Source organism: Centroberyx affinis, unplaced genomic scaffold, assembly GCF_046629955.1.
Source record: "Centroberyx affinis isolate AG114_WGS23_722 - 3 ecotype Tasmania unplaced genomic scaffold, CSIRO-AGI_Caff_v1 ptg003179l_1, whole genome shotgun sequence".
Lineage (NCBI taxonomy): Eukaryota > Metazoa > Chordata > Actinopteri > Beryciformes > Berycidae > Centroberyx > Centroberyx affinis.
Window position 1 is genome coordinate 138533 of NW_027281226.1, and position 72089 is coordinate 210621.

At 40.7% G+C, this 72089-nt stretch overlaps 3 protein-coding genes across 4 annotated transcripts; 1 reads left to right on the forward strand and 2 right to left on the reverse strand.

Annotated features, from left to right (window-relative positions):
* Positions 1 to 10058: 10058 nt before the first annotated feature.
* On the forward strand, positions 10059 to 28445 carry ptk2bb (protein tyrosine kinase 2 beta, b). Its single transcript, XM_071537979.1, has 30 exons — positions 10059 to 10188; positions 14705 to 14937; positions 15405 to 15583; positions 15730 to 15817; positions 16131 to 16210; positions 16615 to 16677; positions 16934 to 16988; positions 17210 to 17350; positions 17534 to 17608; positions 17966 to 18067; positions 18199 to 18316; positions 18594 to 18633; positions 18881 to 18912; positions 19101 to 19145; positions 19261 to 19358; positions 19488 to 19569; positions 19755 to 19855; positions 20209 to 20324; positions 22764 to 22864; positions 23020 to 23109; positions 23948 to 24152; positions 24569 to 24677; positions 24794 to 24856; positions 24991 to 25113; positions 25293 to 25721; positions 26035 to 26059; positions 26186 to 26220; positions 26466 to 26600; positions 26801 to 26881; positions 27338 to 28445. The coding sequence occupies exons 2-30, from the start codon at positions 14743 to 14745 to the stop codon at positions 27557 to 27559; spliced, it is 3228 nt and encodes a 1075-aa protein (XP_071394080.1). The 5' UTR covers positions 10059 to 10188; positions 14705 to 14742; the 3' UTR covers positions 27560 to 28445.
* An 828-nt stretch (positions 28446 to 29273) lies between these two features.
* Positions 29274 to 39870, reverse strand: chrna2b (cholinergic receptor, nicotinic, alpha 2b (neuronal)). The gene is made up of 6 exons (XM_071537980.1): positions 39156 to 39870; positions 34466 to 34617; positions 33467 to 33511; positions 32977 to 33086; positions 30646 to 31813; positions 29274 to 29850 (listed from the first exon to the last, which is right to left on the reverse strand). The coding sequence occupies exons 1-6, from the start codon at positions 39274 to 39276 to the stop codon at positions 29725 to 29727; spliced, it is 1722 nt and encodes a 573-aa protein (XP_071394081.1). The 5' UTR covers positions 39277 to 39870; the 3' UTR covers positions 29274 to 29724.
* Positions 39871 to 40423: 553 nt separating this feature from the next.
* LOC139659968 (uncharacterized) lies at positions 40424 to 48513 on the reverse strand. Of its 2 annotated transcripts, none has more exons than XM_071537998.1 (3): positions 48320 to 48513; positions 42578 to 43131; positions 40424 to 41785 (listed from the first exon to the last, which is right to left on the reverse strand). In XM_071537998.1, exons 2-3 carry the CDS (start codon positions 43123 to 43125, stop codon positions 41647 to 41649), a joined length of 687 nt encoding a protein of 228 aa, XP_071394099.1. In that variant the 5' UTR covers positions 43126 to 43131; positions 48320 to 48513; the 3' UTR covers positions 40424 to 41646. The 2 variants fall into 2 exon arrangements, with proteins under 2 accessions (XP_071394099.1, XP_071394101.1); XM_071538000.1 differs by lacking the exon at positions 48320 to 48513 and adding an exon at positions 48226 to 48280.
* Between the last annotated feature and the right edge of the window lie 23576 nt (positions 48514 to 72089).

The following is a 72089-nucleotide window of genomic DNA, read 5'->3' on the forward strand; positions in this document are numbered from 1 at the left end:
AGGAGGATTGAGAGGTCTGAGGTCACATGCATTAGATGCCCTTTGACCTTGTTTGTGTGGCCATCCCTCACGGCATGGGATGAGATCAGAAACGTTGGGCCACATCTAGCATCGTGTCACAGATCTGCACAAACAACAGGCACATTAAACAATGTAATGCTTTCCTATGGGCTGTTGACATTTGAGAAGTGGGTGTCATTTCTTGTTTGTTCATAATGGAACGCAAAAGGTTACACAGCCCTTTTTTTTCTAACTATTTATTTCTATTATCTCACATACTGAAAATAACAAGCTAGTGTCTTTCCATTACTAATGCATTCGCATCACACATGCCCTAACCTTTTGTGTAAAGCCACATTGATACACAGATACACAGAGAGGAAAATGTGCACCTACTCTTACACTTGTAGAGGTTTAGGTTAATCACATAGCTGCTGTAAACAGCACATTAACAACTGCTGGTTGAGGGTTGTTACATTTGCATCTGTCACTTGGTTGATTAGCCCTTTAGCCCTACTATCACCTGAGTAACACTGCATTGAAGGGTACAGTCAGTGTAGCAAAGCCTGTTTTAGCTTTAACATCCAAGTGAGCTTTTCTCCTTGTGCTGTTGCAGTAGTGAACCCTCAAACATTCCCCATAACTGTATAAAATCAGCCTGTGTCAGCATACTTGGTCTTCCATTCACTATGAATTCTTTTGAATATCATTTTAAAGGGTCCTTGTCTTATTTTCAGCTTTGGGATAGACTTTGGGTTTATCTTTCCTATAACTCTTATGGGGCGGCTTCAGTCATTCCTAGGTGAGTGGGTGAACCTCATCTGTCCAGACTAGACTTAAACCTCTGATGTCTGTCCATAAACCAGACATTTTTTCCTGAAAAGCCCGGCAGGTTGTCAGACCAGCAATTTTTAGACCAATGTTTTTGAACTCCTGGCCCTGAATTAGAAAAGGAAGTTGATGTTTGTTCAGTACAAAGTCAAGGGAGAGGCATGTGGCTGGACAGAAATAGCTGCAAAAACGTTCGCCTCTCTTGTAGGTGGGCGGACAGGACTTTGAGGCAGCTAAGGCAAACAATGACATCAGGATCGCCTCCCACACTCGGACACACGCATATATTATCAGATACCCCCCTTCCCCCCACACATACGCGCACACACACACACATACACACACACACATTTCAGCACACGGCCTCTGTTCCTGTGGTGAGCGAGGCGTTGACACATCAGGATTAAGTGATGTCATCCCCTGAGCAGCTCTTCTGTGCTTTCCCTTCGGGACTCCTCTGACCCCTCAGGAGCCACCTGCAGTTCATAAACATCACCCCTGTGTATGGGTCTGGGGGTTTCACAGGAAAGGCCACAGCCCAGATGGCCAACAATGAGTGTGAGAGATACAAAGGGCCGAAACCAGTGCATCACAGCATTCCTGTTGCATGTTGTCAACCTGGCCAAGAGAAGCCTGTCCCAGGAATGTCATGGTTGAAGCCAGTGGGGTCACTGAGCATGTGGCCTCTGAAAACAATTACAGCCTGATGATAAAATGGCTGTGCAACCTCACTTAGTTTTACAACTTATTTTGTTTAATCTGATATAATTCACCAAAAAATACTAAGCCCAGAATATATATTTTGTGAATTCCTTACCAATTTGAAAATGTTTAACCAATATTAAAATTCTTTTTCACTTCATTGGCTCAACTTGATTCCCTAGAAAGTTTTTCACTACAACCTTATAACTGAGCGACAACACATCACCATGGGACCAGGTCCAGGAATCATGAGAGCATTTAAGGCACCTCTGTCACACCTCAGGTGCCGGAGAAACATCTCTACATCTTAATTAGTGTATTTCCCACCCAGCCAACATGGGGAGGCTGTGTAAAAACAGCCGAGGGCTGATAGAAACAGGCCCGTTCCTATACAGACCTTGATGCGTGTCTAATGAGTCCATCAGCCTGACAGCAGAGCGTCCTGGGGGATCCTCCGTACATGATTACCAGAGTATCACAGATGAATGCTTCTGGATTGAGAATGCCATCTGCCATTACATCTGAGTGTATGTTTACCGAACAGGAATACAAGGTATAATACATGTGCAAGCGCACCTGTTTGTTGTTCTGGCAAATTGAAAACAACCTCCCATCACATGCCAAATCTGCCCCATTTTCTCCATATTCTCTACTACTTAGACATGTGCGTATTGTAAACAAGGTGCAAGGCCCATAAGATCTGGGCCTATATGTGTCACAAGCCACCAAGTTATGAATGATTTACCATCCATACCTCAAAAGCACATATATTACGGGTTTCAATAATTGATGCTATAACCTGGTAGCCACCGTCAGAATTTCCTCACATGTCAAGTTAGGCAATCAAACTGAAAATGATGTATATCAACCTCACTTTGCATTTCAGGGGTGAAATAAGGTCCTTGGGGTGAGACACTGTAAGGTGGAATGGAATGTTTTCACTGGAGTACTCACTTGGTTTCTGGAATACTTACGCATAAAAGGTATCTGTGGCATGCTACACACTGGCAACCTCATAGTATTACATGTTAATGGTTTAACAACACAGATTCTGTCAACATTTGGATTCGGCCATTTCCTTTCACTCTCAGAGTATAGCAAACATTTTCACTACTAGGTCCTCTCTGCTATGAATCATCAACCTAATTCAAATAGAAAGAGGGAAAGCTTTTCATCGGTCAACATGACTCCTAGCATATAAACATCGCATTACATCTCATTATGGTGGTTTACTTTTATCCCACACTACATCTTATAGTTGCAACACACTCTATGCCTACTCTATGTGCAAAAGTGCAAACATTTCGAACCAGGTCAAATGAAGTGTAAAAGGGCATATTTGAGTAAGAATGGTTCAGTTTGATTTCCCAACTTCTTCGAACATGATTTAAACAAGCACACTTTAGCTCCTTGACACTTCCCATAACCTCTAATTCTCACACATGTATCCAGCAAAAGCTCTTTGCAAAGAACACTTTGTTCTAATGGCAGAGGCACTGCAAATCTAATCCTGCAGCCTTGTTATTTAACATATTGGCTAACACCATTTATCACCATCTCAGTGTTGTGCATCATATATTTTACAGCTGCTTTTACCTCATGCATTTTTAAAGCATAATGTACATGCTAATGTTCCCACAGATGTTCAAGCTAAAGGTCACATGTTTACTCTAATTTCAATAACAAAAATGGTTGCTATGGAATTTATTCAGTGTCTTGGTCAGATATCCTAACCAACAAAATCAAGTCATGAGAATTCTGAAAATAAATTTGTACACCTCAAAGGAACAAATACAGGAATAATAAATACATATTTTGCACTTGCAGCTACAGTTTGTGTATGATAAATTGTGGTATATTGTGGTATGTGTTACAGTTTGACATTGTGTGGCTGCTAGGATCTTCTTACTGCTCATGTTTGTATTTCTACACACGTTTGTGGGCACAGTTGTTCTTTCTGAAATTGTAACATGTGTTCTGGTTTCTGGCTGACTTCCTCTAGGTGTGAAGGGAAGCGTTCTGTGCCCCGTGATTCAAGTGTGTGACATACAGAATGCAATCATATGATAAGACAGATGCTTATGGTTTCAGAAAGCTCTTTTTGCCCAGATACAGCCTGAGTGTACGTGTGTGTGTGCATGTGTGTGTGTGTGTGTGTGTGTGTGTGTGGTGTGGGTGGGGGGTGGGAACTTGTTTACAGCTCACACACGCTGCTTTGAGTCCTCTCAACAGGGGAAGAAAGACAGAATACCAGAGCTTGGCAGAGTGAAAGTGCAGCGCTCTAGCGGTGAGTTTTCAGGGATAAAAATACTGCCGGTGAGAAGCCTCAAGCTCAGCAGTGAGACTAGAGGCACAACAACCTTTGGGCTTTGAAGCATCCGTATCTGTGGCAATCAGCCCAGCCTGTTGAAGTAGGTTAAACTAAATCTCCATAATATGCAAATGCTTGCTAAGTCTGTGGATTAAACTTTGTGGAAAGTGAAGGTTGGTTTTTTTTATATATCACTGAACATGATAATCACGTGTCACTGTTGATGGCATGTACACTATTTTCTCTGCACACGTGTCTCGTTTCCTAATAGTCATGCTCTCTGGAACTGAATAAAATTGTTCCACAGCCTTCACAGTTTTTTTGCTGGTGTGATAAAAGTACAATGACGAGCGGGGAGAAGCACTTTAGCCTGAAACACTGAGTCTAATGTATAATATAATAAATGTTTTGAGAGGAGCACTGGATGGGGGTTGTGTGAAGTCAGGGAAACCTTAAATGAGCAGATCCTGAGGGCGAGGAGCGCAGCGAGGGACTCGGTGCCAACCAGCCCCGCAGCCTGGCAGCTCTCTGCTTGATTGGTCTCAGTGGGCAACTGGCATGGTGGGCAGAAATCCCATCTACATACACATGCATGCGCACAGGCCGTGCATACACATACACACACACACGCAGGCACACATATTGGCATGTGCCGCACGTATATTCACACACTGTGACCCGCATACATGCGCGGAAAAGTGGGGGCATTAACAAAATAAAACTGGACCCATGCACACACGGTCATGTACAAGCTGACGCCTTAAAACACTGGTCAAACAACAACAACAAAAGAAAGTGCAACCGTATCCAAACACACACACACACACACGCACACACATATCACACCCACATTCAAACACATCACACCCACATCACACCCACACACATTAAGAGTCTCCCACACCACAGCTACAAGCACAGCCTGGGGGGGGGGGGGGGGTTCACATTGCCTGCATGCGCTCTGCCTATTCAAAAGCTAATTCTCCTGTGCTGAGATTCAAAGAGAACTGGCCAGCCACCTGCACCGAGGATGAGGAGGGGAGGGAGGGAGAGGAGAGGATAGAAAAGGAGGAGGAGGAGGGGAGGTAGCGGTGGAAGAATGACATCACCTTCCCTGAAATGTCACCATTATCTCAAGCCTCGGCTTAGCTGTCTGGGTCTAACAGAGGTGACATCATCCTCTCTTCGCCCCTCCCCTTTCTGTTCTCCTCGAGATTTTATGTGGTGTGGGAGTGTGTTTGTTTGTGCGTATGTGCATGCAGGCGTGTGTGTGTATATGTGTGTGTGTGTGTGTGTGTGTGTATGTGTGAGCATTCTCCAGAGAGAAACAAGCATGGGTGAGTGTTTGTCTGTGCTCCTTCTTTCATGCATATCTAAGTGGTGTTCCTGACCATTCACATAATATTGACTCACATGCCTTTGTTACTGACTCAGACCGACAAAAAGAATAAAGCTCCTTCAATGAGACTTTGACGGGCATTACCTCATTTGACATAGATATACCATTTCTATTGAGTTTGTATTATGATGTTAAAGATGGGGCTCAAAATTAAAGGCCATGTTGCTTTGCATGCTGCTTTGCACACAGCCTGCTCAGCATTGTTTGTATTATAATCTATATAATCCATGTAAAGTCACTCTTGACTCATCTTCCACATAGTGCTTTGTCCATTCGCCCTGCCTAGTTTGAATCCCTTCCAGACTAACAGTTGCTGAAGCATTAGATAAAAGGGAAATATTTTCCTACTCAAGAAAAATTCTCCTATATTCCCCATTACTTTCAGCGGTGTAATATGGGCCTTCACTGATACAAAGAGTGCCTTAAATGAATGGCTCACAAACTTTATTTCTAATTTAGGGCTGTGCACAGATGCAGCCGCATACACACACCACCTAATAACTTTAACCCCACCATTAGGCCACTGCCCCCCCCCATCTTCATCATGTGTCTCAATAGACCACTGTCAGGATTGACCTCTGTCATGTTATTACACCAGCTGATGCCTCCAGCAGCTGACGCCCGTAAAATCCACCGAAGCATGCCAGCCGTGCCATCACTGCCCTTTGTACGTGTCCCAACACTCCGGGAATACTAACCCCGGATGACATCCCATGAATGCCTCGTTTAGACTGTGTCAAAGGAGTAGGGGGATGACAGGTAAATATTCCGTCTCATCTCTAATCTCTGAAAAGATCAGGCTCACAGCCCAGTGCATGGAGGAATATGCTGTTGATGGAGGAAAATATGAGATGACGTGACAATTAAGAAGTACTTAAACTGATAATCAAGTGGTTTAAAGGCTAGCTGTGCATGATAAGGGAAAACACACAGTTAAAGGGGAGTGCCACCCATTTTAAGAATTCACATATGTTATTCCTGTGCCCCAGAACAGTTCAGTCAGTGTTTTTTAACCTGAGGTAGAAATCAGAGAGAAAACCGCTCCACAGATAATGAATGTGGTGCTGAGTTGAGTTGTCACACTAAACACAAGTTCATATTCTAGCAATTTAAACCTCATAGGTGTAAGAACTCTCACAAAAATCTTATGAGTCAACAAAGTCAGCGCCCCATTCATTGTCTATGGAGCAGTGCCAGACTTTACATCCCAGTGACATCACAAATTCAAGAGTTACTTCTCCAGTTTCTAGCTTTAGGAAAGAGTGGTGCACATGTATTGACTGAACTGTCCTGCATGGGGCAGAGGAATTACGTCAATTTCAAAAAATGGGTGGCATTCCCCTTTAATGTTGAGGGGAAAAAGCTGTCACTATGCAAACTGATACTCAATGAAGATACTCTTGGCAGCACTTTTGTTGTCTTCACAGCTATTTTGCACATAGGTAATTGTGTTTCTATAGTGTGTGTTACTGTAACATCCACCAAGTGACAAACTGTCTTAGAACTGTCTTTGATCTGTCACCCTTTTTACAAGCCCATGTATATTATCGATCGTTAACTTCCATCAGATAACGCAGGAAAACATATGGCTAAACAGCTGGCAGGTGATGTAGGTTTTAAGCTTTACTGAAAATGACCAGCGTCTAAGGTATGTCATAATTTTGTTGCCTGTTTTGTATCACTTTACTCAACTGATTGTCTTACCTTTCTGTGTCTCTTTTTTCATTTTGAGAAGAAATCCTGAGTCACTTTGTTCTGGCTTTGCTCTTATTCAACAATAGAATCAGCCTATTCAGTTAATGATACAATAAAAGCAAAGCAACCAAAATAATGGTATTATCACTCAATTTCCACAACATTTGAGTGTCAGTGTGAAAATACAAAGAGCCTTTTGTTATGTTATCAACCTTATCTAACCAGTGTTGAGGACTAGTCTAACCTGTCTTTAATGACCTGCTGTTTTTTGATGGGGTTTTTTTTTTACTATGGGACCCATTTAAACACCTCTGCGGCCTTTACTCTTTCCTCTGTGGGACCTAATTGTATATAATTTAAAACAATAGGACCCTATTCAAATTGCCCCTTTAAGGATTCGCATGGAATATTCTTGTGCAGTTTGACTTGTTTGCTAAGCAGTAATGTGGAGCCCCTGCTGCTTCTCACCTCTATTGTAATGCAGCCAAGGTCTATAATCCACTCCCTGCCCCGGCCACTTCACACCTTGGTGAACACCACCGGCTCCTGCTGTGTTTGGATGGGATTAAATGACCACCTTCCACAGGACTGCCACACACACACACACACTACAGACCTCCCTACACACCTGCTGCCCAAACCAAATAAATCCCCCGTTTCTGCTCCAGTGCACCGGACTCCTATCTCTTTGTCTTGCAGGTGTCCATTCCACGAGTCAAAGGTGAACAAATACAGAAAGATGAACCAGACGTAGCCAGCCATTAGTCAGAAAAGTGATGTCATCAGCGGTACGACCCCAGAAAAAAGAGGTCATCGGTGGGAGAATGCGGGCTTAACGAGCATCGAGGGGAAGATAAATATTGTAGACATTATTATTGAGACAGAAGGAGGGGCGAAGAGTTGTATAATGAGTTAGGAGGGAGTAGCAGACCTGTATGCAAGATCAAAGCATTCCATGTCGACCATTTGCACCGACAGCTTTCAGTGGGACACTAAGGGTGGGGGACTTTGGTCATTAGGGTGGGCTGCTTGAACGGGGGTGGGAGTCATCCAGAGAGCTTTTATAACACTTCATCCCTCATAAAAGAGCAGCTACTAAAAATAGTGGCAGCGGGTCAAAATGATTCTTACCCATGATGTCTCTGGCAAGTTCAGTGGCAAATATTTGCTCTTCAAGTAAACCACATCATCAGATGTTCAAGGCAAAAGAGTCACGTGGGTAGAATAATCATGAAAAAAAGCGTTTTATATTTCATCAAAGAAATATGTAATGAACCGTTTTTCAAGCGTGTCATCACATAATTTGTGTTATAAATCCTCTAGTGGACAGAGAGAGAATTGCTATCAAAGGACGTCAACATCAAGGCACACTGATATCAAAAGACAAAACTGCTGTCAAAAGACAAGACCAAGGCACCTGCACACAGTATAGGGACAAATATTGATTGTGTGTATCCATGCACACACACACACACACACACACACACACACTTGAGAAATACTTGCCAAATTGGTAAGCGCCTGTAGATACACATCAAGACATTGGAGCCTTACATTGCTCAAGTGTTTTTCATGCTATCGTCACGTTATATACCGACGATGACACTGAATGTAAAGGATAACAGTGAATCATATTATTAGCTCCATAGCAGCACGCCGCCAGAGTGTATCTGAGCCTTTTCCCTCAACACCTCAGGCAGCTTGTGAACGTCCCTGGAGAGCTAAGCGAGAGATATGCTGCATGGGAACGCCAGAAGGCCACCTCTGTGCCATCTGAGCCTGTATTCCCAAATATTGGCACGGCTCCAGGCATCCTCACTTTTCCAGCAAGGGCTACAACAAGACGAGGGGGGTGATGATTCAGGGGGTTTCAAGGCAGGAGGGATGGCAAAAAGTCTGCATTAATGGGTCTTTCTTACAGTCATACAGCCCAGTGAACAGTGAAACCATTGTAATTATTGTGAAATTCCAGTGCTTGCTACTGTCTGACTACATGCAAATCAGAGTTTCACGGGCACCTGTTGTGGATTCTTGCCCTTGACACTGCTCTGGTTGGTGGGTGTGGTCTGGTCTTGCCTGCTCTGCCCCAGACTTGAACTCCCTTACAGCTGTCACGGTCCACACAGCTATTCCAAACCCTCTGGCACAAATAAAAAAAACAAAAAAAAAACAAGGCAGCTTATTGGATGCCACAATGAGGAAAAGAGACAACTGACTGGTTAGAGATTGTCACCGGTCTTTCCTGTACTTCAAACAACAACAGAAATATACATTTCACATGTAATTCAGTATATGTTTAGACATATGTTTCAAAAAATACAAAAATATATGGTTGTACACGTAGATGACATTCATTTGGGGTGAAGCAGCGGCAATGTAGTTTTTGATTTATATTTATTATTAGATATTTATTAGATATTTTCTACATAGTCCTCACTGAGAGATTTAAATTATGACAGCCGGTGGTTGTGTTGTAAAGCTGTTTATTTATTTATTTAACTTCTGTGATACTGAATTAATAATAAAAGAAGCCTGCTTTACTACTTCAGCCTCTAAATCCTGCCTTTTTCAGGCTTACAGCGCTCTCTGCTGTTCAGCCCTTGTAATTACATTATAACGCCAACAGTTTTTCAATGGAAACGAAATAAGAGATTATTGTATCCAGGAATACTACAGATGGCAGCTCAGACTTAACAGTGAAACATATGACCATTCAACCACATGCAGTGAGCAGGCTATAGTGAAAGTCACATGCGGCAGGACAACATTAGTTTATAAAATAACGTTATTAGGCTATAGCCTACGTTAATTTTGTCATATCAAACTGTGAAACTACATGACACGTTTATTAACAGTTAATTTAGTCCCAACTAGCGTGGGCTTGACATTTGCCCAAACACTAAGGTTGAAACTATTTCTGCATTTGAAGCTGACGAAATCGACAAGTCCAAAAGTTTTGTGAGACAAAGCACTTATAACTGCAAACAGCACCTTTTGAAAACCTTGATAGAAAAAAAACAAAAACAACAAACCCGTATCCGCCATATTTAGCTGTTGAAGTTCATGAAATAAGGAAGTGGGCCCACCTTTCCAAGCATTGCAGAGGTGAGGGAGTGGCTTTGTCAATACCTGCCGACTTTTCCTCGACTAACAGTGTGAGAGAGACAACTGTCAGGCCTAAACTCTCCGCAGGGACTAACACTTTTTCCTCAAGCTTTTATTCTTGGAAAAAACATAAGCTAGAATCAAGGTAAGACCCCGAATTAATAAATGTCATATTAATTTCTGTCAACAACAGGGTTTCCAACTTCTGGTGGTGAGGTGAGTGGGATAATAACTCACCTGGCTACTAGGCCTTTGTTTATAGGGATTAATGGGATACACAGATAGGCCTATATTTAAAATTATTACACTTGGCTACCTTAAGTGCTCCAACTTTTGATGGTTACTTTTGTTTCTGGTTTGACTGACATGGTTTTGCCTTTTTTATTCGTTCAGTGTTGGTAGGACAAAATTAAATGCGCAAAATGTTCAATTTGTGCTTGTATATTTGCATTTTTTAGGATTATGAATTCATGCTAATAGCACAGTGTGAAGTAGCCTACCTGCCATTTTGCTCCCAGAGTGAAACGTTTTCTCATTATCAAAGCAAGTCTGTGCAGGTGGTGAGGCAGTCAGCCACATTCCTGTGCCTGGGGTCATGGCGCTGCAACATGCAGACCCTCTGCAAAACATTCACACAAGGGGCGAGTCCGAAAGCATCTGAAATAAAAATGAGGCTGTGCTATTACTGAATAACTACCATGCTATTATACTCTATAACATACGGAATAGAAGTAGCTCTTTTTCATACTGTTCAGAGTTCAAGTTAGTGATGTGCAAAGAATGCCCAAGGACAGATGTGAAGTTGATAGACCAGTTATGTGTCAGATTTTACCACAACACCACAGTTGAAGGTTTTCCTCATATAACTTCTGAAAAAAAAGAAGAATGAAAGAATGTCAGATGATCAACAAACATGACCATGTAGCTTGTCTTTAATTTCTTTACATTTGTTGCTGGAGTTTTCCTATAATGTAGCTTCTAATACACAGCTGAACAACTTTTAAACTATCTGATGACACTACTGGATGAAATGGATATTGGTTCAGGTAGGACTGCATGTCATGACAGATTCTGGCATATACACTGCACCACTGTACATTTAATATTGGGAAAGATAGCAGAGAGATAACCTCAGATTTATCTCATGTAAGAGTCTTTTGAATAGAATTAGCACTAATGCCTTCATAATCTTCAGTAGCAAGAAAGGCAATAAAGGCTGTAGCAGCAAGTATGTGAACAGCCATGCTTATTTGTTGTTTTTTTGGCCCATTATGCACGTTAAAGCATTTGGTCATTATTGAAAAGATGTGACATACCAAATAATACAAAGCTGCTATTCAACAAAGAAATCAGACCATGTCATGAGCAAGATAGGCAACACAGCCGCTAACCAGCTGTTGCTGTACCTTTTGTTGACATTGGGCTCATCAGGGCTAATTTATGAGGCTCATATTTTTCATCATATTCAGACTATAAGAAATGTTATAGTCCTCATGAGGTTATAATTTTTTATCCATTCTCTTACCATTTGATTTTGATTTACCTATGCTCTTTATGGGAATAATTTCTCTGTGGACTTGCTGTAAAATAAATCTCAACAGTTCGCTCTTCCTGTCAGACGCGGCCCTGACACAGTTGGTTGCACGCTCCTCCAACAGTTGCTGTGGAATTTCTTCTCATCTGTCACTATCTGTCACCCAGAATCAGTTGCTGTCATTCACTTTTCCCCCCTGACATCTCGCTGTTAGATAACCCTTTCAGCAAAACGCAGTTGTTCACGGATGGGGAAATGGCAATCACCAGTGTGTAGGATTTACTCAAAATCTAAAATGGATGCTTTCATGGATAAGGGTTTGGGTAATGAATATTCCAAACCGTCTTCCTACTTGCACATGGCCTCTCTTGTGGTTGTGTGTGTGTTGAAAGAGTTTCTTCACTCCACCTAGGTCTCTGAGTGTGATAAAATCTCCCTCGGGAACAGTTGTTACCATAACAACTCAAGTGCCAGCATGACAGTGTGTGAGAGGCATCAACAGTGTGCGCCTGCCTGCCTGGGAAGCGTTGCTTTTGTTCACTTTAAAAGACTAGAATGCGGTTAAAAACAACTAGAAGAAAGGAGTTCATGGCTGTCAGCAATCTAAATTCATGCCTTGTGCATGATATGGTTTAGTGCCTGACATTCGCTTATTGTTGTAATATACTCTGAATGCTCGGTCTGCTTGACAAGTCTTTCCTGCTCTGAAAGAGTTTGGTAGAATACTGTTTGACGAAATCATGAGCAATTCTTGACATACCTTACCCAGTTTTTGATTTAGTGTATTGGAGTTTCAAGTTTTGGTTTGAGTGTACAGTGAAATGAAATAACCACTTGAAATACAACCCCACTCACAATGCTCTCAAAGAGGCCACACACTCATTTTTCTACTAAGCTTGTTCCCGTTAGGCGAGACCCAGTGCTTGCCTATCTGTGCCTCATTGTTCTGGGTTTTAGTGTTTACCTGTTAAAGATTATAACTATACAGAGATCAAGTCTCACACACTTGTTATGTGAACCAGACTAGAGGTCACAGAGATGTTGCTCGTTCAAAAGAAAGACAGAAAACATGTCAGGAAAGACAATTCCTAACATCAAACAACAAAAATTGTATTTTTGTAAATTGGTGTTATATCATTCAGTCTAGACTGGGCTGATTACGGATTTTTTCTTTGTTGTTGCTTTGACTAGTTCTTCAAAAAATTCACAACCCACCACTATCTACTATGCAATAAGCCATTCATTGAAACTCTCTATCACTTTGTCATCCCTGACATTTTGAAGTCATTTTTTTGTTTCCTCAGAACATGTGATACATGCAAAATATTTGGGTATGGGGATTTTTTATGATATTTTATAAACATTTGTAGTAATCTACATCATACTGTGAAATCTATTCAATCAATATGTGACTAGGGTCACTCATTTGTGATTCTTCTGCTTGTCACATGAACTGAGGAATGTGTTCATATGTCCTATAGGCTTAACATAACCTATGGATAGCTTTAGTATTACTCTTAAACATTACCCTCTACCCACTAAACCCTCTGTCAGGCCTCCCACACCCAGGTGGTGGTGCAAGGTGCTCTCTCCCTCTCTTCCTTTCTCTGTCTCTCTCGCTACACACTCACACACACACACACACACACACACACACACACACACACAGGGCCCTGTTGAGGAATTCATGGCCTCAGGCTAACAAAACAGCACCCTGTCCAACAGCGACGGAAGCCCTGAGAGAAACCAACACAGTGCAGCTCCCTAACACAGCAGACTTAACAGCGTGGGGCTTCATTTATGAGGAAGACACGTTATGACAGCCGAGTAGTGCGTTTCTAATGGACGGTATCATGAGGTGGGTAACCGACGGATATCTCTACCTCATAGCCAGATGTGTCGACAAGGTCCTTTTAAAGTTATTTACTCTGTATTTACTTTTACTGTGTGTTTGCTGAGTCAGCGTGGCCTCATTTCTTTGATTGACAGTGCAGAGATTCAATGTGAGGAGTGGGGAGTCAGATTTACACTTGAGTTCTTAGGGTCAGAGCAGCTCTTGATGCATTTTCCTGATATTTCATTTGATGCATCAGTAAGTTGCTGCCGTTTTTAATGTCAGGTGTATCCAGATGAAAGTTTATTCAAGATGTGTGACTGCTCAGTTTTTCACCTAGTGTGCACATTTGAGGTGACCGTTTTCCAGGCCTGTAGCTGTGGCTGTGTACTTAAGCTTTTATGATCTGCAGTGACGGTTATGTGTGTTGAAACCTAGGCGGTTAGTGCAGAATCTCCCGTTTCTAGGACTTGTTGCTCATGAGGTATTAATGTCTCAAGAAGGCCAGAACAAACATAAGAGCTGCCTCCCTCCTACAGTTTGAGGACTTGTTTTGCCTCAGAACCGTGCATGTAGAACAAATCATCAGAGGTTGCATAACTGCCCAGAGCTGAGATGCTACTATGCGGGTAGCTGTTCCACTCTGTCTCTCACTTTCACTGTTTGGTTTCGGCTTGGATGGTTTGGAGTGTTTTTGTCTTGTTTTCAAACAGTCTGTTTTCCCTGTCAGTCTGTTATGCCTGTAGTCAGGTAGTTTTCTCAAGGCATTGAGTTCAACATTGTGTTTGAGACAGCTATATAATAAAAATTGCATCTTCAGGGAGAAGATGAAAAAGTTTTCCCCTGTTGATTTAGCTGAGAGTATCTACAAGTCTCTACACTGACACGATTTTGCCTTATGAATCACACAGGCCCTCACTTGAAATCATAAGAGGAAAGGAATGTAATCAGCGGATCTCAGAATTGACTGATGTGAGTCATGGCCACATTGCACGGGATCACAGCATGGATGTGACACTTAGCATGACTTTAATACTGTGAATTTAGCATACAGGACAATGTGTATGCTGCTATTAGTGCTTAGCATATGTTAGAGTACTTGAAACCTGAGGTAGTGCTGTCAGCATAGGCCTTCGTCAGAATTGTTCATTCTGTAGCACAACAAAATCTGATTTTCACAGCAAACTCTCCAGGTATCTAAATACTTACCACTAATTAACAAGGCATGGGTAGCATAACAACGTTGGCCCACTGCTCCCTGATTAATTCTGATTTCTGTTTGTCTGTGCAAAGGATGATGTGGATATGATGGTGTCGCCCCGACCTTGAGAATGTATGAGGTGATGTCCGGTGACACCCTGTCCTGGAAGGTGCCCAGTCCAGGCCAAAACGGCCCAGAGTTCAGCCCCGAATCGCACTTCACCGGGGATGGGCCCATCAAGATCCTCAAAGTGTGCTTCTCCACCAACAACAACCTGGGCAAGAACTTCAAGCTGGTCAAATGTGACAGCTCCTGGCAAATTAGGGTGAGAGTAAGGAGAAGGAGTTGAAATGGCAGGCACATTGTGAAAAATGGGGAAATATGAGCTTTGTTGCATTACAAATTGAAGACGATCTGTCAAGGCTGTCAAGGTTGAAGTGTGTTTTTCCTGTAGCTGCGCCAAGAAGTTTTTTTCTGCTTTTTTGAGGATGCAGCAAAGTTAAACCAAAGAGCACCAAAGAGCTTTATTGAATTTGTTTAATTTCTAACACAAAGATGCTATCTTTTTCTCTCTTTGTGCAAGAGATTGACTAAAATATACAGCAAATGTTGAAAATATTAATGCCAGTGCTTCCTCTCAAATTGAATTGTGCTCAGATTTGTATGCCGCTAATTTGTTAGCCTTTACACATAAAGTTGAAGCAAGCACCAAGCACTGACAGTGTAATAATTGTAAAGGATTCACTATTAAATGTTTGAATCAGGCCTTTCTGCTCACCCTGTCCCCTCCAGGCAATCATCCGGTCGATCCTGATCAGCGGTCGGTTGGGGCCAAACATCCAGCACTCTGCATGCTACGGCCTCCTGCTGAAGCACCTGAAGTCAGAAGAGCTTCACTGGCTTCATCCAGACCTGACTGTCGGAGAGGTGGAGCAGCGCTATGAGAGCCACCATGTGGAAGCTGAATGGAGGTCACAGATGGATTACTTGTTATGATTGATGTCTTCTCAGTGTGTGTTTGTTTGAACGTTATCTATGTGATATGAGATATCTATATGATATTAAAGCATGGTAGTTGGTGATCTTAATGCTCAACACGTTTTCCTCTTGACTACAGGTATGACCTCCGTGTCAGATACATCCCTGTCAATTTCGTGGAAAAATTCAAAGAAGACAGAACTACACTGCTGTATTTTTACCAACAGGTAACAAGCTGCACAATATTATATTATGAGTGTATGGTTACATAATTTTATATATATATTTTGTCCTTTGACTGTATGGAAGTCTATATCATTTCTTGTTTTTGTTTTTTTTTCACCAAGAAAGCCCTAGTTGCTACTGGGTGTTTAGAACCGCAAATTGAGTAAAAGCTTTTATGTTTTGGGTACAGCTTGAATCACTATTGTGTTATAGTAGATTGTAGATTATTACTTTAAGTACAGAGTATTTGTCCAGTGATTGTCTCAGTGTGACTGTTCAATCTGTTGCTCTTGTTTCTCTGTTTCTTCCCTACAGGTACGCAGCGATTACATGCAGTATCATGCCAGTAAGGTCAGTGACGGGATGGCTCTGCAGCTCGGCTGTTTGGAGATCAGGTGAGTCAGTGCATTCCTCCCAGCATTCTTTCCCTCTTGCTGGTCAATGCGTAAACAGCCGGAGTGATTTGATCCAAGAGTTCAGTGATAAGGGCGAGGTGGTTGGGATTTATATTAAACAAGTTGTGAATGTGCCATATGTACAATGATGATCTACTTCAGCCATAATGGTAAAACATATTTGCATTATGTCATTACATTGTGTAAACAGAAAAATGATTTGGATCTTAGAGCTCAGTGATACAGGATTAGGTGCTTAACTGATAGAGTATATAGATTCATTATTAGGAGAATATAATGATAGATCAGTATATTTATTGTTTGCAGTGTTTGTGTTATAGGATGAAAAAAAAAGTTGTGTAGAATTTATCAGATGCTCATATTCTTTTGTGTTTATGTTGCAGGAGGTTCTATAAAGACATGAATGCAAAAGGTCTAGAGAAGAAGTCTAACTTTGAGCTGCTAGAGTAAGTAAATTTTTTATTCTCTACAAAATATCACCATTAAGTCATATTGCTGTTGTCATGTGGAAACCTACTCTTGAGCCTTTCAAAACCCCAGTGGATAATGTCAAAAATACATGGCGGTCAACCTAAAAGCAAGAAAGTTTTTATTAGTTCCTAAAAAGTTGACATTTTGGAGATACAATGGTTTCACCAGACAATGATGTTCATGACATCGATACTGACTCGATACTGACTCTTTTTTGTTTCACAAATAAAGGAAGGATGTTGGCCTGGACCTTTTCTTTCCCAGGGAGCTGATTGACAGCATGAAGGTAAACTTTCTTCACCCTTGATTCCAACACGTCTTACTGACTTTCTGAAAATAGACACCCACAAATTTAGTTTAGTGCCAATTCCATTATTTACCGGTCAGTGTCGACCTTCATCTGAGCTTGCATGTGCCTCTCAGAAGTATTTTATGTAAATGCCATTTTATAACCTCAGCGTTGCTAATAAGATAAAAACTATTTCATATTGCTGTGTTGTGCTCCAGTCGAGACAGCTGCGGAAGCTGATCCAGCAGACGTTTCAGCAGTACGCCACTCTCAAGGAGGAGGAGTGCATGATCAAGTTTTTTGAGACCCTCAGAGAATTTATCAACTACGATGAAGAGGTCTACCCATGTGAACTGGTGGTGAGTGGCAGGATTATGTTCAGCATGACACGCAGCAAGAAGCTTTCCATAATGTATAAAAAGACTAAATCCTATGATGAGGTTTTTATTCATTAATATGGATTTTGGCAGATTATAATATTGTATCTACAATTGTTTACAGTCTGATATTTCTAACATTACACCACTGTTATTTGTCAACAGCAAGGCTGGAGTCTGTCGGTGGAGCTGGTCATCGGTGGGAGGGGCATTCGCCAACGCACACAGAAAGATTCAGCGGTAAGCGCGGAGGAGATGGAAATATTACAGGAATTTAGGTATTCTCTGGCAGGGATGAAATACTTTTCATCATATATTGTGTTGTTGTCTTGTGAAAGTTTGGTGGGATGAATGTATTCTGTGGTGGGTTGCCACAAAGTAATATAATTATGGGCCAGACATTTACTGTCATAACATATTATCATATCTAGACATATTTTGAAAAGGAACTCGATCACATCTCACTGTATTGTTAGCCATCAGAGGATACTACATCAGTTATTAACCTAACACAATGTGGCATATTTAATCAGTGCCATCATAATTTCACTGTTATTGCATTCCTCATTTGAATTGTCACTTCTTTATGCCTCCCAGCCTGTGTTTCTAGCCGACTTCAAACAGATCAAGAAAATCAAATGCTTATCTCAGAGTGACGGCAAGGCCCTCATAAACCTTGACATAGAGGGGGCCAGACAAGTAAGTCTCACAACACCGCTATCTGCCCATTACAATATCCTGTACACTGTTCAGAAGCAGAACTGCTAAAATCACCTACAGTGTCATCTGTTATGTAAATGCTAAATGTTTTTTATTATTCTTTCTGATAGCCTCTATCTGTCAATACGGCCACGTTTTCCATGGCAGAGAACATGGTGGATCTTATGGATGGTTACTGCCGCTTGGAGAACAACACAGATGATTCCTTTATCTACCGATCAAATAAAGGTGTGTACTACTCAGGGGTCGCAGGGTTGAGCCACTTCCCCTGTTGTTTTCTCTCCATGATCTCCATAAACTCATGATGAGGGATGTAAGTGTGGGCAGCAAAAGGTTACAGCACCAACTGTAGAAAAATATCGCAAAAAAAAGCCTAAATATGTTTAAATAAATGTTTAAATAAATACATTTTCTTTTCTTTTTCTGACAATTAAAGTCTTCATTTAAGTCTCATAAGCTTTATTATTCTAACTTCTTTGAAATAACCGTGTTCTTTAACTTTTAGATGCCAATGCACGAAGTTCCCTACCTGAGATCCCTACAGGGTGAGTGGATGTCGGCTACACTATTGTGCAAATTTTAGACTTGTGTCTCCTTTCAGTCGAGGTGTAGCTGCAGAATCCATGCTGGGCTCATTCCCTTTGGTTGTAATATGAAATGAAAAGTTAGACTTAGAAGATTTATTGACGAGAGAGGCTGTTTTATTGTATCATTCTGTCAGTGCTCTAAGGAGCTGTAACTGTAATATTTATGACCGGGGCTTTCTCTCATTCTGTCTTGTTTCTGGAGCAGGAGGGAGACCGGCTCCTTCAGATACAGTATGGGTGAGCTGAGACTTTTCATTGTTTCCCACAACCTGCATTTGGCAATGCATATAATCTCCATTTCCAATTCTAAGAGCCAAACTTCTCCATCATTATTCTACAAAAAATCTTTAAAAAGCATATTAATGGCTTGTGTAATTCTGACTGAGAAATTTGTGCTATAACTTGATGTTTTTTTCTGTTTTCAGGGTCCGATATTTATTGTGAGATTCTTGATGAAAGGCCGAGATCAGGTTTGTAGGAAGCTTGTCTTCATTCTTTTGGAAAAATAAAACAAAAACTGATTGAACTGAGTTCTGAACTTTGAGAAATTTACATTATTACACTTTTTTATGCTTGCCTCTCTAGTCGTGAAGTACGGGATTGACCGGGACGACATAATTCTTGGTCGAATTCTTGGTGAGGGGTTTTTCGGGGAGGTCTACGATGGAGTTTACAAACGACAAGTAAGTGTATCTTCTACAACACAATAACATTGTTCAAGCATTGTGCACATAATGTGGTAGTGTGTGCATGTGAGCGTCGGTGTTCTGCTCACAGCATCACTATGTCATCTTTGCTTGTTAACTGAGCAGAATGGAGACAGGACCAACGTGGCAGTGAAGACCTGCAAAGACTGTTCACCCGATGTTATGGAGAAGTTCATGAGTGAAGCAGGTACGTAAAAAATATGTGTAGAAAATAATAACATGATGATATGATGATGTCAATAATAATGCTAATGCTAATAATAATATAACAATATTAATTCTACTTCTACTACTACTACTGCTGCGACCACAACTACTACTACTACTAATAACAATAATAATAGTAATTTGTGATCTTTATGTATTTTCCAGTGATTATGAAGAACCTCGACCATCCCCACATCGTCAAACTGATTGGAATTATAGAGGAGGATCCTGTCTGGATAGTTATGGAGCTCTATCAGCATGGAGAGGTTGGTGCCAAGCATGATTTTCTTTTAGCCGAGCTCAAAAGTTGAAACTGGCTCTTTGGTTTGAGTGGAAGTCACTCTGCATTATCAGCAGGAGTGAGATAAGAAAATAAGAACTACAGAGTGTCTAATCCACTGAACCTAAATCTTGCGCAGGTCTGACATATCCAAAAGCAATATGAGCCACTTTTTGCATCTCAGCATGGTTGTAAAACAAAAGTCAAATTAATAGACAATTGTAACTGACAACAATTGTAGCTTGTATGTTATTGCAGATATCCTTCAGTTGGAGTGAAAGCAAAACTCCTCCAGTTTAAGTGAAGCCCAGTCTAACTGAACTCTTGACTCTCTTGCAGCTTGGGAACTACCTAACAGACAACCAGCACATGCTGACCAATACAACCCTAGTGCTGTTCAGCCTGCAGATCTGCAAAGCCCTTGTCTACCTGGAAGGAGTCAACATGGTGCACAGGTGAAAGACACTTTTTATTTTGTGTTTTTATATTATCTTTTCTTCGGGGAGTTGGTGATACTATCAATATCTTTTATTTATGCTGTTCCTGTCACATGATAAAATGCCAAAAAAAAGAACCCACGTGAATTTAAGGCTCAGGACAGTGATCAAAGACCACCTGGCTACATATTTGTTAATATGCTAAATATAAGCTTATCATTTTACAGGAAACAACTAATGAATCATAAGAAAAGAAAATATTTAAAGCAAATGATTTGACAATTCTTAGATAACCAAAACCCCAAGAACTTAATCACAAATCTATTGTAAGTCTATCAGGTCCTTTAAACCATTATCCACAGGACCAAGGCCTCAAGTTCTGAATGGTAGCCAATTTTGCCACTTTTCACTTTTACAGCATTACTAGCTGCTGCACACTCATCAACTAACCCACACTGCTGTTTGTGTGGAGCGATGGTGTTTGTATGTCTTTTCAGAAATTGACCAGGCTGTCAGATCATATATTTAGACAGGGAGTAAGAGACTCTGTTGCCATAACAAAAGATCTTTGTGATTCTTGAGGAGGCACAACTTGTGACTTGCTATAAAGATCACACAGAGTTTCCTGGAATGATTTGAAGATTTTGAGGGGTGGTCTCTTCAGATATCTTGTGATTACCAGGATGTGTTTATGATGTGGAAGATGGATAGACTTGGGAAACTTGTTTCAGTTGTAACTTTTTTTTTTTTAATAGTGATATTGAAACACAAAAAAATGGATGCTTATATGACTTTATTCTAGAAGTTGGAGAAATGAAAGATGTGTGTTTCAGTGCCCCGTAAGACACTATTTGAACAGTTTTAGGAGGTTCCAACCAGCAAAGCAGCCTCTTGTGGATCCAGTCTCCTGTGAAGAGAAAACACAAAGGAAATTGGCTTTCAACCTGCATGGAAAATGTGCACATTCCTTTTATATTGTTTTTACTACATAGTATTTGCCACAGCAAATAGCTAGGCAGCATGAAAGCTGAGGTCACATTCAAAGAAAATGTGAATTAATTATGTCTCTACATCATCACCACACGGAGCAGAGTATGTACTTGTTTGATATAATTACCTCATCAGCCCTGTGCTCCATCACTTTCTCCACATTGGTCTTCTTCTTCTTTCTGAAGAAATTTCTCACCCTCTTCCAAAAGGAGCATTTGCCCTTAGCAGCGTCTTTTCCTGGGACATCCTCCACCGGATCGGACATTTCATTTGCTGTGTTTCCTTGAGCCAGTGGGATGATAATGGGCAAAGACACCTGAGCATCCTCCTCCATTTCCTTGATGGGTTGGGTCACAGCAGAGTTGGACTTCACAGATCCTGAAGCCCTGCTCCCTGACCCATGCCTCCTCACTGTGGGGCTGCTGGGGTATTTTTCCAGTGGAGCGGATAGCATCTTCTCCTCTCTGCTGATCGCCACACAGCGTGGGTAAATAGCAGACGGCCAGGATCTGTTTTTGTCCTTCGAGGAGGCCTGGCTCTGCCTTCTCTCTGAAAGCCCATTGCTTCTCTCCAACTCATCCAGAGAGCCCCAAGCTACTTTGGGGATTTCCCTGAATTTCTCCAATTCAGTCACTGATTTGGGCAGAATCAGACTAGCAGTATCTTCATCAGGTGGATCATCAACTACACTTTGATCCATGATAAATCTCACAAAACCCTAAAGCACCAGAGACAGCCAGTTAAAGTTGTTGAAGTGATGACCCACAAGCCTCAGTTCTTTCTGCTAATGCCTATGGAATACTACATCATAATCAAATTGATGCTTCAATAATTCCACCATCAAAGACAATCGATCACCATGGGCCAATTTGCAGATTTCTAATTATTTTAGCTCATTTAAAAACTTCAAACTTATAAGCATCACATGATGCGGCTATCGTTGTATGAAAGGTTCTGAATGGTGGATAATTGAAAGAAGAAATAGTTCTCCTGCTAGTTTTTCTTTTTGGCCTTTATCACATCTTTACTGCTGTTTCCTGTCTACATAACCCTACATCTGAAGTGTTGGATGAACTAAGAATAAAACACATGTTAATCAGTGGTTAACATTGTAGAGTAACCTTTCTGTGGTTCTGTTTTCAGTTTTCAGTTTTCAGTATGCTTCATCACCTTTCAGTATGATTATTATAGTAAGGCCTTACTATAACAAACACTAATAAAACTAAAATAAGGCTTTAACACATTTTAGTTAACTGAAAAAAAACCCCTTAAATCTCTGCCTCTAAAGCTAACAAGAGCCATATCAATTCAATGATAATATGGATATCACATTCCCCTACAAAGGGTACTTGTGTGTATTAGCTACATTTTTATCATATTTTCCCTACATTATCTAGAGTTTTACCTACATAAACTTGATATCTTATCCCTTCTTTCCATCATATTCCTGTTCTTGTGTTGTGACAGAGACATTGCAGTTCGGAACGTGCTAGTCGCCAGTCCAGACTGTGTGAAGCTGGGTGACTTTGGTCTCTCTAGATACATAGAGGAAGAAGAATACTACAAAGGTAGAGCAAAAAATTATTTTTCAGTCATCAATTCTTACAAAATATGTAATATACTTGCCTTATTTTGAAAATGTACCTGTTTACATTTATATACAGAAGATGAAGAGTGTTGAATGTCTTTAGTGAAAAATGCTGATGTCTCTCTTCCACCGCAGCATCTGTTACTCGACTGCCAATCAAATGGATGGCTCCTGAGTCCATCAACTTCAGACGTTTCACCTCAGCCAGTGATGTCTGGATGTTCGGTAAGCTTCTAAACCATTAATCCACAGCAGGACAGTGCAAAGACATTTTGGAGGGCTGGGGCTCAAGACAGGAAAGGGCACTCACTTCTAAAACCTTTATGGGAGGTGTGAGATGTGACATCATCTTACCCCTCAAAGGTAAGATGCTCCTTTTTAAGCAGCAAACCTGTTTTCCAAAGGATGCCCAACAAGCATTTCACATACCCAAGCATGCACAGTTAAAAATCACATGAAAACAACTTTGGAAACTGTTTTGAACTGATGTCAGAAAGATATTTAGGTCCTGAATTTCCAAAACGATGCAGGTAGCAGCTGTGGACGACTACAGATGGTGTCTCAAATTTCATTTTGGCCGTTTTCAACATTGGTCCAGACCGTTGTATCAACACCTATTCAATGTCAAAATGTTTGCTTGGTATCCTGCCTTGTTTTAATTGATGATGGTAGTGACTTTGTCAAGCAACAAATAGATGATCATATTCTAGGAGAGCACTTTGTGAGTGGCAGACCAAGAGCCCCGTTTGAACCCTATCCATGTGATGTATGGTTTACTTGCAAACAGGAATTTAAAAAAAAAAAAGAATAATTGAAAGCTTTGCCTCACTGACTACTTTTGTTGGCTCAAGTCACCACACAGACCTCTTTGCCACTGTGAATTGTCTGGCCGCTCCCTAAAGCCAATCCATTATTGTCCTTCCTATTGTAGCAACGTACAGATATTGGCTCATCTTTATCACTTAAATATTCCCTTTGTAGCCTCATCACAGCATTTCACGATGAATAATGAATGTGTCTAAGCTTTTTTATTTTTTTATTCTGTATGTGCATTTCTCCATAGCCGTGTGTGTGTGGGAGATAATGAGTCGCGGGCAGCAGCCGTTCTTCTGGCTGGAGAACAGAGATGTAATCAACCAACTGGAGCAGGGCATCAGGCTGCCCAAGCCAGACGAGTGTCCTCCTGCCCTCTACTCCCTCATGACCCGGTGCTGGTCCTACGACCCCAGAGAGAGACCAAACTTCACTGAGCTGGTGGTGAAGATCAGGTATTTCACCATCAGAGAATAAACTCAATCTCACCTACAGAAGAAGAGTTATATTCCAAAGTGAATCATCTTCCGTTTGAAAAAGTGACTGATAGCACAAAATTAAAGTAGCCTTAGTCCCTTCGGATGACAAAATGCTAAACGTTAACAGATTGGATCTTCACTGATGAACTTACTGTCATGTTTTGGATCTATAGCGTTTTGGAAGTTAAAAGTAATTATCCACAGCATTTTCATGTAAATAAATGACAATTGTTGCTACTCTCTATTGCTGATTGCCGATAACACAATAGTTATCGGCAAGCCATCCATTTGAATCTGTTTAATGCAGGAGCTAGTGTCGTGCAATAAGAGCATGTGAGCTGTGATTTTGTCGTACAGTAATACGATATGAAGTATTGTCTGAAATCTCCCAGTGACGTCCACAAGATGGAGAAGGAGCAGGAGGTGGAGAGACAGAGGGACAGAGCGCGCTCCACCAAGTACTTTGACACCAAGTTCACCTTCAGTGAGCCTCCTCCCAAGGTATGAAGCCACGTCAGACTCACTTACTTTTGCAGAACAGGTTGCAAAATACATCACATTAAATTCGATGAATGCACATGCTTCTATACATTTTTTAATCTGTTCCTTTACTCCAGCCTTCAAGAATGAAACCGGCGGGGCGGTTTGGGAACACGCTCAGTATCGGTCTGCACATTCAGGTAAAATAGTGTATCCATGCAGTCCCTAAACACACTGGTACATACAAGTTGGCAGGCTTCTCTTCAAAAAGCAATTTATGTCAATTCTGTGTGTGTATGTGTGTGTGTGTGTGTGTGTGTGTGTGCCTGTGCAGCTGAACGAGGCTTTGTGTGCCAGCTCACCCGACCTGGCCAGCCCATGTGATTATCAGTCCCCCGTTGACTCCATGAACACCCTGGCGGCACCGAAGATGTCCCCTCGGCGACGCAGCATGGGGGTAAGCAAACCGAACATCTTCTCAATCTAGAGGGTTTATCTCTGCATGTATGTGTCTGTTTCTGTATTCATGTGTGTGTAAGTAAATTTTTTCTGCTGCTTTTCATATGTGTATCAGTCTATATGTACGTGTATGCATGTTCCCAACCAGCCATTCATATTTCCCTGGTACTCCACTAGGAGAACGAGTTCCCCCGGGTGGAACCAAACAGCAAGGAAGACGCCCAGCGCCTGTGGCAGATGGAGAGGCACCGCATGCAGGACACTCTCCGCAGGCAGAAAGAGCAGATGATGGAGGATGAAAAGTGGCTGGAGAAGGAAGAGAGACTCCTGGTGGGAAACAGAGCATCATTAACTTTTGTCAACCCGCTCTCTCTGTCTCTGTGTCGCCCCGCTCCTGAATTGAATTTGCCTCTGGCGGCCAGGCGGAACGGAGCGTCGTTAAACACTGTCACCCCGTTCGTTCACTCTGGACGCCCCGCTAGTCTTGAATTGAATGTGCCCCTGATAGCAGTTCCAAAGAGAGGGTCCATGTCCGTATTCTATAAAATGAACCTGCCTGTTCTTTTGCAGGACCCCATGGGACCAGAGGACCCTGCCAGCCAAGTGGTAGGTGTCCTGTTCATGCCTGTTCATTCTGTTTGGGAATTTGGGAATGATTTTTAAGATAAAGATTACACTTAGAATATATTTAGGTGTTTCTGTCAGGTGGATTCTAAATTATATCTACGAATACGTTTTTGTTTGAAATATGAGTTGTGTTTTTTTTTATTTACCATGCTTGACTTTGTGCTAACTGTTGGATGTCAGTTTACTATAGTCTACATGGGTTGTCAAGTATTTTGACAGTGATACTATATACAGTGTGGTTTTGTTATTTTCCAGTCCTTATGATATTTATCTTTGTTTTCCCCTTTTTTAGTCTCCTGAACCTGAGATCGAACATGGTGAGTTCTCTAAGAAAGTCCTTATTTAAAAATTCATCCGGTCATTATGATGCCTTACTATTGTCTCTCCTGTCGCTCTCTCTCTCTCTCTGGGTCTCTTATATCTTCCATCCTTTGGCACTGCAGCACCACCAGAGAAACCCCCACGTCTCACAGCACAGGTGATTTTATAAATTATTTTTGTGGATTATATCTTTTTACCCCACTGAAAAAAGGCCATTTAATTTTAATAGATTTGATAATTAGATTAATAAAATATAGGTTGGACTCAATCAACTGCGGGAAAAAAAATGACCTCTTTTTGAAAGGACACACCATCCATTTAAAACTTTGTCCACCAACCTTTTGTGCAAAGTAATGAATGTGACTATTTAATTATTGCAACACATTATTCCTTCTTTCTCAGCCTGCCCCCACAGCCGAGCTGGACCGCTCTGATGACAAAGTGTACCAGTCCGTCATGAACCTGGTCAAGGTTGTCGTCCAGCTCAAGAATGACATCACCACACTGCAGCCTGATCAATACATCAGCATTGTCAAGGTACAGTGAGGCAAATCTTGTAAACAGAGCACGTAATGTTTTTTACTTTGATTTGCCATTTGCAGCTGTTTTATAACCAAATCTTTTTCAGGTAAAAAAGTTAAAAAGTTGAAGTTGAATTAACACCAAGCATCCTGGAGTTATAGAGCCTTATAGAGCTATACAGCCAATGAACTCTCCTTCTTTATCTCTGTATGCAGACTGTAGGGTTGACCTTACGAGATCTGATCCACAATGTGGATGAAATACTGCCCACCTTACATGAATCCATCAGGACAGAGGTACAGTACAATCTCTGCAACTCGTTTCCTCTCTGGTTTTCTCATCTCTGTCCTTTCTTTATTCATAGATTTTTCCTCATGATGGTCCTTCTGTTTGCCACTGTTTGAAACAAGACAGGCATCCTCATCCTCTGACAGAACTTCACTATGAACACAAAGATGCAGACAGTCAATGACCATTTCATGTTTAATTTCCTCTTAGGCTGAGGACAAACAAAAGCCATAGCTTGCATATTAGATCACTGTTTCTACAAATCCAGTAAGCCAGATGACTTCACTTATCAAGATGCAAACACATTTTATATGGGATGCATTGCCAGCTTCAAGAACAATCAATTTGCATACTGAACTCTGTGTCCTTATCATCATTTGCATGCATGGTTTGTATGTCTGTTTTTCAAAGATCCAAACATTGGTAAGAAAAAAAAGAGACCCATTGTGTTTGTGGTCCCCCAGATCGAGGGCACCCAAAAGCTGCTGAACAACGACATGGCGGAGCTGATCAGTAAGATGCGGCTGGCCCAGCAGAATGCCATCACCTCTCTGAAGGAGGAGTGTAAGAAGCAGATGCTGGCTGCAGCACACACCCTGGCCATGGACGGCAAGAACATGTTGGACGCCGTGGACCAGGCGAGGGTCAGGGCCAACTTGGCCAAGCCAAAACCGCTGGACTCCTAGTGGGCTGCGAACTCTCTTCAGTTCAGTTTACACTTCAAGTTTGAATCATGTTTTTTCACCTCTGTGACACAGAAATAACGTTTGCACACAGGTGAAGATTTTGGAATGGTCAGATAGCTTAAATTAAGCCTGGGGCACCCACAGCTTCACTGGAGGGTCATCCTGAATGTGGAAGTCACGTGTGAGGTGTTAAAGATAAATATGATGCTACTGTTGAATGGACATGACCAACCTGGAAATAAGTGGATGCACGTGCTTACCAAAGTAGCATGTATACTAAAATTGCTAAGATTGATATGATAAGTTCATGTTAGGCACCGTATTCAAAATGCTGTTTATTTCTATTATCTGACAACTTAAATTAATGCAAACTGTTCCCTTTGTGATTGGTGAGTTATCAACTCAGAGCCTGATGAATGCTATTTAGAAAAGACATTGTCCTTGTTGTAAATACAAAATGTGTCTTACTTATGACAAGCACAATAGGTTGTACTGCAGAAAAAAAGGAAAATTAATGCAAATCAAAGACAAGCAATAGTTTACTCTTTCAGCCATGTCAGTAACTTAGGTGAAATGTAAAGATCTCAGATGCTGAGAAACCAAGAGGTTGCTCAGCCATATAATTTCCTCAAAGGTGTTGTACTATATCAAGTTTGACTATGACTCGTGTTAAAATTTACATACATGCTCTAGGAGATACAAACAATAATAGTATGGATTTCAGATTCTCAGATATATTTCAGTTATGCTGTTCAACTTGAAAATATGTCAATACATTTTGTTCTTGTTTCTTGGTATTCTACGTCTGTATCATCATCATCATAATTAATATGAAATGCTAACACTGTGATGACTTAATTCAAGTGCAGAAAAAATAAATATTAACGTGTATGCTACCTAAATGTCCATTCACTGACACATATCTCGTGTGGAATATGAAATTGAAGATGTTATGTGCTGGGTTTTCTCATCTCACTGTGAAATTTGTGGTCATGTTGAAATGCTAGAAAAAATCATAACTGCTGGTGTTACAAACAGTATCCATAATCATCTTTGTGCTTTCTATTGGTCCAATCTGGGAAATTCTAGGCTAAATTCCTCAAACAAAACCAAACAAGATTTAACAAATCCTTTCTGGGAGCCTGATAAGTTACATTTGCAGGAGGGAGGGAAAATAATGATTTATGCAGGTGGAAAATGGATAAAAGGGCTACAGAAAGTAGCGCAGAAGGTTGTTATTATAATTAATTTGACAATGACATTGGTGAAACACTGAGTAGTAGTTGTGATTAATGTTGACAAACCACTACGCTTACAGCAATGTTTGAAAAATGATTAGCATTGTGTGTAACATACCAAATCTGGAAAAATATTTTCTTAACATACAGTATGTACATGGTAGAAATAGAAATATTATGTCAGTGCACCAAAGTTCAGCTCACCTCAGAAGACTTGGTCGTTCTCTACTCGCTGTCACTTATAAAAGGCCACTTTTGCATATCAAGATGACCTTAACAACTAATGTCATGATGAGGTGTCTCTTCTACCAGGTGAGCAGAGGGATGTGGGAACATGAATAATGACATTTGTCTTCTGACAAAACTTGAATTTCATGAAAGGGTATTTAGGATGAGACAGCTAAAATGGCATTTTCATACCACTCAACAAATGTCAAATGGACAGGCTTTTCAAGGGTTTTCTTCATGGTATTTATTACATAGTATATGGTCATTCAAAAATATGATTAATCACGGCAGCATTGCCCGAGAAAGAGGCTTACAAAATGCAAATGCTTTCCAACCCAAATGTGTTTTCCAGTGTTATACAGGTTCCCAGCACAGCATGCCACAGTTGGTCGAAACCTAGTGTAGCTGCGAAACCTCTATGATAAAAGGCATGACATTTTAGGTGAAATGCAGTCACTTCACGCATCAGAGCTTTTCCATCAGAAACAAAACTGTCATCTTCTCATTACTCATATGTTAGCTAATCATTTCCACCATATTTGTTGTTTAGTCTTATGCAAACTTTGGTCACATTCCCAGTCTTGAAGAATAGTCTGACTACATTTTGAAGTAGTTTGGTGGTAGTTAAACTACATTCAGGTCGTGGTGGTTATGTTTCAGTCAAGTTTGTTTTTTTTCCCTTCTTGACACTTCCAAGTTCTAGATCATGCCAGCTAGCCAAGGAGGTAGGAAGAGGCCAATGGTACCAAGCAGGCACACAATAATGAACATCCACAGGAAGATGCGGTCAATCACCATGGCAACATACTTCCAGTCTTCTTTCACCTGTGTAGAGTGGAGAGAGAGAGACAGAGAGAGAGATGAAAACATGAACAAGAAATTCCTTGTTTAGCATCTAGAAGTGAGTCTTCGTTTCTCTGTATCTAATTCACTCTAGCCTGGCTGACATGAGTATGTAACTGACAGAGAGGAAAACAGAGCTGCCAGCCAGATTCATAGATTCATTTTGTAGACTAAATAATATTATTTGATGTTAACTGTTAGAATCAGAATCACTGAAATCGCTAAGTTCAGTAACTGTGGAGGAGTTTGTCCTGGTGATATTCATGCAAGCATATTTACAACCTAGTAAATAGAGTAAAAAGAGTTTCACAGTACATACTGGACCTACTGGACCTCATACACACTGGACAGGACCATCTACATATCACTCTACGTATTTTCACTATTGGGTGAAAACTTTGTATGTCCTGAATGTAAATTTTTCAGCACCAAGGGTCATAGAATTTCCCTTAGAGGAACTTGTAATCCTCCAATTAAGTTAAAACATGAAAATCGACAACGTTGGAGTTGGAGGTTTTCACGTGATAACAGCAATATGTTCAAGCAGTGTGGCGTACAGTATGGTTGTAAATGTAGAGGGAAGTGTGATGAGTAACCAATGGTAAATTTGGTGGTCCAATGGTCCAGGATACCATGAGGAAGTCGTACTTAATAGAATAAGATGGACAAAATAAATCATGAACATTGGTGGGCCAACATTCATGTGACTTGTGCTACAAGTGGCACTCTGCCATTGGTGTCAGGTAACTTTCTGTATTGTGTTTCACTGATACTCACACTAAAGTCAGCGTCCTCGGCCCTCAGGTGGTCTGCGATGTAGTGCACTCCCTCTAGAGCGCGGATGACACTTGGCGAAAGAAGGAACGATGAGTCTGAGACTGTGTTGTCAACTTTAGCTGGCCGCTGCGTGGGATTGACTCTGCCTCCTGTCAACTGCCTGTTCGTCCCTCCGCCCCCCTCCTGGCGATTCTGGCTGTTCTGCAGGTTCTTCTGCTGCGATGGAGGAGTCGAACCCGGAGGTCTGGGCGAAGGAGGGCGGAAGGAGAAATATGACGTCAGCGTTCCCAGCTCCAAGTCCTCGTAACAGCGTCTCTCGGGGTCTTCCGCCGTGTTGCTGTCTCTCAGCCAGTTGGCCGAGGTGCTGAGGCAGTTGCCTGGTTGGTGTCCGGCCGTCCGGCCGTGCCGCCGTTCCACCGCCGCCTCCTGCTGCAGCAGCAGCAACCTGCGGCGCCGGCCGTCAGGCGCCGGCCGCCGCATGAAGAGCCAGCGCGGGATCAGGTCCAGGAACACCGAGTGGACCCAGCGGGGCATCTTGTGGGTGCCGGGAGATCGGTGGTGCACATTGAGCACGAAGACGGTGATGACGATGGAGAGGGTGACGAAAATCATGGTGAAGAGAAGGTACTCGCCGATGAGCGGGATGACGAGGGACGTGGACGGGATGATCTCGGTGATGAGGAGGAGGAACACGGTGAGGGACAGCAGCACGGAGATGCACAGGGTGATCTTCTCGCCGCAGTCCGAGGGCAAGTAGAACACCAGGACAGTCAGGCAGGAGATCAGCAAACAGGGGATGATGAGGTTGATGGTGTAAAACAGCGGGAGCCTCCGGATGATGAAGAAGTAGGTGATGTCCGGGTAGATCTCGTGGCAGCAGTCGTATTTCTTCGTGTTGTACGTGCCCACGGCGTTGATGATGGCCCACTCGCCGCTCTCCCAGTAGTTGTTTAGGTCCACGGTGTTCTCAATGGGCTCCAGGTCGATCTTGGCCTTGTCGTAGGTCCAGGACCCAAACTTCATTTTGCAGTTCTGCTGATCAAAGGGGAAGAAGGTGACATCGATGCTGCAGGAGCTCTTGTAGATGGCAGGAGGGACCCAGCGCACTTTGCCGTTGTGGAATAGGTGAGCTTTTGTCATGTGAGTGACGGCAAATTCACCGTCAGCGCTGGAAAAGCAGGAGTTGTCATATGAATCATGGTGACTTATGAAACCTCAGTGTTAAATATCTGAGACCAAAGGCAGTTTCAGATAAAAAAAGTTTCTAGCAGATAATCAATCATGTTTTGGTTATGGAATTCTGTTAAGTGTATAGAAGATAATCAATCATATTATGAATAATGAAATTATGCTGTAACGTGAATCATCTTCTATAAAAGCCACATCTCAGTTTTTTCTTTCAGTTTTACTCATGAAATACTATTCATTTTTACTGAGACAAATATCTGTTTTTTTTGTCATTTTATAAACCATGCAGTGAAAAAGAGTTATGATTGAATGAATCTCATAAATAATCTCCTCCAGTAATCTCCTCTGTAGCAGACTTTAATTTTTCTCTTCAAACTGAAGCAGAGCAAAACCCCATTCATCGCTTTAACGGTGATAATAGCTGCTGCCGAGGACATAATGACGCGTCCTTATCATCGCATCTGTCTCACACCTTTTTAATTTCACTTACACATTGTGATTACACAGGCTCGATGGAGTGGAACTACATCATCAAACTTCTCGGTTTAATCTTTATGAAATTAATTTAGGAGAAGGGAGAAGTTTCTCAGAAGTTGTGGATTTCACTCAAGATTTCACAAGAAAGCAACACACATCTGGAGATCATCTTTTTGAATAAATAAGCTGCACCAACAGCTCCTGACAGCAGCAAAACCATTTGCTTTTGAGATGTGCTATACAAATAAAGCTAAATATAGCTCACATTTTGAGACAGGAACAGTAACTGTAAACATAACAGCAGAATTTAACCTAATGTTAATTTAAAGCTTTGATAAAATGTCATCACTGGACAAGAGCAGAATATAGAGTTGGGAAGTCCACTAGATGGCGCCATCCTCATATCAGAATCTATACAGTCAACAGGCTTCAATTTGAACCATAATTTACCAGAGTATGAGGACAAACAGTGAGAAGCTTGAGAAGATTGACATTTTCCTGACTGTAGCTGTGAGTCTTTTCTCTTATCTGCTTGTGCAGCTCTGTTACAGCCATCCACTTTAGTTTGTTACAAAGACAACAGGCTTAGGATTTCCCTCACATTTTTACCAACTTTTCACTACAATGGACAGAAATGGACTGTTTGGTTATGTTACTGTCACTCACTTGTTATAGAGGACGATGTCCGGCACCCATATGAGCTCTGACGGCACTCTAATAGAAGTCACATTGTCATAGTCAGACGGTCTCCAGCGAAGCTTATAGTCGTTCCACTCCTGAGGAAACACGGATAGTACAGGTGTCTTTTGGTTATAACCCTTTATTTGATAATGTCATATGAGTCATTATTCTGATAGAATAGAAACTTTGTCAAATGAATATGTCAGAGGTAACTTTTTCTATTTGTAACATTTTATATTGTCATATACTCTCCCAGAGAAAAAACTTTTTTTTCTTGTCAATTCACACTTCATTGGATGTGGGTTAGATTAATACATAAATAACATTCAATACCATAACACAATTTTTCTTGCCTATTTAAACCACACATTGGTTGACATCATCATTATCATCACCATAATCAATATTAGTTAAATAATGAATGAATGAATAGTTAATAATAACCTTTTGACACCATAACACCATTTTTTCTTACCTGTTTAAGCCACACATTGGTTGTCATCATTTGGTTCTTCTCGTCCTGCAAGAGAGAGAGAGAGAGAGAGAGAGAGAGAGAGAGAGAGAGAGAGAGAGAGAGAGAGAGAGAGAGAGAGAGAGAGAGAGAGAGAGAGAGAGAGAGAGAGAAAGAGAGGGGTAAGACTGTGAACTCTGGGTTTAGCCCAGAAGAATACATATGCAAGAGGTTCTTGGAGGTTTGTCAAGGCAGCTCCAAATATAGCCAGCAGCAACTTTACTTCAATATCTTGATGGATGTGAGACACTCTGTAGCAGTTGCTGCTTTGACAGGGCAGAGGGCGCATAATCTAGTTTTCCTAAGTTTGTTTTTGCGGCTGTATGTAAAAATGCCAAAATATATATCGTTGCATCCCTCAGACAGTGTCAAGTTTACCGAGTAAAGAGAGCTAAGGTGTGTTTAGGTGCAGCGGCTCGAATTATGCCTCAAGTTCTGCAAAGTATACAAGTGTAAGTGAGGAAGGAGTATTAATCCCCTAGATTACTCTACTTTACAGAGGATCTAGGACTACCCTACTTTACCTTAAAACCCTGAAATGCCTTCTACTCTGTGATATTGATTGGTTTTACAGTACATCAATAATGTAACCTTGAAACTTGTATTACTTGCTTCACATCTGAATCAAAGATATAACAAGAAAAAAATATATATATATAAAAAAATATGCATATTCCTTCTGTGGAGGATCTTTCAAATGAAACAGACACAAGCTATTTATATTGAAGAGAAACAGAGAGAGAGAGAGAGAGGGACAGAGATGACAAAAGCCTATAATGTACGTAGAAGCCTTTGGTTATGAAAGTTTTTGGTGAATTAGATTCACTGTGTAAATTATTTAACAACACAGCCATTCCACTTGTGTCAAACTAAAAGCAGCAGTTATCCCCAGCATCAAAAATGAACACGTGGTGTATTAAAACATTCAATCTGCTGCATACAGTCCATTATGTGAGTACTCACCACATCAATGAGCTGCGCTATGGAGAGTCCGAACTTGACGATGACCACGTCGGTGATGTTGGGCACAGGCCTGGACCACTTGTTGTAACCGATGAACAGCCTCTTGAAAAGCTCGTCCTCGGCATGTGAGTGTGTCTTCTCATGGCAAAGAACTGTGGATGCATTGTTTTTCTAATTAAAACAATATTTTTCTCTCTTTTCACTGTTAAAACATTTATAGAAAAGCACTATAATAAGAAAGAATAATGGAATTTATAAACTGGTTATGTTTATTCAAGATCCCACAGAAGAAATTGCACAGATTTGATCAAACCCCATACACATCAGAGTTTTTCTACATCCAATTGTGCAAGTAGCTTATCCATAAAACATTTTTCTTGAAACTAATTGGAATAAGTAATCAATTTTTTTTAAAATCTCAACCAGCCAATATGTCACAGTTACAGAAAAAAGCAATTAATGTTAGAACAAATGTCCTCTGGTATTTTGACACTGAGGTCATTTGAGCTATGTTTCTCTTTTGCCGGCCATCAGCAATTAAAATTGGATGATGCAAAATGAAAAGAGGGTGGTAGAGGGTGGCTAAGGGCATATGGAAAAATTCAGCAGAAATTGAGTAATATGGAAGAGGAAAGGAAGGAAGCAGGGAACTTGTATTATGTAGGTAGGGATCATATCTGTTCTCTCATCCCTACATCCCATGTAGGCACAGTCTATGCATCTAAGACCTTTCTTAGAAAAGTCTCATACAGCTTTTCAACATCTCAGCAAATCCTTTGATCTTTTGATCTTAGCTCCCCATGCGGATACTAAAATCTCACAAGGTGAGAAGGCGGAGACGGCAAGTATCTCTGAGCCCTTGGCGGCCTCTCCACTTGTGCTGTAATTTCAACAGTCCTCTCTTTATCTCTGAGGTGTCATTATGTATGTGTGGCGTTTGACCGCTTCACACTGAGAGGTGGCTTAATCAAATTGACTTTGAGTTAGCAGTCTAGACAGATTTTTGTACAAGCTCACCGGCTGACTGTATATTATTGTTGCGCGAAATGAATAGAACAGAAATAGACAGGAATCCCTTCTCTTGGGGATTACCGTTTTCCCCCTCCTCAATGTAATCAGGTTCAATTACACACATCATTAGTTGCTTTTGCTAAGTGGAGGTGAGCTAATCCCTCAGAAGTGAAGGGTGTTTGTTGTTGAGCTGCCACAACTGTCTGTCACTCTGAGTTGCAACTGAGGCGAAAAACAATTAACTGACATCTTTCATTTGAAGCAGACAGCGACATTAGTGTGTGTTCGTAAGTGTGTGTGTGTGTGTGTTTGTGGGCCTTTTAATTAGTCATTTAACCTTTAGTCATAATGTTAAGTAGTCATATTCCTGATAAAGTTTGAAATTTCTAGATTATTTAGGCAAATTAATATCCAGACAGAGAACTGTCAGCAAACATCAACTTTTACTGAAAAGGGCAACACCTCTGTCTTTTAAATGTATTGAAAGAAATGAGGAGGTACGCCTTAAGCCTTGCGCCAAAGCCAAACCTCAATCAATACAAAGAAATCTATTCAGATGCCATTGGGGATCCACGCCATTAACACCCACTCCCTCTGGAGCTCTGTTTGATAGTGTTAGGGTATAGTGCAGCCCAATGAGGTGTGCCACCATCAAGGATCGTGAAAGGAGACCTTGGACCGCCTGCATCTGGCAGCAGTCATGCTCGCCTAGCCAAGGCCACGCTATTACCTGACCATGGGCGAGTCGTAGTCCTGAAGACCGCACTGACAAGTCTTTATAACCCATAAATGCAGGACAGCCCAGTGGAGGACAACCAGGTGAGGAGCTTAAATTGTGATGCTGTACCATTCAAAACAGCTAACCTGAGGGATGCATGCAAATCTATTTTCGTGATTTATTGCTAATTCCCTGGCTGAGGGACTTTATATGAAGATATGTTACATTTCCCACAAACATTCCTAAAGATCTGTAGATATACACTACCAGTCAAAAGTTTGGACACATCACATTTTTCATTATTTTTACTATTTTCCACATTTTAGAATAATTTTTGACTGGTGGTGTAAGGTCTAGTGAAATTCATAGGATAGAGAAAATGTTTTGGTGATAGCTGGTAGATAAGATGCATTAGATCAGGTAAACATTATGTGGCTTCACAGTTAATTTGCCTAATGTACAGTGGCTTCTCGTCTTCTTCCATCATGGACACATTTCATTCTGGCAAACAAGCGTGCACCAGAGAGACTTCAGCTATCTCCACTCCTGACAGTCAGGATGGTGTGTGTTCATCTGTCCCCCCCGTCTGGGATGGACCAGATGCGGGGCTTGGAAAAAAAGACTCTCAAGCGCCACAGATCAAAGCCTCCTGCCAGCGGAGACCTGAAATGAGATGACACCTCCTACATCCAGCACTGGGCCTTGGATCTTGGACCCAGGCCAAAGCCCTTGGCGAGGCGTATGAAACATTGACCAGTTTGGATGATTGAGTCAGCAACTTCTCAGGCCAGGGGTGCTCTCGCTAAAATTGGGCTGTCGAGTACTTAAAAGTTCGCAAGACACAACATGCAACAATTTTCCTTGAGTTGACTAAAATTGTGCGATCCAAGTCAGAAAACATAAATGAAATCTCTCAGTGCCATATAATGTGAAGTGCACAAGCAAGTGAGCAAGAACCAGCGCTGTCGACTGCTGCGGTAGATAGAAACTGAGGGGGAGGACATGGGAGTCCACTTCTATATTGGAGCTATATTAGTTGAGGTTCAGGAGCAGGATCACACCTCAATCACTCCCCTTTAAATGCCTACCTGCCCAGCATACCTGTTCGTTCTCGTTTACGTGCCCCACCCTCCCTCCCCTTTCTCTCGATCTCTCTCGATCTCTCTCGCTCTCCCTCTCTCTCTCTCTCCACTCCTCCTCTCTACTACAGGGACCCCTGGGGGGTCTGCTGCCGTGCCCGGGAGCAAGGGCGGATCCGTCACCAAAACCTTCCCCACACCGCAGATGATTCGCCTACATCTCTCCATCCTCCATTCATCGCAGTCTCCTCTTCATCATTCATATCTGTTAAATAAACATTCTCATTTGCATTCAACTGATGGTGTGGTCCTTGGCTCGTGAACATTAAACCATAGAACCTACATTTGAGATCATGGTGTATGCAGGCTTAAGGCTTAAGGCTTAAGGCTTCTCTCACATATTTCACAAGTAACTTTCTCATCTTTAAGTGTAAAAAACCAGTGGAGGCAGCCATGGTATACACAGGTAGTCTCTCCCGACAGTCCAGAGAGTGAGTTCTAGTCATGCAAAGCAAAGCCTGTTGCCTTTTGCAGTAAAGGTAAAAAATCACACATTCGTGTTAAGGCTGCTGAATGATCAAATGGTATGGATCTTGACCAAATAGCTATTTTATGCACAGACAAAAAAAAAAAGCAGTTCAGTTTCAACTGTCACAATCATTGGCTAAGAGCCAACTCAGACTCTCAAGCTTGTTGGAGTCGGGGAATCCACTCTTTTGGGGTCGACCCTCCATCTCTACTGTAGAGGAGAAGACACACCATACATACCGTACACAGATTCCCCATTAACTGTTCTCTTTCCTACTGAAGCTGTCATAGCTTTTCCTGTATTTGACAATAAACATGGCTTCTGTCTTCTTGTCACATATTTTGTCATTTTTGAGACACATTAAATGCCATACCAATAACCATTAAAATGCACTTAAAAAACTACTAACTACTAAAAGTACTAACTGGCTAAAGCTGATTTCATGTTGTGCCGTATTATTATCTATATAGTATATTTATTTCCCACACTGTTTTTGGAGAGTTCACAGTACAAGTACACAGATTCTCTTTGACATTTAACAAACTGGCGTGACAAAGGAGACAAAAACTATCAAGATGTTGCCGCATGCTAGTGTTAAGAGCTTTAACAGCAGGCAGCCCACTCACCTTTAGTATTTTGCCCACACTTGCATTATGTTAATTTCACTTAAACTCAGAATAAGTGATCACAAACTGGGTTCTTGGAGGTGAAAGAAAGTGGGCTTCTTAACTTTACTGGCAATGGAAAGAACAATCTTCCCTTCCTCTCTCTTCCAGGTTGGCCTCCATTTCTACCTGTCAGATTGCTGCTCGAGGAGGAAACTGGTGAACGGCGGGAAAACACACACATTTACCGGTGTGACTGTGACAACAAACACACCGACAGCAGAGCCAGAGGTGAGCAGTGTTGTAATCAGGTAGACTGTGCAGGAGATGCAACGCTTTATCTCAGTGTGAGAAGAAGAGGATTGTGGGGAATTGTGTGAAAACCTGCAGCTACGGTGTGAAGATTCATAGAGTGCAATTTTACAGCTTTTAATTCCTTTTATTAATTAAAACCTGCTCAATAAAGAGCAGATATGTAAAAAATTATTTTCTCTAGTAGCTAGGCTATAAAGTTTGATAGCACTCAAGTCTGAAACGTCTCATACCTCACAGAGTTAGCAAAGTGCGTCTTTCCATAAATTTAGAGTCAGTAAAAGAAGCCTAAGAAACACTGAAATTGTGGAAAAGCATGAAATTTTGCTTTTGCAAGCACGGCTCGTGCTGTGATACACACGACGACGGCGACATAATGGTGACCTTTTGTGAAAGGCATGTTGAAGCCACGAGAAAACATGAAGGAGGAACTTACTTGCTTGCCATAAGAAAAGCGAGCAGAGAAGAGTCGTCCTCACGGGGAACAGGTGGTCGGACCCCATGTTGAGCACGAGGAGCGTCAACTTCACCGGAGAGCGCGGAGGAGGTGAGTACATCCACTGCCAGAGCGTTATCTTCTTGAACCCGTGATGTGTGAGGAAACTCTGTCATCTTCGCAGCTGGGAGGCATATCAGGACAACTTCACAACTACTGTTAAGATAGCTCCTCTTATATTCGTGGGCGGGGGGTGAGCGTGACGTTATTCTGACCGAATAACTTTGCCGTCTTGCTCCCCGTCGCTCAGCATCGACACATCGGTCACCCTTCCCAGTATCAGCCTGTTTTAGCCTAGATGACCGTGAGTACCAGTCTACCTTTTCTCTCCGGAGAGCTGTCCATCACATGCTGCTGAATCAGGGAGCGGCACTGTACTCCCTAGTCTTGTGTATTTTAAAACTTAAAAGCCGGTTCTTAATATTGCTTTCATAAATCTGGTTTTAAGAATTTCACTCACAGGGAAATTGTCCAGACTCTTGAGGCGCGATATCATCCAAACATTTGCGTCTTTTTACGCACGGTGCCAAGAACTTTACGCATCCTTGATAACGTGTAAATCTAAGCATTTGCTGTCCATTCTTAGGTCGGGAGTATTTCTTTTTAGATAATTGCGAGCATCCTCTGGCCGCTCCTGTCCCGTAGTAGCCTACCGTAAAACTCCACCTGCTCCCTTGAGAAGACAGGATACGTCTGAATACTTGTGTCTTTCGTGTGTTACCCATAGGTGTGCCTCCTCCCTCTCGCTCTCTCTCTCTCTCTCGCGGACACACACACACACACACACACACACACACACACACACACACACACACACACACAGGGTTCACCGTTTTATTTCTCCATTTCTAAGTGTTCTATTGTGGTGGCAACAGAAAACCAAGGGCTTGCAGGTAGTGGAAATGACACATCAATGATAAAACAAAGAGAACCTGCTCCAATAGAGTAAAGTGTGACGGTCATGTAGTTATTTTGTAGATAATTAAATGAGTGATGCTCAAGACAGCTGAACAAATGCCTATCGGTTATTTCTGTGAAAAACAGCTAGAGGGCAGACTAGGTGAATGAATAGGCCCGGTGAAGTTTTAGTTCCAAAAATAACCTTGGAATTACTAGAAGCTGTGAGGCAAAGACAGCAAACAGAGGAAACATGTTTGTGCTTTGAAACAAACAAACAAACAAACAAACAAAAGGCTGGTTTTTCCGTTTGCTGGTATCATTTACTGAATCAAACCTAAAAATATACAATTGTAAATACATAATACACATTTTATGGTTGCAAACATGAAAGCACTCTCTCTCTCTCTCTCTCTGGAGCCCTGGCAGGGTTAAAGAGAGAATGTCACATTGAAACTGGACACAGAACTGAGGATGAATTCTCTTTATGAGTTTGAGCAGGTAAATCCAGCTGACACTGCCCATAGATAGTCGAAACGTATACATGATGTTTTTATGAACTACATCTATATCTCTCTATATATCTCTTTTCTAGGGGCATGCTCTCTCTCTCTCTCTCTCTCTCTCTCTGCATTTGTGCGTGCGTGCTTGTGTGTGTTCCAGCTTATTTCCTAATAATTTGGAATAGTCTGATGTTGGCTGAACTCAGAGAGCAAAAGTGTCAATATAGCTTATACAATATTTTGTCCCTCATCCTCAGGTCATTGCATAGTTTTTCCCAACAAGCAAATATCCCCTTATTTTGTAACCCCTATAAACAAAGTCCCATTGGCCCTTTAGTGGTATTCATATGGAAGGTCTTCTCCCATAGTTCGCATAGTTCCCATAGGAAAACAGAAATCTCCATTCAAACAGTCATTCTAAGCTTATCCCGGCCTCCATCCTTACCCTGGAAACCAGATGGTCAATCCATAGCTTCCTATGGAGAAAACTAACAAAGCCATTCTGTTTGCTCTCTGAAGGCCAATAGATCATGATCCATAAACACTCAGCTTGGCTCACGCTAGCACCACATACTGTTGCCATGTTTGACTTCACTGATTTCCAGGAATAATGCCTGGATGGAAAATATTATTTAATGGGTTTGTGTATCCTCTTTTTTCTTTTCCTTTTTACAACTATATCAGTGATAGGGGGGGAAATGTTTTCTTTTCCCCACAATTCCCTTTTTTAAGTTCTTTCATGGCTCATGTTATTTGAAGGTATCAGCTTTCCTGTCAAAGCTTCCTTTTCTGAGTCCTGTTGATTCCCACAAAATGAGAAGTGTAATGCCAGCTACTTTATTGATGTAATGGCTGGGCTGGACACAAAGTGGCATCTTAGTGCTGCAAAGCACATGGGTAGAGACATACTTAAAATTATAATTGCAGGAGGGTTTATTTTCCTTTGGGTCTCACAACAGATGCCAGACATCATCAAATGCAAGTTAGAGCATGGCACCTGCGATCACCGTGCAACATTTTTCAACACTTCCTTAGTGATGGATCTTGAGAGCGTTTTTCAGCTGCTTGGTGAATGAAGCATGCAGGGCCTGCGATGAGCTCTCCAGCCTGCCGGCGATGTCTGCTGTTGCACGAAGCATGTCTTCAAAGGCCAGGGACTCTTCTCTGATTCTGTTCAGTAAGACAAACAGTCCAAGTCAGCAGTGAGCGTGAGGGGAAGGAGAAAGGAACAGACATCGGGAGAGGGGAACAGGGGCAGATGGAGAGAGAAAGAAGAGCTGAGGACATAACACACGTTAGGTATGTGTCAAAGATTGTTAGGGATGAGGTCAAGAGAGAATTGCAAGAGTCAGCGGGAAACAGCTCTGGGGTTTGTAATAATGATAGGGAATAAAGCATACAGTCAGTAGCTGTCAAACCTGGTTATGGACAGGGAATGATGATAGAGTATGCAAAGGAATAGATGGAATGATATATGATACTACAGAAATGAGAGGATCAGAAAGGGGAGCAGGAGGGGAACAATGCATTTAAACAAAGAGAAGAAATTGGAAATTTTGTGAAAATAATTGTACATTTTGTTCTGCTGCTAGTAGCCTTTCAAGCCAAGGTTCTACCTGACTTTCCTACATTGCCTTGGAACTAATTAATAAAGACCATGTACTATGTAGGTTCTAATCTGTTGTAAATCAGGAAAAAACGTGGCATCAAAGTGGTGGCCCATTGTCTAATGAAAGGCAAAGCATCTTCTATCTCTACCGTAATGTGAACACAGATTCTTGCTCACATTTTTGCTGTATCTGTGTTACAGCTATTCATTTGTTTACTTTCTCAGCACACCAACAACCACGTGCTGATCTTACGCTAGCTCACTACCTGTACATGCATTTTAGCCTTAGATTTTTTTCAAGCTCAGCACAAAAATGTTCTAAACTTCTTGAACAGCTGATTAATTCCACTCACTTCTGCATCCCAGCGAGGGCCTCCAAGACATCCCCTTCCAGTTGCTTTTCTAGATCCTCGACAGCCTTCTCTACCACACCTTGGCAGCTGACGTGATCCTCCCTGATGCCGACGATGTTCTCCTGGATCACATCTGTGTAGCTCTGCTCCCCCAGCTCTGCCCCCACATACTGCACCAAGTTCTCCATCACCGCCTGGTTTCCATGCTGGATGGCCTTCAGATACGCCAGCTCCTCTTTCTGGGCCTTAAGCCTTCGAGCTGAAGCGGAGTTAGTGTTGAAGTGGACCGAGCACTTGTCTGGTTGGGGATCATAGAGCAGCGTAGGTGAGGCTGATGGCAATGGTGAGAATGATAGCGGCGTGATCCAGGCTTGGTTGTTTGTCGTCCTCGCAGGTTCATCACCAACTGCCTGGGAACTGTCATTGGTGGCCATTATAGTGGAGGAAATGTCAAAGCCTGAACCCCAGTCACCATCCCCGCTTTGGCACAGCGTTGGGGTTGCCATGGATACCCAGAGCAAGATGAAGGGCATCCAACAGCGCCACATGGTGACCTGGAAAGAGGAGGAAGTGAGTGACTTTGAATGAACTTGATGTTAACAGATGAAAAAGCTCATTTAGGCCATGTGGAATGCAATTTTTAGGGTCCTGGTTTAGCATAGACAATGTACAGTACATTCCTTAAGTTGAGGTTCATCCAAATTTGAAACAGCATAATAGCCTGTATCATTAGCTATCCTTACAAAGCAAATCTATAGTAAAACTATAGACATAATGGTCATGGTTCCCTCAGAATGCACTCTTTCACACATTCTCCTCACTAAAGAAATCTTCATTATCTGATACTGCTAAGATGAAAAAAACGTGAATTTGTGATTGAACATCTTCATTTTAACTCTTCAGCTTAGCTTTTCACTAAAAATGTATATCACTCTCTACAGCAGAACCTGGTAGCACTGAGAAAATACTAAGTATGGAGCCTCATCTGTTCAGTAGCACCTTTTTAAATAATCAGAGCTTCAGCACTCAGCTCTCTGAGTCATCGGGGATAAACAGTAAAGTTTGCAGACTTGTGAATCCAAAGAATCACAGGCTGTTCATTATTAAGTCCAATCTGAAGCAGTTTGAATGGGACTTTGCGTTCTCCATCTTTAGAACGTTCCGTTGCTTGAATCACACAAACACTGTGGATAGGTATTATGTCAGCAGCAGGGTGGCTCAGCGGGCTAAAATGCATTTCATGGGTTCAGATCTGTCTCATGACCTTCACACCTTTATTGCAGGCTATTCCCTGTCAATCTGCCTTTTATCACAGTGTAAAATCCAATTATGTAGAAATGTCTTCAAATTAATCTTTAATATGCCAATGTCGTTGTGGTGCATAAATGTAATACTGTCACACTGCATATTCCATCAGTTATCATTTTAAATCAATGTATGGTTTGCCGGCTACCATTTCCTTTGCCTGCAACTTATAGTGTACACCATTGATACTGACTATGATACTGACTTTTCAGGAGTAGTAGTATTATGTTTTTATTGTGTGTTTATATTGCAAGGCCTGCTCACAGACCAAATTTGCCTTTTGGGACATTCAAGTTGGAATTGAATTGAACTGAACTGACTAAAATTTAATTAAATTGAGGAAACCCTAGTTCACCCCTAAATCCCTCAGGATGGCCATGTCCAACATGCTCTTTGCTTGTCTGTTTTTTTCAGTGATTGCCCTCTCACTGCAGGACAGTTAGTACACTGACTCCTTGGAAATCAATGAAGCACTAACAAGCCCTAATTGCTCAAGGACTTTCTTTTACTGCTACAATTCCTTGAGAGTTGAACCCAGCAGTTACAGTCCTCAGACTTAGAGTCCAAACAAAGGCACAAGCCATCACATAAAAATACAAATCTCACCTACTCTGAAGAAGCAACTAGTTTAGAGTCTGGAGACGTAAAAAGAAACTTGCACACAGAGAAGTGAGGCCTATTTGTAGAGAGCAATCTTTCTGGTCCAAGAAAGAATTCTGTTTCTTATGGTGTGAGTTCGATCGAGTGAAACTATATGGAGATGGGAGAGGTCTTGCTTTCATCAATTGCCAAGGCCCACATTACCAATGATGGATTATACACACTACTGGCTTAGTGTGTACATGTCTAAGAGAAAAGAAATGCAGTGTTATATTCCGTTACAATGGCTGTGACTTTTGTTAGAATGAAATCTTTATATTCACATTTCTTATTGTGTTTTTTTTTTAGTGAAAATGCAAGCCTCTCCTGCAGAAATTAGGTTGTTTTTTAATGCTGTCTTCGCTGCTTTCCATTGCTAGACTTGTGAAAATATTGCATCAAGTTGTGACTCAGTGTTATTGTGTGTGTGTTATGGTTATGAATGCTGTAGATGTCCACAGACGTAGACAGTCTGTGGTTGTCCCGGGATTATCAGATGTATGTGTCACATCACACAAGTTCTGTAAAAGCTGACGTAGCCCCATGTAGCCGTGTTTGTGTTTTTTTTGGTGATGAGAGGCTTATCTGAGGATCTTTCATAACATCTATTCACCTCTTGAGTCTTGACAACACATGAGGGTACAGAGAGCGAGCTGCTTTTGTTGAATTTCTATTTGCTGAACATGAGGCGGGATTTTATCACAATGGAGTTTTGTTTTCTCACAGCGAGTGCCCCTCTGCGTTACAGTGCGCAGTCAAACAACAACAATGTCACTTTATCATTTTGCACATTTCCAAACACACTCCCTTCCTCAGCATCTGGAAATACATTTGAAACACGAACCAGGCCTGAGAATCTGAGAGCTAGAGGAATTGCAGAGGTTTTTCTGCTGTCAGAGCACATTTGGTTTCAGCTGTAACCCAGTTAATTTACTTTCGCAGCGGGCTTGAAACTATTTCAACTTCTCATAGCTGAATTGAAATTTTGAATCGGTTGACTTGCACCCATTGCCACGTATCGTTGAGAAACACAAACTAAGAATGAATGCCCAGTCATGTGTGCTATTACAGCGGACACCGTAAAATTGTCTATTTATTTAAAGATGAGCTGCGGTGTGGCCCAAACTCATAAAACACCAACTGTTGGCCGCTCTCTCCCTCTCTGTTTCTAATTACTTTAAATGGTGACCTCACAGATGTTACGAGGGCTGTAGGAACAGTAGTGAACAGAAACCTTCAGACCAACCCAGACTGCAAGCAGACACACACACCGAGCCTGCATAATGTCAGGGTAATAAGTTTGCTCATCCCTTGATTGACATGTGCATTGTGCAAGATGGGCTGATATCACCCTCTGGAATGATTCAGATTTAATGAGTCTTTCCCGAGGTGACGCATGTCTTGATGAGGATATGCTTTCCATGCTTATATCTTGGAAAATAAATTGCTTTATCACAGTAAAAATCTCAAACGAATGGGGAATTATTTGGATAATTTGAATATTTCATATCTTATGAAATTACTCATGAAAGCTACAGTGCATTCATAAACCATGTGGTACACAGGAACAGATAGGCATTATGGTAAACAGGCCTACCTGTAACATGTCAATCTGTGTCCTAGTACACATCACCTATTGCAGCATTAGGACCCATACTGTATGTCCTCAAGTGTCCAAATTCTTAGAAAACTCTAAGAAAGTCTAAATCAAAACATTAAACTGGCTTTTAACACATTTTGCAAGGGGTTGACACGATCCAAAACACACCCGCAAGTGAATTGAATGTACAGCATCTGTTGAGGTGAGATTAGAAAATGATTGAGATTGATTGAAATTCAATTTCAATAGCTATCAAAAAGGCGCCTCCATTCAGTGTTAGAGACATTTATAGTTCCTCCCTTGGAGTACTGCAACACAGAATGAAGACCAACACATTTTATTATTCTGAACCTTTACTGCACTTCTTTGGACTTTTATAAATCAAAACCTTATGACATAGAGTGACAAAATTTCATGCCAAATGACAGAATATAGCCCAATGGAAATGTAATGTTCTTCTTCAACATAACTTTACTGTGTCTGTGTTTAATTACCATCTCAGCAGTAAAAGGCACAAGTCAGAGGACATTTATTGACATTAACTGTGTCTCTAAAAGCCCTGCTAACTAGAAGCACACATGCTCCTCTCTGTATCACAGATTGGCAGGAGCAATTGCCTTTGTCTTTGGAAAATGTCTGCACATTTTCCACGCTGCCTTGCTATGGTTTAGTTGAAATGGTGTTTGCGTTACACTCTCGATGGCCGGTGGTGACCTTTTTTGGCTTTGCTGGGAAGGTTCCATCATTGTGTAGTAGCTTTTATAGGCTGACTTTTCTCTTGGCTTAAAATAGCAAAGGCTTGCCTGCAGAAGGAACACAGCGGACTGCCACTAGCTCAGAACACAGTTAGGAGAAGATTTCAGTTCTTGTTGTGAGGTTGCTCGCAATCCTAAAAACAACTTATTTAGTGGTTCTTCTGCAGTACAAGCTTGTAGAATGGGTCAGAATGTAAGGTTTGCACACATGCTGATGTAGCGATGATTGATTGATTGTCAGCTTCCAATAAATACTTGTTTGACACAAACAGTGTCTTGTCTGTTAGAACTGTGTCAGTGGAATCTTCCACTTGTAAATAAAAGGTGCTCAGGCCAACTTCTAGTTATGAATTGATTTATTACTGTGGGTAGTATAGCTAGAATGCTCAAAGACACCAGACTATGTGATTGGTGGAGGGAATCAGGAATAATTTTCCCCCATGAATTAATGAATGCATTGAATGAATTTCTGTTTATCCACTTGCCAAATGTAATAAATTAAAACCTATTTAAAAACATATATAATGATGTGATATCTGTAATATAATAATGTTATATAAACTGGTTAAGTGACGTTTAAACAGTGCAGTAATATGTTTCTGTCATACACTGACTTTTCATGCAATGTCAAGTGCTTTTATGAAATCAGAGTATGTGAGATAGGTGTGTATCATGCAACATATGAGATAGGAGAAATAAATGATTAAGTCAGTTGCAGAATTGCACTGTTGTGATAAATGTGGCAATCTCTGGATTCTTACAATGTTAAAAATAGATTTACATTTCAAATTGTGAAAATAATAGTGATGACTTCACATTTGGGGTGGTCAAGCCAAAGAGAGTTTACAAGCCTGGTGCAACAACATTTTGGGGAACTGGAGAGATTGGAAAAATCTGTCCAGCTTCAGCTGTAATGTGCAGTTTATTGACTTTCATAATCTGCCTCTCGCCCTCTTTAGTTGTGGGTCAGAGATAATCTGAGTGTTTGTCCTGGGCTGCAGCTCAGCCCTGTGCTGTGGCCCATCCTGTCAAAGTCTCAACAGGTGTGCGTCACAGGTGTCACATTACTCAATCCATTCTGTGTTGCTATGACAACAAGCACTTTGGCAGTAAAGCAGTAAAGCACAAAGAGGTCTAGCAAGTTCAGTGTTGATAGACAGCCATGTAAACTAGAAACATAGAATGGCAGCATTAATGGTGAGGCAGAAAGACAAGAAAAAATTTATATGATTCTAAAGCAAGCATCCACATATATAAACACATTTTACAGCTAGACAATAGTTTAAAGAACTGCACATAATGATTGTAAATGCCATTATAATAAAGCAATAGGATGTTACTACTCTTACCAATTGAGTACATGATGAGAGATCCTCAGCCTTCAGTCATGCTCAAACTAATGCCAACATTTCAAAGTTTCATAAAACTAAAAAACAAACTTACCTAACTCCAGTAACTTTTCACAGTTAAATTCTGCCACTTCCACTGTTTTTTGCAATCAAGTAAAAAGATTCAAAAGGTTCAGGGCTACCATTCACAAGCACAGAGAGCAAATACTCACTCTGTTTCCTTCTTCATGTCAGAGAAAAAAATGCAGACACACGCACACACAATTAGGGTTTGGCTAGAGAGTGTGGTCGTCTGTGTGCCCCTGTCTGCTGTTGGGAGGGGATGGTAGGGGAGGGGATGTTTATAGAAAAGGCTGAAACTCAATGATTTCTTTCTTTGCAGTGGAAAGAGGGGCTGGCAAAAGGAGGGGTAAAGAGGGGGAGTAATCTAGTTCACATCTGTGTGCTCTGATGGGGGACAGATGAGGTATGAGGGGTCCTTAGTAATGGGGGGAAAACCTTTCTGTGAACATGCCGGACATCCATTTCCTATTTCTACAAATGGGCCCATAAAAAGCATTTTGAAAGTATGCACTTAGGTAATGTGAAAGGTGAAAAGCAACATAGGCTGCACTGTAAAAACAAATCCGTAAAATTTACGGTAAAATACCGGCAGCTGTGGTTGCCAGAAATTTACCGTAAAAATTACGGTGACAATGTAGAAGACTTTACGGTATGCTGTTTTGGCAACCGTAAATTTTACAGTAGAGAACTGTTGTTTGTTTACGGTAATTTGCCGTAAAAATAACAGCTATAATATAAACCTGATTACGGTAATTTAATGTAAAAATAACAGTTTTAATGTAACCTGCTTACGGTAATTTGCTGTAAAAATTACAGTCTATCTCAGTGATAAACACGGTGCAACTGTATGATATATTACGGTATTTTATTGCAACTAATTAAAATTTACGGTAAATTACCGGCAGCTGTGGTTGCCAGAATTTCACCGTAAAAAATACAGTACAACACATGAGGAATTACAGTTGGTTGGCGTAAATTTTACAGTCAGCATCTGTCTATGGTAATTATAAAGGAAATAAATAAAGCATATTGGAAACCAAGGTACAGACTATCATTGATAAACCTGAAGAAACTGTTTGCATTTACACATTCTCTGTGAAAAACACACTGAACTGATCCAATAACTTGTCCAGTGTACTTACAAAGAAGTGTTGAGATCTTCAAAAAACAGAATATGTCCATGTATATGAAGGATAATCCACAGTGGAATCAATAAACATTGTGAAATTATGAGCCACTTGCCCTGGGTTGATCAAGAGTAATGAGTCACTGAGTCCAGACTTGACTGAAGAGGGCGCTCAACATGGGACAGAGTCTCTCATGGGATAGTCTCCCACAGACATGATGTTCAAGAAACTGTTAACGTCAAGCATTCACCAGTCACCAGTTCTGCTTGAGGACTTGCATGTTGTCCATCAGGTGTTCACTGTTGACCGGACATCCTCTCTGCAGCCAGAAAACAGAAAAAAAGCAAAAGTTAAGATCGATACAGTGCAGCGCTGCCTATACAAAGATAAACTCCTTTGTTGTTTAACTGAGCTCCAATGAGCTATACATAGAACCAGCACTGGAATATAGTTTTGCAGGTCACTTCTATAAATGATAGAGCATCAGGGCGAAAAGCAGAAACGGACACATTTCAGTACTAAGCCATCATCAGTGTTTGTTTCACCTCTGTCAACTTGCAGCCTAAATACAGATCTGCCTGTACTCAAGCAATCAGACAATCATCACATTTACTACAACACTGACTAGTAACAAGCCAAATACATCGTGGTGGTGAAAAAGATCTGCAATTGATATATGAAATACATATCAATAAATAGCCAATAATTAATGTAAATACTAACGCAAAAACACCTTTTCACAAATACTAAAGCACAAACAATTGTAATGTATGTATGAAAAGTGAAGTGGCCCAAGATCTGGTGCCAGCTACCAGATGTTGGGCCATTGAACTTCAGTCGGTGTTGTAGCAAACGTCTTGTTTTTCTGATTGCTGGAGTGGAGGTCTCTGTTAATTTATGTTGCAAGTTGACAGGGTTGAAACAAATGCTGATGATGGCTTAGTGTTGAAATAAACCCATTTCTATCTATTGCCTGATACTCAATTAATTATAAAAGTGATCTGCAAAACTAAATCCCACAGTGCTAGTTTGTATGATGTATGTATGAAGCTGTTGGCTCGGACCATGTTTGAATTGTGCTTGCATCTGCCTATCGTTTGCTACACTGAACTATACCACTGCTTACCTCTAGTTAGTCTTGACAAGACTGGTGTCCGAGTCACGGGGTCCAGACCTGACTGAAGACAGGTGGGAGTTGTCAATCAGGTGTTCACTGTGGACTGGCAAGATCCTCTCTGCAGCCAGAGAAATACAAGAAAAAATAAAAAACAAAACATTACCACTACTGCTACTACTGCTGCTATTACTACTAACAACAACAATAAAAATAAAAGCAACAAAAATAATAATAATGATTAAAACTTTTTTATAGCACTTACAGTTGCTTTTCACAACAAAAATAAAGAAAAAAAAACTAAAATAAAAACATGAGAAGTTAAAACAGAAAAAAAAAGGATAAAATAGTTAACAAAGAGTAGTTTAAAAATTTCATCAAAAAGCCAACCTATAAATACGATTTCAGGAAGCATTTACAACAGTTAACAGATTTAGCAAATCTAATAGATTGGGAGAGATTGAGGGAGAAACTGTGGGGACTACAGCTGGGAAACACTTTTGATTAAAAAAGAGAATAAGTACAAAAATAAATTCTTGATCAGATACTACAGTAGGGCTCAACGGGTCAGCAATCGTGAATAATGAAGAAACATCAAGAAGCAGTTTCCACCGTATTGTACAGTATGGGTTTGCACTGCTTTTCACATCCTCCCTACCAGACCAACAGAATACTCAGAACCAAGCCAAGCTGCCCAAGTCAGCTCCTAAATGCCGAGACTGCCTGACCTCCTAAGCCTTCTGTGACTGAGTGCCAAGCCATGAACCAGTGTGTCTGCTGACTTGTTTAACTGCTGTCTACCATCACAGTTCAGAGGTTGTCTGTGCAGTGCTGGGACTTTCCTCACTAAATTAATAGTTCAGCTGTAAGACTGTATTCCTTTTTTGTGTGTGTGTGTGTGTGTGTGTGTGTGTGTGTGTGTGTGTGTGTGTGTGTGTGTATTTTATATTGTGTTTTTTAATCTCAGGGAGAGCCAACGTAATTTTGTTGCGTTGTGTGCAGCAGTACAATGACAATAAAGAATCTTGAATCTATACTGGCTCGCTCAAATACCCATTTCAATACTGAGCATTATATCACAAAAAGCTGATTTGTAATTGTTGTAGGCTGTGGTATATCCAACCCACCTAATTATATTTCTGACATAATCATTTCATAAAGACCATGTACATGCCCTGAATGTATAATAAATACATTCTACATGAGAAAAGTTTGTCCTTTGTGTATTCATTTTCATTAATGCAAAGGTCACCAAAGGCCTCCTACAAACAGAATGTGGTGAATGTTTTTGGTAATAATAATTTCCAAACCCATATTTGGCAGAACTGCAAGAAATAAGACTGAAAACCTTAGTAATGTGATGGTCCAAGTTCAGATGCTGATCAGCAAGAACACCGATTGTTAGGCTTTGATGTTCCTAGCATAATGAGTAACCTCTTAAGCAAAGCAGTCAGTGTAAATCATAAGAACCTCTGTTTTGTCTGAGTTAGGATGAAAATTTTAGACATCCAATCAGTGATAACAAGCTGAACAGTCATGAGGGATGGTGAAAATTCTAGCTGCGTGATTTCACAATATCAGTGATAATAGATCCTGTTGGAATAGTTTGTCAAGTGGCTAAAAGGTGGCATGTATAAAAGAATAGGTGTAATGGCTTGACTCCGACAAAAACGAAAAACTTACAAGCCACTGTGCAGGACTGATACTGCTTACTAGTTGGCGTGTCTTCTTTTGCAGCATGTAAGGTAAATAATTCACAGTCCAAATCGCCCATGCAACACTCGCAAAGTGTATTTACTAAGCCCACAAGTCAGGGTACAAACAGTAAACCACAGGCACCCCTAGATCAATTAATAACTTGTATGAAAAACAACAAACAGTTGCAAGAAACACTGCCACAACAACAGCGGTAGAAAAATGTGTGGCTTCCCAGTAAAGAGCATACCTGTCTGTCATCAGGGGCTTCACCTACAAGTAGCCTTTCTCCGTGATACCCCACACATCGTCACCTATTGTGCAAAAAGGGGAACTTCAATGAACACAAATCATATACAGACATACAGCAATGAATAGAGACTATAACAGTAGACAATACAAAATGGCTCTAACAATAGGATAGGTGAAGGATTAACCCTTAAGGAATAGGGTAGCAGACACAAAGGAGACATTATTATTGATATATTTTAGTATTTGACAGGTATGAAAAACAAGCAAACATACAAACACTTAATGGCAGTACCAGTTCAGAAGTCTATCAATGTACTCACTGAAGCTGAATGTTGATAATCTGACGATGAGTCAGAGTGCTGGCAATACTGCATTCCTGCAAAGTTGGCAGCCTTGCATTCTCCAACTGCACCGTGCTGAGGAGAAGGTAAAATGATTTTGTAGTGTTAAACAAAAAAATTGTATGGCTAGGGGCTTAGAGAAATCATCAAAATAAATGTTGAAATCTACTGAAAAATCCAGCAGTAAAAGAGACACAACTGAGGTGGTTCAACTGCAAGGCCCCCATTACAGCCTGCGCTCCTCAGGGCACTCAGAAGGTTGTAACTATGTGGACAAAGGCAACAGCAGGAGGCAGCAATCTGTTGGTTTGAGCCAATTGTCCATAAGGAATAAAATATATATTTAATAAAATCACTAAGTATAAAAGATTTATTAAACAGTGACCAATTATTGAAAAGGCCCTCAAGAACTTAAGAAAGGGACTTGGATGGCTGAGACTGGCAAGAATTTGTAATCACACTAGATTATGAAATGCCTTGATTTATGTAGTGGCTAACATCAACAATTGCATTTAACATCATCTCAAGCATCAACCCTTTCACCTTTTTTCAGTGCACTTCTATCAAATTCAATTGAATTTTTTTTTGGCAGCAGCAGCAGCAACAACAAAGGTTAGATTCCGTCTTGGGCCTTTTGCTGCATATCATCCCTTATCTCTCCTTCAACCTGTTATCATTCCCAAGTCGGCGAATTTTAGGCATAAAAAGGCGAGGTTTAGGCATAAAAACAACTTGGTTACAGTTAGAAAATGGTTAGGTTTAGGCATAAAAAACAACTTTGTCAAGGTCAGCAAATTGACAGACACTTCCACTGTCCAAATGAGCAGAAATGTAAAAAAAAAAAAAAAAAATCTTTTAAAGTTAAAAACAAAAACAGATGTCTTTTAGCATTGAAATGGATTAGAATCTCACTGTTTTCCTGGGTGTCACACAGGCCAGCAAGTTGTTCCCTCCAAGTTGACGACCACTCAGGAGTATGAATGCAATGCCTGAAAGGTGGCAGCAGCAAAAGAGTTAAATTTTTACACTTGTTTTAAAGACAGGATAATTTATGCAAGAGCAGTGTGTACAGATAATTAAGACGATTTACTCTTACAATGTTAAAAGACTTAGATAGGTGTTTAGTTTACTTACCTTAAAAGAGATTCTAGACAGCCTTCAACCTACTCTGCTACTCTAGTGTCACAAAAGCAGTGAAAACAAAAGCGCAATTGTTCCGCACACAGTTTTACTGTCAGAATTATGTAATCAGTCAGTCTTCCCCTCAAATGTTTTGACCTCAGAAAACAGCCTCTAACCAATGCCAAACAATTGCTGTTGCTTTACCTTATTCTAAAAACATTAAAGCTAACTAATAACATGAAACAATACTGTTCTGAATGTCAAGGGTTAACGTTTAAGATACAGTAAGGTGTATACTGTTCAATACAAGTGCTGTGTACGTTCAGTTTTAAAAGTTCAGTTGAATAAGTCCATCTTTAACATTTCTCTCTCCTCTCATGAATTTGACAGAACCCATGAAAAGTGCTTATTAAAACACTAAAGCTAAATGAAAACATGAAAAAATACTGTTTTGAATGTCAATGGTTACCATTATTGATACAGTAAGGTGTATACTGTTCAATACAAGTGCTGTGTACAAGTTCAGTCTTAAAGAGTTCAGTTGGATAAGTCCATCTTTTACATGCCTCTCCACTCATGAATTTAACAGAACCCATTGAACTGCTTATTAAAACACTAAAGCTAAATGAAAACATGAAAAAAATCCTTTTCCATATCAATGGTAACATTTAAGGTACAATAAGGTGTACTGTACACTTTTCCATACAAGCATTGTGTAAGGGTTTAGTCTTAAAGGGGACATATGTTCATTTCCACCTCGACATTTTATTTTGGGACCTCATTAGGATACAGTGTTTTCCATACATTCATGTATTTGTGGTGGCCCACCACAAATAAATCCTCTGTTTCTTTTTTTTGGAGCTGCCTGTTCGCCCTCACATGCATCGTGGCAGAATACGTATCAGATTTTGTTCAGAATTTATGAACATTTTGAGTCACATTTGTTCTAAATTTGTCAAAACTTATGTAAAGTTTTTTCATTTTCTATACATATCAAATTGTTCAGAATTCATTGGAAAATGTGTTCAAAATCTATGTCAAAACTGTTTGGCATTTATGGAAAATTTGTTCAAATTTGTGTCCAAATTGTAAAAAGCCACCAGCAACCTAATGGGCTCTAACAGGTAAAGCGGCCTCGTGGCCTCGCACCCCCCACCCCGTACCACCACGGCAACACCACAAATGCATTCAGATTCTGTGGGAAACACTGGCATAGCTTTGCATGATAAACAGTTCTTTTTTTTAATCTTAAGTATTTCGCTTATCTCACATCAGCTCGAGCTCAGAGGGGAAAAAACATTGGAAACCTAGCGGTCAAAGTAAAGCCAGCGCTGTAAAATCTACGGCCACATTTAACATTGGAAAATTATGTAGGCCCCTATAGGATGTAAAATAATAATTTTAAAACATGTCCCCAGTAACAGTTTAGTGGAACAAGTCCATCTTTAACATGTTTCTCTCCACTCATGATCAGAGAGATCTGCGATGAGGGTGAGGACTCTGGGGTTCACTGACAGTTGCTTCTTGTTTTTCTTTTTTTCAACTTTTGTTCCCTTCTCTGGATTGATGTTGAAGAAACACCTTTGTGAACACAAGAATTCATAATCAACTACGAAATACAGTAATTTGTTCTAAAAGAGGATATAGTGTGTGTGTGTGTGTGTGCGTGTGTGTGTGTGTGTATACCTCTGAAGGAACTCAAGTGTTGAGGCCAGTTCCACGGGGTAGTGGATGTTGAGGCAGTAATAGCTTCCAAGCATCAAACAGATGGCAGAGATGAAGGTGGGGATTAGGTCAATCACAACTATGCCGTCTACACTCAGCATGAACTGCTCTGAGACATAGCAGGAGTTTCCTGCAGAGAAGATACAAGTAGAAAATAATTTACAATACACCAGCCATTACTATCAAAAAGTGTTCTTAAAAACATGACAGTGCATTTCATGTAATATTAAACTTAGTTTCTTCAGTAATATTGAATATCGATTTACCACATGCAATGATGCACGGAGTCATTGGCAGGCTTTTCACTTGTACTTCTTCTGCCAGACATGTTTCCTCTACATAGTGGAAGAGGTTCTCTTCTTTTTCATCAAAATAGGAGAGAAGAAGGAGCACCATATCTTTAACATCTTCCGAGCAGCCCTCCTTCTGTCCTCTCAGAATTTTCAGGTTTGTGACAGCCTGCAGAAATCGTTTGCTCTTGTCTGCACAAACGGTTTTCATGAAGTCCAGAAGCCGTTTTCCCTTTTTTTCGACACTGGTGAGAAAAGTCTCTTTTAGTGGTATCCCTGTGAGCTCTTGGAAATGGATTGCCATGCCAATCTCCTGAAACAAAAAAGGCCACTCCTTCATGAGGGTTGGCAGATCTGTTCCCTTGTTTATCTCGTTACGTTGGGAGTAGTAGGTGCACTTCATAAGAGTTTTCACCTCGTCTGGACTGAAGTTAGTCTGTTCACTAAGTGCCTTCATTTCATCTTTCTTTTTCTGTTGGCTTTCTGGTGTCTCACTCACTGGCATGAATGTCATGTCCCACTTTATGCAGCCATATGTGTCCTGAACAGCTGCCCTTTGTTTGGCTGGGATTTCCTCTGTGTCATACTCATCTGAGCCCTGTTTGCGCTTCTTCATCATTGGTGCTGAGGACCGCTTCACATTTTCAATTCGAGCTTGTAACTGCTTGACTAGTGAGTGATAGCCGAGTCCCACCACATCACCTTCTATAATATCTTGCAGTGACTTGGGATACTTGGCGACCATTTTTTTGGCAACTTCTACTGAGGTGTTTTTACTGGGAGAAGCACATACCTTCATCATCGCAGCAACGACAAGCCGGATCATTTCTCTACGTAGCCGTGGATTTGGCCTTTTCTCCCTCTCTAAACACTGTATCAAAGCTTCAGGAAAATTATTCCATGGAATCTGGAAGCTGTCAACCCAGCCTGGAGGAGTAATCGGGCGGCTCGCCGGGCGGCTCGGCGAGGGGGAGGAAGAGAATGAGGAGCACGTCGAGGAAGATGGAGAGGATACTGCTGACTGGCTGTGGATTTCAGTGCTCTGTGCTGTAAAATAAAAATGATGAAATTAACAAAATGTTCTGAATGATGTTTTATCCTTGGTTATACTACAAAATACATTTTGTCGAAATGTACTTACTGGTTTGTTTCCAGGCAGCCACCATTTTTCTTGCTTGTATTGGTCTCAGTACTGACAGCAGATCGGCCTCCTGGATGAAGGGAAAATCCTCAGTGGTCTCCACCCCCAACGATTGTAGTGTCTCCTCTAAAATATCTAGAACTGAGGCTGGGAGGTCTGGCAACACCCTAGTAATGGCACTGCGTATGTTGCTGTGATGTGCATCATCCATTTCTGAGTATAAAACAGTGAATAAAGCTCAATTAACACCAGAATGGCAGCCAAAGACATCCATTAGTGTGACAGCACACTGTGTTTCAATGGAACCAATTGGTATCCATCCTTCATGTAAGATGGCAATGGATAGAAATCAATCAAGTCACTGATGTTCAGACACTGCATCTTTTCAGTGTCTTTCCTCACCGAGTACAGATGGTACTGAGGAAGGAATTCTGCTGTGTACACTGACACCACAAAATGAACGGTCTCATTTTTTATCAAAATAAGCACTAGTTCACCAAACTCCACGGAGTCAATACTCCCTGTGACAAGGAATTGTCCTTTCTTGTATGATGTTCCCTTATATAGCATTTGTAATGTGACCTTTGTGTTGGCCTCAGTGAAGTCAAACTCTCTGACTGCATCTTGAATGGCTTTGCTGTACAGTACTGAGTAAAATGGAGAACCATCTTTAACTTGCAAGACAGCTTGACCCATTGATCCTGCTGAAAGATAAGCCTGCAACATCTGATGTCTTTCAGAGAGCGTATGGCAAAGATTTTTAAAATTTTTCAAATTCCTTGCACATCTCTTGAAATAACTGTGCTTACTTTCGAAGCGCATTGTCCATAGTCTGATTAGGGGGCCAAATTTCAGAATCATTGCTGGGTAATGACGTAAATAGTGGTGCTTTGGTTTCAGGTTACTTTCTGGGAATAGAGCTTTTCTTGACTCTAAATATTCTTGAATAAGAACATCAAGATATGCAACCTGAGACACAGAGATTTTCTGAGCACATATCATGTCCACAATGTCTTTCAGCTGCAGAGTCAACTGCCACACATCATCTGCTGTATCTTTCACTCTGTCACCAATTATGAGAGGCAGCAACCTTAGAAGATTCCAATTCTGTACAGCCTGTCCTGAGAGTTTATCTGCTTGAGGGCTGGCCTCACATGGCTTTGTAGAAGCATCAGAGGCGCAGTATTTGAACTGTTTAATGCGCCGATTCAAAGTCGAGTAAGTGAACCATGCCTTTTTCTTTATGAAATACTTAAGATACAGGGCAACATCATAAGACAAAACACCCTCAAAGATGTCGTGTCCTAGACAAGGTGGCAAACCTGGCTGGCAGACATGAAAGTATTTCAAAGAATTGAATACTGACTTGAACTTTACTCCTTCCACGTTTGGAGTATCTTCAGTCTGGAGGCGATCAACAGCAGAATTGTAGCTCTCAATGGTGCGCACTGGTCCACACAGATTTGGATCATCACCCTGAAATTCAGATCGGGTGATTAGGCAATATCTACAGAAGTATTCTGAGCGACTGAAATTTTCAGAGAAGCCTCCAATACAGTGCGAGCCCAAATTGTCTCCAGCAATGCAATACAAGGTTCCTTTGACTACTGTTTCATCTGATAGTACAATCCCATTCTCCTCCAATTCCTTCAAGTCTGCTAGTAATTCAGAGAAAACCTTAGCATGCCCAAATTTTTTGAAATCCTTCTCTCTGCACAGTAACACAAGTGACATGTGGTCTGTGTCTGACCGTACATGAAGTGGCAAGTTAGCAACAGATGCATAGACAGCTAATACCTTATGTCTTGTCTTTGCAGAGCCTAAAGGGTTAACAACCTCAAAGGCGTCTTGGTAGAGTACTAGTTTGAGACTTGATGGATTTTGACCAAAAAAATCATTGGATTTGAATATCTGACCATCACTAATGTCACTTAGAACATCTGAGGGAGACTCAGCCGAGTACTCTCCTGATTTCTGCCACAGTTCAGACTCTAACAAACATTTCAAAGTCTCTCTCACGGGCACATAATAGGCAAACCTATCTGTCCTGTTCTCATCTTTCCCTAAAAACATTTTTTTAGGCTCCACATAGTTGAACTTTTTTTTGAAAGTCTGAGCTCTCAAGTATGCTGTCCTCATTGGCCCTGTATGACATGCAGAGAACAGATCAGATTCTCTGACAGACTCACAAACTTTGTTGATGTCCTCATCTGATAATGATGTGTCATTTTTTAGTACTGATGTAAGTTTATTCAAACTATATGTCTGACCCAACTCATGTATGTTCTGCATTTCCTCAACAATGATCTGTATGGTCGATGCAGGCAGTAGAAACTGCCCCTGCAATTTCAAGTAGAATAAAGAGACATTTCTTAGAAAAAGATCACTGAAATCTTGTGACATATCCATATCACCTTCATCCTCGCCCGTTTCTGTACCTGCCTCAAACACTGGAGGGCCAAAGTCAACTGATTCAGTAGGAACAGATGATGACTGGGAAGCAAAATCTCCGTGTTTCCTTGACATGTGGGCAGTAAATGACGATTTGACTTTGAAAACATTTGTGCATCCTCTTACTGGACAATTCACAGCTTGCCCTTCCATAATATGCTCCTTCAAGTGAGCTATTAGAGCTTTCCTGTCTTGACACTGACGTTCACACAAAGCCATCACGCATTTAAAAGCGGTCGCCCCGGCAGTAACATTGTTGGGAGCAGATACATTGTGCCTGCGGTAAAAATGAGCCTTAAATGCTCCATATCTATTAAATGTCTGCTTGCAACCAGCTTCGATGCACTTGAATAAACAACGTGGTTCATTTCGATGAAGTTTGCAATGAAGCACGTAGCCTCTCAGTGTCTTAACCGACTTGCCACAGAAATTACAATTATACATTTCCTTAGCCAATTTGGGCAACTATTTCAAGTTGCTAACGAAGTTAATGTTCAACAGAAAAGTTAAATGTTGAATTTTGCAAGGCAAAACAAAAAGACCTGACCGAGCAAACGTAACTTAAGTAGCTTTAATTTGACAGAAACCAAAACCAACCTTCAAGAAATTGAAAAAGAACTCAAAATCTGCAGACTTGGTTACCTCAAGAATAACGATTTTAAATGTATGTCCCCAGGAGTCAGGACTGTGTGTGTAGGCTAGTCTCGACAGAAGTTCAAGGCTGGGCGCCGGAAAATGGCGCTAACAGTCAATAAAATGGAGTCAAAAGCGACGTGTCTGTCGGAGTCTCACTTAATCTCACTCTCTCAAATTAACAATTAAGTTACCCTGTACTCTAAAGTAATTTTATGAGCATCAAGAGCGACGGCATCCTACGCCACAAAATCGTTAAAATAAGGAAAAGGCCTGTGCGTCAGCAGTTCAGAGGTTGAAAAGACAGAAACAATATGGCTGTTCAGAATCGCCTCGACTGAACTGCCTAATGCGTGCACAACGAAAAATCAGTGTGCAAATGTACTCCTGACTTAGCAAACTTGGATATAGTTCTTCAACGTTACACAAACACAAACGAACCGTCAAGAAATTGAAAAAAATTAAAAATCTGCATGTACGCTTAGCCTACCTCAAGAACAGGTTTTACGTCCCAGTCAGCACGGTGTGTGGTCTCCACAGGGCGCTCATAAATGGCGCTGATAACAGTAAAATGGAGTCAAAGGTTAAGTGTGTTAGAGTCTCTCACTCACTCTCACCCTCTCAATTAGCAATAAGTTACCCTGTACTCTGAAGTAATTTTTAAGCATCAAGGGCTACGGGTAACGCAGGCTAGATTTACTGGTGTCTGGTTGTGCACCCTACACTAAAAACGAGTAAAATAATAATGATAATAAAGAAAACGCCTGTGCGTTCTCACTCAAGTTAGCCACGATACAAAATAAACACCTCCGTTTGTTTTCAAAATAAAAGCAGAAAACATTATGAACACGAGGGGTGCTATTGTTTTGAAACCGGATTTACAAAGTAGTCCCCTCTTTTTCAACCTACTTCTAGCACATTTGACAAAGGTCCTGTCGACCGCGGGTCTGACTGGAGCTACTGGCTGTGCAATCTGGCTGTGTGGTGGAGAGCCACCGACCGGATGAGATCGGTGCTCATCTCATATCTGTAACGTTATAATGCACACAAATTTTCATAATTTGCTTGTACACAGTGTATATTTTGAGTATTTTAGAGAGCTAGCCTACATGATAAGCCCGTTTTTTTGTGCTTGCACATCTTTTCTTTTAAAATGTTCTTTGTTCTATTCAGTTGTCTTAGGCATAACCTATGTAGGCTAATTGTGATGATGAAAAAAATTAAAATAATAGTATGCTATGGAAAATCTAATCACTGTGTTTTTGGTATATGACAATATAAAAGACAAGCTATAGGCTAGTTTTCCATTGCATTAAGTGTAATAAGTGTAAGATTAGATCCATAAGGACATTTCATAAAATCATTATTATATTTAAAAAGAAAAAGTTTTTCCTTTAAATCAACAATATAGAACATATTTCAGGCTCAGTCCTTCCTGCAGTGACAGAGGTTCGAATCCGGCCGGTGGGCCCTTGCTGCATGTCTTCCCCTTGCTCTCTCTCTCACTATATCTGTCTAATAAAGCATAAAATGCTGATAATAAATCTTTAAAAAAGAAATTAAGGTATGTTTGTGCTGAATGGTTAATGGTTTTATACTGTAGTAGGCTAGGCCCTAAATTTAAATGTACGCATCAGCAAAATCTGTAATTTAAACTGAATAATACCGTAAATTTTAGGGTAATTACATGCTTTTGACATTACGGTATTTTCCCATTAATTTTACAATTTTTACATTTTTTATGGTAAAATTATGTGTTTTATACATATTATGACCATCAAAATTACAGTTATGTACTGTTTCTTTGTTTACGGTAATTCAATGTATTTACTACGGTGATATACCATTTCGGATTTTACGGTCTTTTACTGTTGCTATTTCACAGTTTTTTACCGTATTTTCTACAGACATTTTTTACAGTGTGCTGTTTCCAAGCAGTTCCCACAGGCTTCTAAACCGAGCTGCTCTTTTCAATATCATACTATAAAGCAAGGAATCTCTGTCTGTCTGTGTGTCCTTCGCATATCTCGAGAACCATTCGTTCAGTCGACTTCACACTTGGCGGGTGTATTGCTGGGGACCCTTGAAAGTGCAGTGTCGGATTTGGTGCAATTTGGACACGTGACACGTTTAATATTAATAAACTTTGAATAAACAAGCGAACAGCGTTCTGTGCAGCAGCGGGGCGAACAGGCACTGCACTAGTCTATATAAAATCATAGCAGAAAAAATGCTATTTAAGAAAATGACTGTTTTATCTAGCTCAGTTCTATCTAAGCTCAGATAATGCTGTTTAATTGTATCCATTTTTAGAAAATGTGCTCTTTAAAACACTGAGTACTTCAAAGTAATGGAGAGAGAGGAACAAATGGGGAGGGGGCTCATTTCATGTTTAATTTAATTTAGAATCTGCATGTTCAACAAAATGTTTCCACCAAATTTCCAGCGACCGTGATGCTACAATTACTTCTGCAGTAGTTTCTTAGCTTCGAACCTGAACCTAAACCAATCGGTCCATTAAGAATGAGCATGTTCTGGGGCGTCCTGGTGGTTTAGTTGGTGGAGGTGCACACCATGTACTGTAACCACAACTTTGTGGGTTTGTACCCCAGGCATAGGATCTTTAACCCCATTAACACCTGTTGTTAAAGGATAATCTGGTTATTTTCAACTCGGGCCTCATTTTCCTAGTTTTTTGCCATTATGCCGATTAATTCGGAAAAAGACTTATGTAGCTCTACAGTGAAGTAATTGATGGAATTTTGATCAGAAATGGTCAGCGCAATGGCTAAAAGTAACAGAAAACAAGGCCCAGGTTGAAAATAACTGGAATTATCCTTTAAAATCCAATCTGGAGGTGTCATAGTGGCTCTGTGGTCTAAGGCGCATACCATGTTAACGCAAAGTCCTGGGTTTGAACCCGTCCCAGGACCTTTGTCGCATGTCATCCCCCTCTCTCTCCCAGTCTTTCCTGTCTCTCTCAGCATCTAATAAAGGCAAAAATGCCTCAATAAAAAAAGATCTTAAAACAAAATGCAATCTGTATCTGGATAGCTTATCTAAATAAGGAAAAACACATGGCACTGCAAAGTAGGGCTGGGCGATATATCAATATTATATCGATATCGTGATATGAGACTAGATATCGTCTTATATTTTGGATATCGTAATATCGTGATATGGCATAAGTGTCTTTTCCTGGTTTTAAAGGCTGCATTACAGTAAAGTGATGTCATTTTCTGAACTTACCAGACTGTTCTAGCTGTTCTATTATTTGCCTTTACCCACTTAGTCATTATATCCACATTACTGATGATTATTTATCAAAAATCTCATTGTGTAAATATTTTGTGAAAGCAAACCAATAGTCATCCCTACAATTTTGTCAATATCGATATTGAGGTATTTGGTCAAAAATATTGTGATATTTGATTTTGTCCATATCGCCCAGCCCTACTGCAAAGTGTAAATGCACACAGCACACGTTGTGATTGGATCTCAGTCAGAGTATTCACATATGTCCACATTTGTGAGAAAGTATACCGGCCAAGTAGAAATGTCATGATGAAGTTTGCATTCACTCAGCTTCACTGAAGGACTCCTGCACAATCCGCTCTCAACAGTCATCACTCCTTTCCCTCATCCATGGTGAAGGAGTCGCTGCAGCAGCGTTCACAGCAGCTGCAAACACTGTTGTGGCAAAAACAACCTGTCATCATTTCTGTTTCCTCCTACGAAAGAGTCAGAGAAGACAAGCCTCTCCGCCTCAAATGTAAAGTAAATCCAGCTGTACAGTATCACATCTAATGACCCGACACCCACCATGTTTGTTTTTGGTGACAATACCACCAACCCCCCCCCACCTACTCTTTGCATCGTGCACATGCAAAATTAGATGAGCTCATGATTCAGACAGAAGGCAGACAACTAGAACACATATAAATTATAGATACATTATTAAATGTAAATGCAAAGGATGTGAACAGATTGATCATTATTGGGATAGCATATCCAGATACATGTTGCATGTTAATGGGCCCTTTGTCGCATGTTATCCCTCTCTCTTCACTGTAGACTATGTAGTAGAAGGTAAAAATGCCAAAAAAGAATGAACATATTCCTGGAACAGGGCCACAGGCAGGTGGGTGAACTGACAAGAACAAAAGGAAAGGTGCAACACTTTACCTTCAAGGTACAAACCAAAGACAGCTGCTGATGGCAGCCAGTAATGCAGATGAGCTTTGGTTTGAATGATTCATGATCCTACAGCAGAACAATGTTACACCAGAGGCTACATTTTAAAGTTGCATTAAGTAAACTATGACTTTTATCGACCTCTATTGGCAACCAAGGAATTGCAGCGTCATCGACAGGTGGCACAGTTTACGGTGGGCTATAATTGACGTAAAGAATAAAATCCTATTTTTACAATAGTGATGAGAGAGATCCATCAGAAACATCTAGTGACGAGGTAATAAAGTCTGACACCCTCTCACATCCATCTCACATCTAAAGACAATGAGTCATAAGTCACTGAGTTTTTAGTCACAGAGTATAAGATTTTGCAAAGACTGCCTACCATACACTAGAAGACTTTGAAAAGGGTTACCCCTACTATTCAGAGTTTTCCAATAGATTGTAAACATGGACTGACTTGTGAACACCTCTACAAATACCCCTCCTACATACACACACACACACGTACTGTATGTATGAGAGAAAGGGAGAGAGGGAGCACTGCAGCCAGATTTATATGATTGAAGCTAGCGATCTTCAGCTGAAATGTACGATTAGCTCGTAGGCTAATAGCAAACATTACAGTAGCTAACGTTAGCTTGCAAGTAGCCCCGTTCGGGACAGTGGTTAGCTTGCTAGCTATAGCATGTAGCATACTCACCGGGGATTTCGAGGGCTACAGCAATTTCTGTCCACTTTTTTTCCTTCAGAGAGAGCGCAACCATTGGTTGTTGACAATGTTCACGTCATTGAACTTCACTATTTGCATGAGCCAAGACTAAAGACTTTCGATAATATTAAACATGTTTGATTTTATCGGAACGTCAAGACGAGAAAAAGACTGACTTAAGACAGCTGGGACTGAGTTTTCTGACCACCTTACACCAAACGATCGAGATGACGGGAGCGCGCCACAACTCTAGCAAAACTCTCATGATTTTATTCCGACATTGGAAATTTGTCTGCGACAGTGAAATCTCTTGAAAAGTCGTTTGGTGTAAGGTCGCCATAAAGTGAGTTTTGAAATCCAAAAAATCTCAGCACCTGGCAAAGTAATCGTTGATTCATTGGTATTGATCAACAACAATATCAAACCCCTGCAGATGTGGTCAGTTTGTGCTATGGGACAATAAAATCTTAGTTAACGCACCTTTAAATTAACCAGCTTTTGCAGTAATCTACGTGCCACTTATAGTTTGACTTTAGTTTACCAAGACACACTGGATGCCACATATAGTGTTTCTTTAACCTCTCTCTATACCATAAAAGAAATATCCCATCTCATTCATTGCAATCACCAACTATGTAAATAAACACATGTTGCGACTTTAAAAAAAAAACAACTTACAGAGTAATTAAAATATCTATTGAGGGTTTAAATGCTCACAAACTTTTTACATGATTTCCCATTTCTGTTTTATCTTAATAAGTATCTATATTCTCTCTCTTGCTCTACTCTCTCTCGCATTGAAAATAGTCTTGAAAAGGACTTAAACTACATCCTCTTGAGCCACACATTACCCTCATATTGTAGTGGGCCAGATGGTCTTTGTCAAACCTGACAGTGGTAAGAGCCCTCAGCCATGTTTGGTCTACATGCAGGTCCAAGATGCTCCATCATGGCCCAAAGGACAGGAAGAAAAGCATATGGGAGCTGTAGCTTTTCATTCTCAAATCTAAACAGTGTCTTACAACTGGCAGTGACATCCTTCACATCTGCAATGAATGTTGCATGATGTGGCCAATGAAATGCGGTGACTACCATTATGGGGGAAGGGAACAAGGTTTTAGAAATAGCTGTTGGAATTGTTAGAGAGGTATCAGATCCAGTGATCCATTACAATGTATGAATTTTAATTGGTCTTTCAAAACCGAACAGTCTTTCTGTTAGGGGAAAAAGATTTTGTCACAGATAATACTGACAGTCATGGACATATGGACATAAAATTACGTTCATGTTCAATGCAGAACCATGGAGAATTTATCTGTCCTATCTGTCACATTCTCTCTAATAAAGCTTAAGGATCACATCTTTTGAAATGTCAGGCATGACTGACACGATACCCAAATATCCCTCCTGGAATTCCATGAAAAATTATATTCATATATTTCAGAAGCTTTCTCTTGATATTTAGGAAATACGTGGTTTTTTACTCTTGATCATTCATGAAACACTGTAATGCAGTGAATCCATGTATTTGTAACTCTTACTGCTAGTTATTTTACTTCCCTTCGTCTCATTTTCTTTCCCCTCCCTTTCCTCCTCTGTTTTACATTTTTCCTCTTTTCTGCACTGAGTAATAATCTCATGTTAAATCAAAGCAGAATTTAAATATTTCAAATAAAAGCTAAATTTTATTTCATATAGTGAACCACTGGAGTGTTTACAGAATACATAGCAGATTAGACTGTGACCGTGAATATATTGATCAAGAAAGAGTTTCAGCATTTTCTAATTGACCGGCACCTTGTGCACCCTAGGGCTGTTATTGACCAAGGCCAAGGACTCGGTCCTCTCTGTAGCCTCTTATCCACAGCAGCGCTCAAGCAGTGAGTGCCACAGTGTGCTGCTGCTGATAAACTCTGCTAATCCACTCTGGGAGCCCAGCGAGGTTTCATCAGGCTTTCTTAGTGCTCACAACCAGAGCGTTTTTACCACTTTATACACTTATCCTTTTTCAACAGGAAGGAACAGGCAGGCTAACCCTCGTGATAATGTTCACTTTTTAAATCTACAATGCGTCACAGTGTGAACGACAATTAATAAACCTGACACTAGAAATGTTCTGTGAAATTTAGTGTTGTTGCCGTCGGATATTCTCAAACAGTGACAAATTTTCCTTCTTAGTGTGGGATCTGATGTGTGATGTGGAACATGGGTTGGGCAGGCAATGTGACATGGGCCATGTTTCATGTCAGCGAGTGAATCAATAAGGTACTGCGGCACATGTTATCACAAAACATCTGACATAGAATCATATCTACTTGTTCCTATTTTCACTTGGTTCAAATTTATAGCAAACAGTGCCAGTCCTCCTCCTAATGTATTAACACAATCAAAACCAAAGCAACAGAATAAAGCCCAGAGCTGACCTTTTTAATTGTAGTGGAATAAAAACTACTTTTTTTCATTGATGTCTTTGATCAAGCAGCCAGATATTAGGCTGATATATCGCATAATAAATTTACTTTAGTGTAAAGCACTTATCCAGATACTGGGAGATCAGGCAAATTGCATGCAATTATCGTGAAAGCCATTGTTCAAACTAAACTAGACGTCTGTTGTGGCTTTCCTGACATGTTTGTTTCAATTGGAGTTTGAAGTCCGACTGTGAATTGGCTCTGACTGTAAACTGGAGTGCAGACAACCTCACATGGCTTTGTGCGTTGGTTTCTGCATGCTGCACAACCTGAACCATTCACATAAACCTGCTTTCTTCTACAGTGTCAACATGGGCTTGGAAAAGGCCTCAAGCATTTTTATAACCATTATTATGTTACATAGACACCATTTACATTTACTGAATTTTGACAACAGTAAAAATGTTCACTAGCGACTTTCATTTGTTTTCATATCTTATTGTGTGCAGAGATGATTTATCCGCAGAGGCAGGGTCACTCTGTTCAACTCTGTTCACTTGGCCTTAACTCTGCAAGCCCTTGTTGGCCTTGAAGTGGAAACTGAAAGGCTATTAGTTGCATCCCGAATTCTGTGAAAGGTCACTTGGCTCTGCACTAGCTGTCTGGGCCATGTTACGTGTTTCACAACAGATGCCATCCTAGAACAGAGAAAAAACAGACCTCCATCCAGACCCCATTATATAAGTCAACCAGTAGGAAATGAGACAGCCCAAGGATATCCTGAACACTGATCAATCACAGTGACACTGATTTGGACCAATGGAAATAAAACGTGTCTATACATATCAAACACAGTATCATTTAGCATCCCAGTTCTCTTAGCTTATGTTTAATCCAATTAAATGTCCTTGGATGAACATAAGATGACTGGTGAGAATGCAAGGCAAAATTAAATCAGGCAAACATAATTAGCCACTTTGCATGCTTCCTGGAGTCCATGAAGACATAATGGCAGTCGTTGCTTGACTCCTTCCTCTTACAACTATGTCATCACTTACCAGAAAGGCAGCAAAACAAAATTACTTATAAATTAAATGATAGAAACAGACATATTTTTTATGAAGTAACTTAGATTAGAGGTCACAGCACAGTGTCAGAGGAAGAAATGAAGCCTGCAAGAGCTTAGCCGATGCAAAGCATTTATTTTATATTAAATCTCATTACATCATACATATTGTTCCCATATGGTATTATCTGCAAAACATGATGTACATATATTGCTGTGTTTATTATATGTATGTAACAAATGAAACTGTACTCTTAATAGAGAGAACCTTGTACATTTTTGAAATGCTTTTGACCATTTAACTACAATGTCATTTAAAACTTGGAAGTCTTTCACAGTGATGATTAAATTCAAGGGAGGTAATGCACTGTTGACTCCTTCCATAATGCACTGTTGACTCCTTGCTTACAGTTTCCCGTGGTTCTTTTATTGATTTGTGTGGTTAAAGGGAAGTGTACTACACTGCTGGAGAGGAACCAAAAGAAGCTTTGATCGGCTCCACAAGACTGAGAGGTGTAAAGTGAATGAGGTGCCAGATATTACACAGATGACAGGTTACTGATTTCAAAAGCTTGTTTTTCATTTCAATGAGCTTTAAGTGGGTCTATTACTGAGTGTGTGACATGCAGCCAAAGCACAGTGTAGTTTTTATCCAGCTACTCAACTAGGAGTGTTTCTGACTTGGCTGCCTGTATGTCTTGCATTAAATAACATTTCAAGTAACATACTGACTAACAAAGTATGTTGTACTTGACTAGATCACTGTGTATCAGTTTGAGTGTTGCTGTTTGGTCAGGTGATGTCTTACCTTCAGGAAGATTACAGTTCACTCAGTCCACTGTTTGAGGCCTTTGACATGGTGAACTAATTGGATCTGATGTCTGCAAAATCAGCCAGAAAACTTAGTCTCAGTCAGTCTATAGTCAAAGGGCACTTCTTTGTTTTGCAGAGCCATGCTGTCCCTGTATGCTATTTGATTAGTTCAGGAGAAAGAACATCATTATGTCCCTGCATGTTTCTAATTGATACTATTTAATAAGGCTGAGTTTCATCAGGACCTCCATTTCCATAGTAATATACTTTGTGTGAATAAAAGTGTTTGTTTTTCATAAAGTCAATTATTTTCCTCCACAAATAAATACATATCAAAACATTTCATTAGAAAATGTTTATTTATATATGAACTATTACCATCTCTCTGAAATTATGTAGCAAATGGGTCTGTTTATATTGACAAAATGTAACAAAGTTTGCAATGTAATGAACCTAATTGCTGCTGAGATGAAGTAAAGCATGCTTTGGAAGACATAATCATAATCGGCCTTGGGTGTCTGTGTCATTACAGCTGTACCTGCCAGTGAGGGCGGCAGTAGCCTAAAGGTTAGAGAAGCAGGCTTTTGAGTGGAAGGCTGCTGGAAATACTCTCTCCCCTCCGTCACAAACAACCACCGTCTTGGTGCCCTTGAGCAAATTACTTAAAGGGGTCAGAAACACTAAAACATGTTTTTTGAGATGTTAACTGATATCTAGGTGTTGCTTGAGATAGAAGATAATGATACCAGGCATTACCTCCACATGTAAGTGCATATGTTGAACTATCGATGTTTTAGGCGCTAAATCGACAATTACATTTTTTCCAGGGTTAAAAATCAAGTAGGTGAATGTCATTGGATGTTTTCCTAGTGTCTTACTTTAGTTTGACTCTGCATAATCAGATTGATTGATAGCTGCTGTTAGATAACAGCATTAGCAGCACCATTGTCTGAAGAAAGTAGTAGCCACAAAGTAAATATAGCTAATGTTAACAGATCTGTTAAAGTGCTGTCTATGTCATGACCTCATGTGGCCATTGCTGGCTGTTTTGAGTTGGACTCATGCTTTGCGACTATATCTTCAACTGGCCGGGCCTTTCTCTATGGACAGGGACAATGTTAACCAAGTCGGAAAAGCACACAGAGGCAGTTTTTCTGTCTGGAATGTAACCAATAGCCTTGTATGTAAATATGTACCTCACGTTGCCTTGCCAATTTCAAATAAAGCTGAAGCAGCACTAACTGCAGGAGTGGCAATAAAAGGCCTTTCTCTGATGATATATTTATTTCTCTGGCAATGAAAGGATTGAAAGTTGGCACCCGATGTCTTTACATTTTTTTGGTGCCCAGTGGTATTGATGTGATTCAGTCAGTACCTATAAAGCACAGCGCTTCCCATACCCACCCATACCATCTGCTTACTGTCTAATACTATGAAGTAATCCCTTAGATCTTGTACACATGCTAGGTTTCGGCTGAACTAAATTTGCTGTGCTCTGCCATTGTTGCAAGTTTTGGCCTGGTTACACAGTGAGTCTCTTTCACCAGCCTAACAGTGAAGGATGAGCTCTTTCACTCAAAACTCTCTGCCTGTTTGTCTCTTGCGCTCCCTTGAGCCCACCCTTCATCCCACCCACCGGCAGAGGTTTAGTGCACACTCCCCCTGTCTGACCTCTGGACGGGTCATTCATTTGTTTGATATGATAGTGTTGGCAAGACGGGCCTCTGGCCACATAGCTTGCTGTAGTCCTTGAAGTAAATAGGAGAAATCAAAGCAGGATGGGAAATAGCTGTAAAGAAAACAACCTTCAAGAACCGTTGGTGTTCATTCGTCATGGTCAAGCCTAACAAATCTGAAATAGCAAAGTAAAACTCTTGAGAAGGCAGCACTTCTTTTTTTTTTTCTTTCCTCAAAGTATTTTTGCTTCCATTTTCTCGCTCTTTTTAAGTCTCCTACAGTATGGAAATAACACGCTAATCCCTATTTTTGGCACTGTTTCTTATCATTTTTTTTTTATTCTCTCTGTCTTCCCTTTCCCTTGCAAATACCCATGAAGTTAGGGGAATATTGTTACAAAAGTGATAAGGGACCTTTAGGCGACAATTTTATTATGAAGATATACTGAGTTAAGGACTAAGTCTGTTATACCATATAAATCACAGCTGGAGATTCACTTGCTAAGGTTGCTCGATTACGGTTGGACATCTTGATCTTTTTTTATGATTATGATACACGTTTGATCTTCTCCATACATCTACATGGCAAATTTGAGGATCCATACTGTGCTCTGGATTTGAGAATAGTCAGCCAGAAAAGTGAAGTAACTATGATCTTTTCTTAACTGTGCTTGAAAGACTCTCTTCATCACAAAAATGCAGGTAAATACATCATGAAAAGTTTGTTAGAAGTCCTTGGGTTACTGAAGAGCTTGTTTGGCTTGTTTGAGTGGGACTCAAAAGTGGTTTGCAATCTGCTTGAGGAAGCCATTTTTAAAACCTTGACAGCAAGGCTAATAGAGGATGGTGTTAGCAGGCCAGTTGGGGTGATTCCCACCCGGAACCAATGCGTCAAGAGTATCTCTCTCTCTCTCTCTCTCTCTCTCTCTCTCTCTCTCTCTCTCTCTCTCTCTCTCTCTCTCTCTCTCTCTCTCGTCTCTCTCTCTCTCTCTCAAGGGTGGTGAGGGAGGTCAGAAGTCAGAGAAGGAGGAAAGTGAG

Bases quoted from the DNA above. Each gene is read 5' to 3' on its own strand.
- LOC139659968 (XM_071537998.1), bottom strand. From the start codon at position 43,125: ATGTGGCGCTGTTGGATGCCCTTCATCTTGCTCTGGGTATCCATGGCA. The intron at 41,786-42,577 runs GTGAGTGGAATT...CTTACTGAACAG, and splicing joins GCCCTCGCTGGGATGCAGAA to AATCAGAGAAGAGTCCCTGG.
- chrna2b (XM_071537980.1), bottom strand. From the start codon at position 39,276: ATGTACTCACCTCCTCCGCGCTCTCCGGTGAAGTTGACGCTCCTCGTG. The intron at 34,618-39,155 runs GTAAGTTCCTCC...ATGCATCCACAG, and splicing joins GCTTTTCTTATGGCAAGCAA to TTCTTTGCCATGAGAAGACA. The intron at 33,087-33,466 runs GTAAGAAAAAAT...GTGTTTCCTCAG, and splicing joins CCAATGTGTGGCTTAAACAG to GAGTGGAACGACTATAAGCT.
- ptk2bb (XM_071537979.1), top strand. From the start codon at position 14,743: ATGTATGAGGTGATGTCCGGTGACACCCTGTCCTGGAAGGTGCCCAGT. The intron at 18,068-18,198 runs GTAAGTCTCACA...TCTTTCTGATAG, and splicing joins ACATAGAGGGGGCCAGACAA to CCTCTATCTGTCAATACGGC. The intron at 18,913-19,100 runs GTGAGCTGAGAC...TTCTGTTTTCAG, and splicing joins CTCCTTCAGATACAGTATGG to GGTCCGATATTTATTGTGAG.